At 35.6% G+C, this 72,089-nt stretch overlaps 1 long non-coding RNA gene across 1 annotated transcript; it reads left to right on the top strand.

Annotated features, from left to right (window-relative positions):
* Positions 1 to 18,127: 18,127 nt before the first annotated feature.
* LOC144230531 (uncharacterized) lies at positions 18,128 to 54,907 on the top strand. The gene is made up of 3 exons (XR_013334781.1): positions 18,128 to 18,193; positions 50,598 to 50,665; positions 54,789 to 54,907. It is a non-coding gene; the product is annotated as an uncharacterized LOC144230531 (long non-coding RNA).
* The last annotated feature ends 17,182 nt before the right edge of the window (positions 54,908 to 72,089 follow it).

Genomic DNA, 72,089 nt, shown 5'->3' with positions numbered 1-72,089 from the left:
AAATTGGATTAAAATAATTATTTTAAAATAGTGTGTAAAAAATCTTCTAAGCCATTTTATAAGCAACGTAACCATCTGAGAATAAAGTTGAGAACATTCCCATAGAGAGATACAATGTGTGAAATTTCAGAAGTATAATAAGTAAAACATTTTAGCAAATATTAGAAATATATTAAAACATCTTATTTTTCCTCTAATTCTTATATCTGGTAGAAATTACTTTCCAAAAGCATTGCAAACTACAAATAATATGAAAAATTAAAAAACTAAAAATAAATGCCATATCATGCCAAAAACTATAATCTTAATGTGCATTTTTTTTATAGTGTACTGAAGTATCTAGACATTCATTTAGTCTACAAAACATATTGAATGCCTAACCTAGTAAGCAAAGTCAGACAGAAGGTCTGCTTTCAAAGGCATTATGTTCTAGAGGAAGATACAAACATTTTAAAAGTCACAGAGATAAATCTATGTATTGCAATGATAAACACAACAAAAGAAAGGTACTTGGACTATGAAAGAATATAATATTTAACTTAATTAGGGAGGTCAGGGGAGGTTTCTCTGAAAGGAGAATGGCTGATGTGAGATGAGCAGAGATACCTAGATGAAGAGGGAGATGGAATGGGTAGAAGACAGAATAGAAATCATGCAAAAGTCCTGTGGCTAAAGATGTAGAATGATAATGAGTGAATAATTGAGGGCTCAGTGGCTTCAGGTGTGATATCAAGGAATCATATGAAGCAAAGAATGAGTAAAGGACGTTCCAGTCAGAAGAAAGAGTCTTGGTATAACATAGGCCTGTAGCAAAAGGCATTATGGCAAGAAATGAGAGTAAAATCTGTCATTTGAGATAGAGAAGAGAAAGAATAAGAGTGAGGTTAAGAAGGGTGGTAGAAGGTGAGGCTAGAGTAATTGGGGCCAGATCAGACAGAATACTCTAAATCACACAAGGAATAATCCTTCTTTTATTTTAAGAACAAAAGAATCCTGAAGGATTTTACGTGAGACATGGAGGTGGTGGGGTGAGATGTTGAGGGTTTGAAACATTTACATTTTAGGTCCCATTCACTGTGATTTTTTTTTTAATGTTTATTTATTTTTGAGAGAGAAGCGGGGTGGGGTGTAAGGGCAGAGAGAGAGGGAGACAGAATCCAAAACAGGCTCCAGGCTCTGAACTGACAGCACAGAGCTCTATGCAGGTCTTGAACTCACAGATCATGAGATGATGGAGCCAAAATCAGATGTCTAACTAACTAAGCCACCCAGGTGCCCCCATTCACTGTGATTCTTAACTGCTTTCCAGTGCAGATCCAGTGCTAAAGTACAATAGCTTCTGGTATTCCTCTCAACTAGTCATGAACTCTATTACATGTAATCAATCCAAGATGATTCAGAAGGTACTTGAGTGTCTTGATATCCTTCCTGGTCTTCATTGTGTGTATTGAAAATCAATAGAGTATTATAGATACACAGGTTGCAAAATATTGGTCTAAATCAGTCACAACATTATTATAAATCTTAAAAGTTGCTTTCCTCAGGAAATTGCTTCTAATAGCTTGCTGATTTGTGGGGGTTTTTTTTCCTATTAACATAAGCATGAAACAAGCATTTGATGTTTCAGCCTTCTAGGTAGCTTATGTTTATCTTAACTGACAAATAAAAAATTGGTCTACAATATTTTATTTAATGTTTCCAGTTCTCTCTTGACTGAGAGTTCCTTGAAACCAAAGTAAAAGGCACATTCATGTTTGTATTACAGCAATTAATACAATGTCAGGCCATAGAAAGTTGTTGATTGAATGAATGGACACAATGTGGTTTACCTATGTTCTGCTCTAATATTTCACTAATTCTTAAAATGTCAAGTCAATTCAATAAATATTTAATGAGTGTGTATGCTGTACAAGAAGGTGGTAAGCAAGTATTTAAAAGTGCCTCATAACAATTACTTCTAAAGATAGAATTTTCTTGAGAACTGTCATAGTTTTCTCACATGCCCCATTGACCCTTAAGGTTCTGTTGAATACTTAGAATAGCTATAAATGCTGTTTGATGAACAGCTTTCCTCTTTAACTAAAGCAAACCACACACACACACACACACACACACACACATGGTCTATACTATTTTTATTTCAAAGATTATTATATAAAAATATAATATGATTTGGAGTAAAAATCCACGCCTTTTAGGAGCAATTACAAATGCTAAATAATCTAATATACTATATATCTCCTTTTAGTAAGTTTAAGAACCTTTTGAGATACATTATAATTATGACTTTATCTTAGAGTAAGTTAGAAGTACTGTTCAAACTAGGTAAATAATGTGCTGCTCTCCAAGATGACATAATTATTAAGTATAAAATCAGTAATTGAACCCAGGAATCCCTGATTTATACTCTGTGTACTAATTCGATTCTATTCTTGGATGGGAACCAAGGAAAGTAAATGTAGATTCTATCTAAGTCTGCTTTATCATTTCCTTTAGAAACGCTCTGCTATAAAAATCATTTGTGAGTCAGACATTTCTATCAGGAAATTGGCATTTAGCGGGTTATTTAATGTTAACTTTGATATAGTGTTTTTTTTTTAAGGGTAGTAGGTGCCCTGCTGTCAGAGTATGTCCATGCCTGTTTTAAATTCCAAGTAATGAAGGCTCTAATTAGCCACATGGTGATTGTGGAGGAGTAAGCTGAGACACTAGCTAGAATTAAGACAGTATTGTAAGAGATCAGGATAGTTTAATTTCAGTGGACCATTTAGCACCTGGGACAATGCGAACAAGAGGCTGAACCAATCAAAGATGAGATGGGAGCCAGCTGTGGAGAGTGGGCATCTAACAAATTGTTTTTTTTTCTTTTTTCTGTGCATTTTTAATTGTCTTACCATCCTCTTCTCAATCACAAATTTATGATATTTTAAATATAAATTTCAATTTTATATTAAACTTATCTTCATATAGTATTTTTTAGAATAAGTTTTAGGTTTACAACAAAATTAAGAAGACACAGATTTTTCATAGTCCCCTCCCCTACACATACATAGCCTTCCCCATTATCATACTGACATGACTCACTAAAATGGCACTTTATTACTATTTATGTTTTTTGCCAAGAAGGAGCCTACAATGAACCTACATTGGCACATCAAAATCACCCAAAGCTTACCCAAACCGTAAGCTTACCTTACAGTTCACTCTTGGTATTGCACATGCTATAGGCTTGGACAAATATATAATGACGTGTATCTATCCTTATAATACTCTACAGAGTATTTTCACCGCCTTGAAAATCCTCTGTGCTCTGTTCATCTCTTCCTTCCCTGACCCAATACCAAATATCAACACCCGAAAAATATTACGCATTTTCCTCTAAGCACTGCTTTCATTGCATCCCACAAATTTTGATAACTTGTAACTTGTGTTCTCATTTTTATTTGGTTCAAAATGTTATTTTATTTTTCTTGAGATTTCTTCTCTGGCCCATATGTTATTTAGCAGTGTGTTTTTTAATATCCACGTATTTCAGGATTTTGCAACTATCTTTCTGCTACTGATTTCTAACTTAATTCCACTCTGGCCCAAGAGCAGACATGGTATGATTTCTATTATTTTAAATTTGTTAAGGTGTGTTTTATAGCCCCAGAGGTGGTCTATCTTTGTGACTAAACATGTGAGCATGAGAAGAATATGTATTCTGCAGTTCTTGGATAAAGAAGTCTGCAGATACCAATTACATTCAGTTGATTAATAATGTTTTGAGTTCAACTCTGTCCTTACTGCATTTCTGCACTTTGGACTCATTTCTGAAAGAGGGGTGTCGAAGCCTCCAACTGTAATAGTGGATTCATCTCTTTCTTCTGGACATTCTTTCAGTTTTTGCCTCATGCATTTTTATGCTCTGATATTAGGCACATGCTACTACAGACTGTTAAATCTTCTTGGAGAATTCTTCCTTCATTCAGTCTGCAATGTCCTTCATTCCTGATAAGTTTTCTTGCTCTGTGGTCTGCTCTGTCTGAAGCTAATATAGCTATTCCTGCTTTGTTGGTCCGCGTTAGCATATATTACGTCTTTCTATATCTCTTCACTTTTAATATGGATGTGTCTTTGTATTTAAAGTGTGTTTCCTGTAGGCGACATATAGTTGGATGCTGTTTTTTAATCTGCTCTGACAATCTCTGTCTTTTGTTTGGTGCATTGAGGCCATTGACATTCAACATGATTATTGATGCAATTGGCATATCTGTTGCTTATTTGCGTGTGTTGCTTCTGATCTGTTCCTACTTTTGTCTCTTACTCTTTTTCTGCCTTTTGTGGTTCACTGAGCATTTTTTATTCACTTTTCTCTTTAGCATGTTTTACTTTTTTAAAAACTCTTTTTAGCCACTGCCAATGAGTTTACAATATACATTTACAATTAATTCAAGTCCACTTTCAAATACATTATACCACTTCATAGATTGTGTAAGTGCTCTATAACAAAATAGTGCTCTGAAACAAAATAGTCCAAAAACCTCCCTCCTGTTACTTGTGTCCTTGCAATCATTTATTTAACTTACATGTAAGTGTACAGATTCAACTGTGTATCCATCTCTTGTGTATATATATATATATATATACATACATATGTAATCAGATACATTATTGCCTTTAGTATTTTGAACAAACTACTATCTCTTAGATCAATTAAAAATAAGACAAAAATGTTTATCTTACCTTATTCCTTCACTGATGCTTTCCCCTTCTTTATGTAGATCTGTGTTTATGAACTGTATATCATTTTGCTTCTCTCTAAAGTATTGTTTTAACATTTCTTGAAAAGCAAGTCTATTAGTAACAAATTTCCTCAATTTTTGTTTGTCTGTATATGTGTTTTTGAAGGTAGAGAATTCTAGGTTGTTTTTTTCTCAGTTTTTTAATTTTTTTATTTACTTTTTAATTTTTTTTTTAACTTATTTCTAGGAGAGAGAGAGAGACAGCGTGAGCAGGGGAGGGTCAGAGAGAGAGGGAGTCACAGACTGAAACAGGCTCCAGGCTCTGAGCTGGCAGTCAGCACAGAGCCCGACGTGGGGCTCGAACCCACGAACCGAGAGATCATGACCTAAGCGAAAGTCGGACGCTTAACCGACTAAGCCACCCAGGCGCCCCTTTCTCAGTTTTAAATATTTCACTCTGCTCTTGCTTGCATGGTTTCTGAAGATAAGTTGGACGAAATTCTTATGTTTATTCCTACATTGGTAGGATTCCCCACCCTCAGCTTTTTTTATAAGAATTTTTCTTTACCTTTGATTTTCTGTAGTTTAAAATGATGCCTATGTGTAGTTTTGTTTTGTTTTATATTTATCTTGCTTGGTATTCTCTGAGCTTTCTGCATCTGTGGTGTGATATGTGACATTCATTGAGGGAAATTCTCATTTATTATTGTTTGAAACATTTCTCCTCTTTCTCTCCTTCTTCTGGTGTTCCTATATTTCATATATTACATTATTCATATGCTTATATAGTTGTCCTACAGCTCTTAGATACATTTTGTTGCCTCTTTTTTTCTTTTTGGTCTTTTTGGGGTTTACCATAGAGCACCTGGGTGGCTCAGTCGGTTGAGCGACCGACTTCAGCTCAGGTCATGATCTCATGGTTTGGGGGTTCAGGCCCACGTTGGGTTCTGTGCTGAACCTTGCTCAGAGCCTGGAGCCTGCTTCGGATTCTGTGTCTCTTTCTCTCTCTGCCCCTCCCCCATTCATGCTCTGTTTCTCTCTGTCTCTCAATAATAAATAAATGTAAAAAAATTTGGGAGGAGGTTTACTTTTCAGCTCAGGAGATTTCTATTGAGATAACCTCAAGTTCAGAGATTCTTTCCTTAGTCACACCCAGGCTACTTAGAAGCCCAGCAAAGACATTCTCCATTTCTGTTATGTATTTTTAAAATTTATTTTTCATTCTTTCTTAGTATTTCCAACTCTCTGCTTACATTGTCAACTATTCTTGCATGCTGTCTACTTATCCAGTAGAATTCTTCATGTATTAACCACAGTTGTTTTACATTCCAGATCTGATCATTCTAGTACCCTTGCTCTCTCTGAGTCTGATTGTTATGCTTGCTACATCTCTTCAAACTGTGTTTTTGCCTTTGATATGCCTTGTAATTTTTCTTGATAACCAGACTTGATATACTGAGTAAAAGAAATTGCTTTAAATAATCTTGTAGTCATGTGATTGTAAGGTGCAGTGCAGGGGCAAGGGGACCATTCTATAGTCTCATAATGGATTAAGTCTCAGACTTTTAGTGCACCAGTTGCTCTTGAGTGTCAACTCCACAGGTGTTTCTCAGGTTGGAGTTGGTTAATTCCCTCCCCCCAGATCGTTAGGCTCTGATAAAATCATCACAGAATAGGCTCTGGTTCACTATTTCTCCAGAGAGCAGACCTTGTTTAGAAAAACAGAATGCTCTGATGTAGGTTTCTTTTTCCTTCTTCCCGTCAGAAGCACATTTCTTTGTCTGATATTCACTCTGAGAAGCTGATAGAATTCTAGGAGGTAAAGGGCACTTTACCCCCTCTCCTGGTGGCTGGGTTCTACTATACAGTGTTCATCATTCAAACGTGTCCATGCTGAACCTCTAGCAATAGTTCCAGTTTTCCTACACTGACTGGTTCCTGAGGATGTTTTAGTTTGTAGATTTCTGCTCTGGAGGCTGTGATTTATTGTGTCCGATTGTTGGTCCCTCCAATTTTGGAGGCGACCGTTGTCCATGAGATTTCACTTCCCTAATGTATATAAGAAGAGTTGCTGAGTTTTCCATTTGTTGGGCTTTTCACTTGTTAGAATAGAGTGGCCACTTCTAGGTTCTGACTATCTGGACTGGAAGCTAGAAGTCTGATTAATTATTTTTTAAAACACTTCCATGTAGTATTTTTGCCTTTAGTGTCTTCTATCATTCTAATATTGTTATATCACATTTTAAAACTTAAATAATTGGGGTGCCTGGGTGGCTCAGCCTCTAACTCTTGATTTTGGCTGGAGTCATGATCTCACGGTTTGTGATTTTGAGCCCCACATCAGACTTTGAGCTGACAACCTGCTTGGGATTCTTTCTCTCCCTCTTTCTCTGCCTTCCCCTTCTCTCTCTCTCTCTTCCTCTCTCTCTCTCTCAAAGTAAATAAAGTTAAAAAATTAAAAAAATATAAGTCTTTATTAAAAAGTAAATAAGGGTAGTAGTGTATTAATAGTAGTAGTAACAGTAAATTATCTTCTTTTAAATAGTTTTTAGGTTCCCTCGCCTTAATAAGTGCCTCATTTTTTATTGACTTCCTCAGTTTTCTGCTACTTTTCTCTAATTTGGACTTAAATTCTCTAGAAAAATATATCTTTTCTCCATACATTCAAACACATCAAATAATCTTGTAGTTTCATTTCTTTGTAGTTACTGGTTATTCAATTATCCTTACTGGAGAATACTGTCTTCTGTTCTAATTGTACATAATTACTGTCTAGGCCTGCTACCTCACTGTCATCCTGGGATTCCCTTTCATCATCATCATCATCATCATCATCATCATCATCATCAGAAAAACCTCAGGGCCTCTTCCAAGTGTTAGATCACCTATTTCCCAAATTCACATTTTCCTTTTTCTTGCCTGGCAAGAAAGGTACCTGGAAGGTAGCGTTTTCATGAGTCTGCATGTCTGAAGATGCCCTGACTTACTGCTTCAAACTTAACTAGGAATTTTGATGGGTACAATTTCTGTTTTGAAACTAACTTTGTAAGTATCACTATTCCATTGTTTCCTTTCTCAGTTTTGCTATTAAAAAGTCTGGGGATACTGTGATTCATGATTTATTTATTTTTTTATGGGACTAGTTTTTTTCTCTCTCTTTTTTAAATATTTTTATTTATTTTTGATAGAGAGAGAGACAGCACAAGCAGGGGAGGGGCAGAGAGAGACGGAGACACAGAATCAGAAGCAGGCTCCAGACTCTGAGCTGTCAGCACAGAGCCCGACATGGGGCTCGAACTCACGAACGATGAGATCATGACCTGAGCTGAAGTCAGATGCTTAACTGATTGAGCCACCTAGGCACCCCATGGGACTAGTCTTTTTCTCACTTCAGATTTGCAGGACTGTTATCACTCGTGATTTTACATTTCATGACAATATGCTTTATGTAGTTTTTTTCCATTAATTTTGTTAGGGCTCTCCTGGATCCCTTCAACATAGAAATATATGTCTTTCCAAGACTTTTACCCCATGAATTGCATACACAGAGGAATGACTCTGTCTCTATTTTGCAAAGAATCAATGTTGAAGGGGCCTGGGGTCACAAGAGACTTGTTGCAAATACTATGATTTTACTTTTTAAGGTCCTTAGGCATAACATCTCTTAAGTGAAATATGAGGCATATTTTTAAAGTTTATTTATTATTTTATTTATGTTTGTATATATAGAGAGAGTACACACACTAGCATATGTGAGTAGGGGAAGGGCAGAGAAAGAGGGAGAGAGAGAATCCCAAGCAGGCTCCATGCTGTCTGAGCAGAGCCGACAAGGGGTTCAGTCTCACAAATGTGACATCATGACCTGGGCCAAAATCAAAAGTCAGATGCTTAACTGACTGAGCCACCCAGGTGCTCACGGCACTTTTTTTTTTTTTAAACATTTTGAGTAAGACTATACAGAGAATGAGATAAGGTTTTAATTAGAGTAATTTAGCAATCAATGAAAGACTAAGTCCGTATCAGGGACAACAATGGCAGCAGGGGTGCGGGGCAGTGAGTTATTCAAGCATGAAATAATCTTAGTAGGCCATGGAAAGAATGGACTGTATGCCAATTTCTGCCCTCTTCAGAAGGGCAGGACTATGGGCCATGATGCTGACCCATAGGAATAGCCATTGGTTGGCTCATTCTGAGATATAAAATTGGAGGAACTTTTAGGAGCCTGGCCATGGTCACCCTGTATGCTCTCATGAGGCATACAATAAAAAACAGTGAAACATACTTAAAGTCACATGTCTATTTCCAGCTTCTTCCTTTTTAATTCTGAATTCAGGATGGTAGAAGGGTGGGACTATCTCCCATCTAACCTATAGGCTGTTTTGATCCTCTGCTAGACACAGACAAAAACATACGTGCCAGGAACAGACAGCTTCCGGCACAAAACGAAACAAAACAAACAAAACAATTTTTTGTTATCTACTCCATTTTCACACTGTCCACTTAGTGATTCTTTTCTGATTTACCCTGGAAAGAGCTAGTATATTTTCCAGATCTACAATTTCAAAGATGGACTAACAGAGATGATGGATAAAGATGCCAACTATATCTTAGAAGCTTAAGCCACACCCACTTGTCATTCATCATGACAAAGCATAAGGTTCCTATAGACTTTGTTGTGATCATTGACCTTTGGCGAGTTAATGGATTAAGTTGAGTAAAGAGCTTCTGCACAATGATCTACCAAAATCTAGTCAAAGGTCATTAGTCCATGTTACGTCTCCACAGTTTCCTGAAACAATGGTTGCAATTTACCAATTTTTTAAAAAAACAGTTAGAAGGACACGCAGGCATTTTCAATGTGACCATATTAGAGGAGTGCACTGCTACTCAGTTCCAGTAAAGTACACTTCCACATATCAGCTAATAGCAAAAGAGTAAAAAAGTACATGAATACAAAGGAGGTTATTTAACAAAGCTTGACAAAATAACAAATTTAAGGAAAGTTATTCTAGTTCTATACTGCCAAAGACAAGAAAACCCTGAAAACAATTCTGAAATAATGTCAGATTTTAACGAATAGTCAAAAAACAAATGCTGCTGACAGATCATCATGAGACAAAGATATGACAATTGGTTTTAAAGTATACACATTATAATGACTTAAAATCTACAGAGTAAGAAACAGATTACATGTTCTGGATATAGTACTAAATTAGACATTTAAAACAATTCTTAGAATTTGTTAAAGAGCCTATAAATAGCCTCCCACTACTTGTCAATTATTTAAAGCTTGTTATTACATTCATTTAATTGTATACACAGAGAGCTAAATATATGAATTTCATTATAGAGACAATAACAAAAGATGGTAGTATTCTCACCTGTAACCCTCAGAAATGCATTATAATCCAGCTTATGCTTAATGATTAATTCTAAAGATATGAGTTCTGCTATACATTTGAATGAGTACAATTAAAATAATGCATATATCAGGCACATGTCTTGGTTTATGAATATAATTCTATAGAATCATAGAAGCCTATAGAAAAAATAGTTGACTATTTCTGTCATAAGGTTGCTTTTTATGGGTTCTACTCCATTCTAAACAACCACTGTTCATTTAGCTACCATCCTCCGTGTCAGTGACTTTGTATGCATCCTGGATCCTTGAAAAGGAGAGTATCAGTATAGCACATGTAGAGTGAGGTTCAGTGTCGTCATGTGTCAAGAGAGGGCATCACTTGTGTAGGAGAAATCTTGCCCCGCAAGTGGACTGATCTGGAAACGTTGTCCAGGTGGATCAGAGCCCTGCCCTCCAGCGCTAGTGCTCAATACTGCTGGGAAGTCTCTGCGTGTTGGACCCCGGCTCCTTTTCACCTCATTCTCCTACTTATAGTTCTGTCTTCCCCAGCCTCCACTCATCATGCTTCATCAGACTTTTCTCCTCAGACTCCCCAGGCAGGTGACGTTCATCTCTTCACCTTGGGGATGCAGAGTGATATGCATTTTCCTTTATTCATTCTCAGTAGTATTGTTTGACATACAAACTGTGCCCTACTTTCTTCACAGACTTAACTTCAGATTATTAGGACACTTTTTACTTATTTCAATGAAACCTGAGGTTGCACATTGAAACCTTTGGCTCACATATTCATTTTGGCAATGATTTTTAAGCCTGGTTACAGAGACCGTCATTTTAAAGAGGAACATATATCATTGCCACCCTCCCCCACGCACACACACACACTCAGAGGTTCTCACACAAGTAGTTGGATTAAGGCGTATCTTAATCTATTTGGGTGTCTATAACAATAATACCACAAAGTAAGTAGTTTATAAACAATAGAAATTAATTTCCCATAATTCTGGGGGCTAGGAAGCTCAAGATCAAACTCCCTGTTGAGAGCAAATACCTTGGTTCATAGTTGACCTTTTGTTTACTGTAACATTACATGGCAGAATAGGTTAGGTACCTCTCTGGAGTCTCTCTTATTAGAAGGGCATGGCTCCCAATCACAAGGACTCCACCTTTAAGACCTAACCACCTCCCAAAGACCTTGCCTTCTAAAACCATTACATTGGTCACTAAGTTTCAACAATAAATTGGTGTCGGGGGGGGGGAGGGAGAAAAAATACTCAATTCATAGGAGGGCCCTATATTATGGCATTTCCCAGTTGAGATTTAAATAAGCAGGTATGATTGAAAACTACTGGCTTATAGTGCAAACCTAGGAGTCCTTTAAAAGTCTTAACATTGACCTGCTTGTAGACCTGTTGCAAAAAAGCAGTACCAACACCTCCCCCCAAAAAAATTAGATAATGTAAAATGTTTAGCATATGCTTAGAGCAAAGTAAACACTTGAGTTACTGATGATGATGATATTTTTCTTTCTTTTACTATTATAATAATCCTAATCCTCCTTGTGGTAATATGGATTTCTCTGTTTGATTTGAAGTCTTCTACTACAAATTTGTACCATGGCAACATGCTGTACAATGATTAGTAATCTGTCCCTTGCTATCTTTGTGTGTGAACATCCATACGTTTGGAGCAATGTTTTGAATGTAGTGGGTTTTACATTAAGCCCTTTCTCTTGTCAAATGTAAGGTAACTGTGTTAAAATTCCTCATCAAAATCTAAATTTAATTCTCAGTTTCCATGAAATTAATGTTCCATATTTGTCAAGAAGGAGGTAATAGTCTTGATTTGATCTAATTTGGGCAACATGAGAAAAGAGGCAAAACTTGAAGTGAAAGAAAAAACTCGTGAGTCGAAGTTGTGAAATTTAGAACAGGGACAAAGCAAAACATATTTATAAGGAAGCAAGTGAGGTATTTTTAATTAAGGAGTAATGCGAAAACACAGAAAATACAGTTGTTCAGAGAACATGGTGAAAAACAAATCCTTTGCCCACTGACCTTTAGGTCTCTTATAGACATTAGCCATGATATTACAAAGGAAACTAGTAAATAAATTAGAGAATATATTAAATTGAAATATCTTCCTTGATAAGTTAATATTTGCAGTTTGTATCTAAAATCAGTGTGCTGAATCACAAAAACAGCATGAGCTTCTTACCTTCAGGTCTGAGAATTCCTATTTCTTTAACATAGAAGACAGGAGAACTTTCTCCACCCTCAGTCATTTTCCTCTTCTCTAGGGTAGAATTTACTGACACATAAACATAGTTAAACATCTTGAGGATATTTATTCCCAGAAAAGAAAGGCGATATGGCCTAATAATTCTAAGCATTTTCAAAATTTTATCTGCACAGGAAACAGAAATAAAGATAATCACTAAAGCTGCCACAGAATAGATTTAAGGTAAGCATAAAATAAAAAGTGACAATGGAGAAGACGAAGCATAAAAAAAAGAAAAGAATACAAGCAAGGTCAACAAATAAGCACTCTTATCATATTTGGCTATGCCTAGAATTTAGTAGATTGCAAATATAATTCTCAGACATCTCTTACTGTACCAGCAAGTTATCATTGATTTATCATCTCAGTTATTTTGAACAGTTTGCGCTTTTTAAAAAAGCAATATAAAAGCCTTTATGAAACAGAATAAAACCATGTCTCCTAAATAGATTAACCTCTGAAATAAGTTTGTGATGAAGCCTTTGGGAGTGTGTTAGCAAAAAGTAATGTTTTAAAGCCATACATTTTAAGACAATTTAAATAATTCTCATTTTTCAATAGGTTTTAATAATTTTACTTAATCACTTATTCTTCTTAAACTGAAAAGTTACCTACTCTAAGCCTTAATACATGTAAGTCTTTGATATACTCTACCTATATTTCTTTAAGTAATAATCATAATAAGGATAAACTAGTGTATTAAGAGTGTTTGTGGTATAAACAGAGCTGCCATCTTGTGGATAACATGACAATCAGATAGTTGTTGACGCTGTAAGTTTTGTAAAATGCTATATTCTAATATTCCTAACAGCTCAGAGTAAGTAAGAATGTTCACAAGAGTTTAAGACCCATTTAAATTCCTAAGCCCTGCCTATGAAATTATCACCTGAAGGACATATTCATTTCTTCTGAAGTTAGTATTAACCTAAACCTTATTAATATGTAGGTGGGGAAACATTGGAGGATGGTCTCTCCAGTTTAATTAGCCTCTAGTGCTGATTTGTTTTGATAATATAAATAATTAGTTTAACCACAAAATTGATGTAACAGAAAAAATTGTCAGGCAATTAAATACTGCAATGATTTCAGCTCCTGGGAAATATATAGTATGTAAGTAGAGTAATAAAACTGAGATGTACTTGGCTTGAACTACAAAACATCTTCTACTTGATTTGTCAAAAGTATTTTTATGGTTTCCATTTTCTTCATATCAGAAAACAGTCACTAATAAAACTGTACTCAGAATAAAGCCCAAATTAATTCTTGTAGTTATTTTCCCTTTATATTAAGCTTTTACATGGCCTTAAAGTTAAAATATTTTTCTGTTCTCTGGAACTTATAAGTGTTAGCTGTCCATGGCAGTTGGAAGAATGTAATAAAATAATGAGAGATGTAGGTAAATTCATGATAAAATGATGTTTTTGTTATTTTCCCTTTTTATGAAATTGGTTTTTTTAATCCTGAAAAAATGTATTTTAGTTTTCCACATGTGTATAATAGTGTACTCAAAAAATGACACCCACTTTTATTTTTCTTTCAGTCACATTATATTTCGACATTTATAAGTAAATGTTGTATACTTAGTTTCCTTTTTTTACATTATGTAATCAGGTTAGATTTCTCACTAATACTATTTATGATAGTAATAAGGATTTTATGTCTTATTATCAATGTTCATACTACATAATAACCATCTTATATTTGGCTTTAAACCAGATGCATATGTAAACCAATGTTCAATTATCAAGACTTTACAGAAGGGTATACTGCAAATGAATAAATGGAAGGCCTTGACCATTAATATCTTCACTCGTCCTGAAGAAACACTACCAAACTATTACCAGAACCTCGTAACTTCCACTCATCATTAATTTCAGATGATTACCATCAATCACCAAGAAATATAATTTTTCTTGGGGCGCCTGTCTGGCTCAGTAGGTTAAGCGTCTGACTTCGGCTCAGGTCATGATTTCACCGTTGGTGGGTTCGAGCCCCGGGTCGGCTCTGTGTTGACAGCTAGCTCAAAGCCTGGAGCCTGCTTCAGATTCTGCATCTCCTTCTCTCTCTGACCTTGCCCTGCTCACGCTGTCTCTCTTTCTCTCTCTCAGAAATAAATAAAACGTTAAAAAAAAAATTAAGAAAAGGAAATATAATTTTTCTGTTCTTATGTATAATTAACTACACTAGAGTGAATATACTGATTTCCAGATGTGATATATGCTAAATTTATCTGAAACTTTCTTGAGTGAATAGATATAATTGTTTAAAATGAAAATATAAGTTCTGTCCTAATTAATTACAATGAAATTTGAATTTAAGCTAAAGTATACAGTAAAGATTATTATTACAAACTAGCATTAATTTAAAATATTTCAACTGGATTTTCCTTCTCTCCTATTCATTCTCCTAGGAATTCTATTATATTCCATTAATTTCCCTATATTGCATACAATTCAAATATTTGTTCTTTCATATTTAATAAGTAAACTCCCTAAAATTTTTACTGATGCATTGATTAATCTTGATCATGTGTAATATTTAAGCATTGAAATCTATCATCTTAAAAATCTTATTTGCATATTTTAATAACACAAAACTAGTTCCCTTTACAAAGGTATTTGGTTATTAACGAATCATGTGAAGGGAGTGGGTATTTGATACAAAATGCCTACAGAACACCAGGAATATTTTTATTTCCCAATCTTTATGGTGTCCTATATCTATGTAGTAGCACCTAAACAATGCAAAACAAAATAAGAAAGGTTACAATCTGTGTTTATTAAAAGCACCAGAATATTCATTTATCTTAAGAATGGTGTATAGGTATCTGTATTATTTCTATGTGCAACAGGGTATAATCTAAATTGGCTATTTATCTATCCCTGGTATTACATGTTTATATTATTAAAATTTTATATGACATATAAAATGTAGAAGCATACATTATTTTATAATTAATTATTTTCTCCATGACATGTCTTCTTAGCAATTACGATGACTTAGCTTTATCACTTGTCTATCAGACATACAGTTGACATTCCCATTGTCCGAATTCATCTTTCCGATCTGTAATTCAATTTTATGTCACTTTGCATGGCAATGAATCTTTTTTTTTTTTATACACATTTCCATCTAAACTCCCATGTTTTTAGGCAGAAATAAATGAACAGTGTCTTTTGTGCTGGCCCAAAGTATATCCTGACAAATAGTCTTCTTGAGTCTAGATTCTTGCACTTGACTAAGATGATTAAATTCCAAATAATACTGGAAGGGGCAATAACTGTAAGAAAAGACCACTGAGGGGCACCTGGCTGGCTCAGTAGGCAAGGCATACAACTTCATGAGCTCAAGCCCCATGTTGGATGTAGAGCTTATTTAAAAATTAATAAAGCCTGCCTGAGTGGCTCAGTTGGTTAAGCATCTAACTTCAGCTCAGGTCATGATCTCAGGGTTGGTGGATTTGAGCCCTGTGACCGGCTCTGTGCTGACAGCTCAGACCCTGAAGCCCTGCTTTGGATTCTGTCTGCCCCTGCCCTGCTCAAGCTCTGACTCTCTCAAAAATAAATAAATAAACACTTAAAAAATTTAAAAGTAATAACAAAAATAAATAATCTACAAACATAAAAAAGAGGAGGAAGAAGAAGAAAAATCACTGAGTGAGTCAATATTAAAAACCAAGCTAATTCACATTATTTTTATTTGAAATTTTAAGAGTTTGGGTAATAATATTTTTTACTTTTAAATATTTTTTCTAATGTTTAAATTTACTTTTGAGAGAGAGCAAGTGGGGGAGGAGCAGAGAGAGAGAGGGAGACACAGAATTGGAAGCCGGCTCCAGGTTCTGAGTTATCAGCACAGAGACCGCGCGGGGCTCAAACCCATGAACTGTGAGATCATGACCTGAGCCGAAGTCAGATGCTTAACCAACTGAGCCACCCAGATGTCCCTGGGGAATACTATTTCTAACTTCATTATTCTGAAGACACTAAATTGACCTCTACCTAAATACCCAAATGCCTTTAATATGAATATATTTGATCTTTTACATAACAATAATATTTACTACCTCATATTTGTGAAAGACTAATTTACATAATGTTTCATACATTGCCTCACTTAATCCCTATAACAATAATTTTTTTTCTTTTTTGCTGTAGGTAGCATTATCATTCTTATTCTATACATTAAAGTTATTAATTTTCCAAAGTTCTCACAGATAGTAGGTGATGGAGCAAGAGTTGGACACTGGATCTTTGCAGCCCAAATCTAGAATTCTTGCCCTTGTATTTCACATACAAACTTGCTACTAAGATTATTCAATTAAAACAGTGGTCGTGAAAGTCAGAACTTGAGAGGAAATTTTGAATGTATGGTCGTTGAAAATTTATTTCATATATTTTCAACTTTTAGAACTCTCATTGAACCATACAATAAAAATAATTGTCTGTCATCAAAAATGTGACATAGTGGTAACAGCTATTCGCCCTGAATCTGTTATTCACAAGGACACGTCTCAACATAAAGGCATATCAGGGCACGGTGGGTGACCTTCCTTTCCCTAAAGGTAAGGATGGATGAAAGGAATTTCTCTCACTGTCTCTCCAGGTGGTTGTACTGTTTGCATGCTGAGCTGCACAGCTTTTAAAGGGCTTGCCCTGGGATATGACTGGGCTGGATTTAGAAGGAGCCGGTCATTGAATAGCTCTGGTAATTCTTGCATCTCACAGCTATGCGGCTGACAGCTCCTTTGGTGGAAAAAGCATGGGTATATTTCAAGGTGATGGTAGTTTTGTCCCTCTGGCATCAAGCTGCTGCAACCGGCTTAGCCCATTATCCTCTTCTCCCACTGGATTTAAGCCTGGGAAGAAGTCCGGGGCTTTTGTCAGGATAGAGAGTAAGGGATGGATAATTATTCCCTGTTTGTACTCAAAGAGAACAGCACTATATCATAAAGTAGTCTTCAATTACTGAAATGGGCTTGTCTATATAGTTCTAGTGACTTATAAATCACCCTTTGTTAAAACCAATATTTAACATTATTATTTTAGTGATGTTACACTTTTAATATCTCATATTTTAAGCTTCATTACACAAAACTTTGGAGATAGTGTTTAACATTCAGAGGGTAAAATGCACCTCTATTATTTTACTAGAAGATTTTAAAGTATAGATGGCCACAGTGAGCAAATTGATTGAAAGCTCCACTGTCCAGTTGCCTACACTGTAATTTTTCTCAACTTGACTTTCTTAATCTCACAGGGTAGTTCTGTAAAATCAATGTAAAGCAATTACAAAATTTACAATTCCAGATGTTATTATTGCATTAATAGTTCCTTTCAATGTCCATTCTGGGGAATACCTTTCATAAATACCGCCACCTCATACATACATTAAAAAATAAAATTCCCACAGACCTGAATTAATTAATTATGTAAAATGGTCCTAGCATATTTGAAGGGCAGTATTTTCTGTTTGCTCTCCTCCAGGAGCTCAACATCACTTTCGTTTCCCTTTCAGCCAAAATTATAGTCAGAGATGAGCATTTCAATTTGCAGCTGACAGTTTAGGGTTAAGATACGATTCCAGGTAACAGAAGCCAATGAGAGTACACCCAGTTGATGTTTGTGACATCATCTTCCAGTCGGAGTACATAGAACAGCTGAGGTAGCGTTCAGTTTCAGCCCCAGTGCCATTATGATGGATGTTTACATCTCTTCATTGAGAGCCAATTATCTCGCTTTTGTGTGAGGCCCAAGGATCACTCACGCTGCCAGGCTGCACAGAGCACTGTTGGATCTGGCTGAACGAATTGCTTTCCCTGTCTCTGGTAAGAGCCTCTTCTGTTTTACCTTCTCTTTCAAAATAAAGGTAGATGTGTCTAACAGAGGAAACAGTGTAAGAAACTGGTGTCAGGGTCGAACAGGATTACTATCCGGTAAGCTTTTAATCAGAACAATGTTTAGCATTATTAAAAGGAAAGGTGGATTTAGCAAAATGAATTGAAAAAGAGTCTGCTAACGTTCACCTGGCAAACTAATTTACAGTGGAAAATGCATGGCAGGTAAATTCAGCTTTTCTTTAGAAAAGGAAAAAAAAACACTTTTTGGGATCATCATTTTGAATGTGTTTTTTAGAAAAGACATGTGGATGTGTAAACCACTCTGCTCCATTTATTTATATTTTGCTATTAGTAGCAAAGAGTAGAAATGGTCAATCCCAAGTAGTGTTGCTATAAATTTAAAATGAGCCAAAGTTTCTAATTGTTAAATGATAGTTCTTTGGGACAGTTTTCCAAGTTGTATCTATCCAGGAAAACAAAATTTATCAAGTGAGCAAAGTCTTTAGTTTCTGAAATGAAGTTGTAGTACTTTGTATTTACATTTACTGTTTTTAACCTAAGGAAATAATAAATAGTTTTAAGGAACAGTGTGGGATTTTTTTTTTACCAGAATTAAGATATGTTAAATCATTTATTGCATTAAGTGCTTTTGAATGCAATAGCAAAGTACTGTTTTATGTTTGTAGAATATTTAAACTCTGACAATAAAGCTTTCAAATATTCATTCAATCATCTATTTGTAGTGATATTTACACCTGAGGGTCCTTACTCTATTAGAGCAAAACAAATTTATTTAGAGCTGTTGAATTGCTGTGGATCTAGGAGATTGAATCTGACAGAGATCCTGAAAAGCAGACACAATAAAAGGTTTTAACTGACCTAAAATGTTCACATGCTACTGAATGAAGAATTCAAAAACCCTTTTAATTCCTCAAATATTGTCTATGATCACAGTATAAAGTAGCAGACTATTGTAGTTTTAGAGTCGAATGCATTTATTTATCAAAGACACAGGAAAGCGTAAATAGCTGTTACTTAATTTAACATATTCTTTTATTTTAATGCCATCACCATCTCTTTTAGGGGAATAAAACTTTTGACTAATGACATCCATCAGGCTTCACTATGCTCGTGCTTTTCAGTTTTATTTTTACTTGACTTTTAACAGACTATTTCTGCCTGTGCAAACGAGTAATTTGGATAATTTGAAATCAGGATTTGGAGGGGCTCAAGTTGTACTTCATGACAGCAGGGATTTCTCAGCTATGTCACACTTCTGTCTTTTCTACTAGCCCAGTCCTGTTTGGCAGTGCTTGACATTACTGTTGTTCGAATTGCCTCTTTCAGTCAATTCAGGTCTGAACAAAACTGAGTTTATAGAAAGTGTCAGATGTGTACTAATGGAATCTAAAGCACTGAGCCTATTGTCTCTCACAGAACAGTATATTATCCACCAAACCTCACAAGTTTAGGAATATGCACCTGGAGTTAATTTTTCACAGGAAGACTTAGGTTGGGTATTCTGTGAATGTCAAAATCTAAAAGTGGGAATCCTAAAGTTTTGATAATGTGAATGTGAAAGCATAATGATTCACCACGTTGAAAAAAAAATTTCCCTTAAGTACTTTAAAGTAGAGTTGAATAACCCAAAGGTATTGACTGTCATTTTCACAGGTGATCAATCTTGACTAAAGGAAAACATTTGTTTCCTAATAATTAATTCTCTAAAAATCTATTTATATCATCCTGTCAACAATGAAGAAAATCTTAGCCAATGAACAGTCTAAACATTTAAAATTGTATTTTCTGCTAAATGCTTCTCTCAGTATTACTGTCTCTAATGACAAATGCATTGCTTTGGTAGGTAGAATTACTCATTTCCTTGTTTTCCTTTGAATGACTTTGTATAACGTGGATATACATGATATGATCTCTGGCTGGTTAACATTTTGACAGAAAGGTTTCATTTTTTATTTTATCTTTTAAAGAGGGGGTATCACTGGGATCATAGCCATTTCCCATGCCACAAACTCCCTGGGAAGAACTTTTAGTATGGGAAGCCATAGGTGAAAAATGCATGATGCTACATGTATTGCTGTGTTCCTTGCCTTTTTTTAACATATATGTCCTTTGTCTGAATTAAGGAATTATCTTTTTGTTTCTTGTGCATTTTTCTTTTCTATATTATCTTATTAGTTCTTTGTATGCGGTGTACCAAGTTAAGTGTTAGTTAAGTGACAGATTTTGTAGTTCTTAAGAGGTGGAAACAGTGCACAGGGATGAAACGGGTTCTATTACCTCTTCTGAAGTTCTCTGCATTTCCCAGAGGCTGAAGGTGGTATATGTATTGTTTTCTTTTGAAAGTGGCTCTTTAAATCATATTATTACCTATTCCAAAATAACATTCTCTATTTTCCTCTTATGTGCCTTAATCATCTCTTGGAAATAAGTTTATTTAAGCTCCTTCATTACCTTCTTTTAATTATTGAATACATGGATACCATTAAGTTTTCTGCTTTCTTAATTGAAGTACTTGGATATATCATGAATTCTTTGCTTGTCTTAGAAACTCTGGACTTCCATAGCCAACTTTTTAGTTAAGACAAAAAATATAGTAACCACAATGTCATCTTAGCTTAGGTTTATATTAGTATGCAAATGTATGGATATTTACATGTAGATTTTACATACATGAACAGGTTTATAACACTTTAAAATGTTTAAAGTGTTTTCATGGACATAATATCATTTACTGTCAACAATTGTTCTGTGATAAAGTGACATATTATGCTTTAAAGAAAATAGAGACTAGAGACTAAGAGTTTTTTTTTTTTTTTTAATATTTATTTTCTTTTTGAGAGACAGAAGCACAGAACACAAGCAGAGGAGGGTCAGAGAGAGAGGAAGACACAGAATCTGAAGCAGGCTCCATCCAGGCTCTGAGCTGTAAGCACAGAGCCCAAGGCAGGGCTCAAACTCTTGAACAGTGAGATTATGACCTGAGCCTAAGATGGACACTTAACTGACTGAGCCACCCAGGTGCCCTGAGACTAATAGTGTTTAACTTCTTGTTAAGATTACCTAACCAGTAAACCAGTAAATGGAAAAGTCAAGACTCAGAAAATGTTTTTCAAATTTCAATGTCCCCAAACAATATTCCTCCCTTCCTCCCGTCTTCCACATATCTGACTAGGTATGTGGCTTGTTCGTTGCTGTAGTAGTTGTTGTTATTGTTTTTGCCTGCTCTGTGCCAAGCACTCATCTAGGTGCTTGGGATTTATTTACCACTGATATATATAAAAGCTCCTTGTTTTTGCGCATGTTATATTATTTTTTATATCTGGTAGACTCTCAACTTTAAATTTACTAAAAATATTTAAAGTATTTCAATGTGTGGCGAATAAAACAGACAGCTTTCTAATACATAAGAAATGTGAGTTGTAAGCAATGGATTTATTTGCATTTCTTGTGTTTCCATGTATCTTTAAAGTTATCAAGTATATTCTAACCTAAAATGGACTAGTAAATACTTTACATTTGGGCATTACAGAAATTTCTATCAATTATTTTATAGCTCATATTTGATTCTGAATGTTACCACTGAAACTTTATAAAAATAAAATGACTACCTTGTAATGGATTACAAAAATCATTTGGGACAAAGTTACCTTGTATCTGTAGTTTACATTCAGGCAATATAGCTTTATATTTATCCTCTATTTTATAATAAAGTCCTCAATGGTCATAATACATTGAGTACACAGTTCTTTGGTTTTAGATAGGGTTTTGATAGACTATAAAGAGGAGAGTGAGACATGGATGATTTTTATTTTCTTTTAATTAAAAAAATAACAATATTTTCCAAATGACAACAGTTTGTGTTTGAATAAAGCAAATGAGATAATCTGAAGTTTAACATTATTTTTTTCAGTAGTTTGGAACACATTAATAGTGGTTTCTAGAATAGATGAACTAAAAGTGATATTTACTATCCACTGAATTTATTTACAGATGCCCAGTGATTTAAAAGGAAAAAAAAAAAAATGCCTGAAATCTAACCTCCTCGGAGAAAATCAATCTGTACATAGAACCTATCAGTTGAAGATAAACCATTTTCAGATGGTATCATTTAATTAGTCACTGAGGAGTCTATCTAGTGACATACATATAAATCGTGAAACAATTCAAAGTTGCCTGCACACACTTGATTTAGCACAAAATATTTTGCTTTTGTAATATTGCATAATAATAAAGTTCTATCTTTGGCCTTAGTCCCTTTACTAATGTGCATTTGAAATGTGCCAAATGAGGGTGTAAAATTAGAGTCCAATAATTAAGAGCCTGAATTAGCAACATTTCAAGGGATATTAAACTGTGGACGTTTTGCCAACAAGTTTTACAAAGTACTAGGTTTTGAACTTAACTAATCCTACCTAATAATATTCCAGAATTAATTTTGATAATGTGTATGATAAATTATGAACTGACATCAGACTGCATTTTTTAAATGCAAAATTCTACCAAAAGCAGAAGATTGGTTGTTTGTTCTGCAATGCTGATTTCATGGTGAGGAACAGAGTATAGTACAAAGACAGCTTGGTCACAGTCTTCATTCAGAAGTGACCTTCCCCCAATATGCCATGATATACTGTAAAACTCCCAGAGGTGTACCATAGCATTTGAATCAAGGAGAAAATTTTATTTTTGCTAAAACAGAGAATGCATATTGGTACTGCCAACTCAGTCAGATGAAATGCTGAGCTGGGTGAAATTTATAATGTGACATAGAGTGTGATGCAATCTGCTGTGATTGGTAGGCTGGCGAGTTCCAACAACTTTTCTCAATTTAAGTGTGTAAGACTATGATCCGATGAACGAACGAACACTTCTACTAAGCAGAGGAATAAACAGCATAGGCCTTCAAAGACACTCTTGTGTTAGATTCTGTATTTACCTGCACTGTGGTAAGAATATGGTTTCCAGGACCAGATTACCTGAGTACACTTTCTTGCCCCACCCCTTTCAGGCCTTAATTTCTTCATTGAAAAACTGAGAAAAAGAAAAACAGCTACCGCATAGGGTTTTTGTGAGAATTTCATGAGCTAATCTTATAAGTACTGAGAACACTGTCTAGCATAGAGTGTGTGCTCATTCACTGTTGTCTTAGTATTCTCATTGACACTTGCTTAGTATTTTATGCGTGTGTGTGTTTTGATTGACTCAGGAGTTTCACTGTATCCAACATTTACAAACACAACCTTTGGGAACTAATCATATTAATTACTCTTTAAAACTTGACACTGACTTCGGGAGGTTTTAGTACTAGATATAGCCTTATCACTTATGTATGTAAGATGTCTGATATGTCATGGAAATCACATTTTTCACATGAAAAATGAATTAAATTTAAAACAGATTAAACCACTTTCAGGAAATGTTTTCAACTTTAAAAATATGGGATATGGGATATGAGATCTCATATATATAAATATGCATGTATATTTATAATACATATGTAGATACATGCACACAAATATGTGTATAATTCAAATGAAAAGCCTGATAACTTTAATTTTGCATTTTATTCCACTTTACTCTCATTACATTTTATGACATTATTTTTCATGAGTTGATGAGAGTTTGAAACTTGGAGTTATAAAAGTTTTATTTGTTCTCATACATGTAGAGATCAACACGCACATGCTTTCAGTAGCTCATTGTCTCACATGGGTGATGATGTGGTGATATAATTAGGCTAAAGTCCTTCTCTAGCTCATGCTGTTCTCTGGCCCTAATACCCTCTGAAAGGCAAAATAAGAGTGTTTTGATTTTTAAAAGCTGTGTTTGTGTCCGTGTGGTTTGTTTTGTTTTGTTTTGATGGACCATCTACGAAATGCCCAAGAAAGATCTAAGTAGAAAAGGATAAATTATTTTCTTCTCCACAGTTTATAATCTTGTAGAATCAAGGTGCTAATGTATATGAAAAATCTAAAAAAAAAAATCCAATCATTTTACTAAAGTTTTTTTTTTTTCACTTCTAAACGGTCTGCCTCATTCCACAAATTACTTAAAGCATGGGCACACAGTTATTAAGCACGAAGACATGCCAGCAATGAACAAAAGCACCAATGCTTTTCTTAAAGGGTTCATAGTCTAGAGGCCAACACAAACTTCAACATAAATAATTAGAATAAATTGTGATAAGTTTTATATTAGCAGTAGCACAGTGTGCTGAGGTTAACACAGACAGGGAATGACTTATTTTACCTGTAAAAATCAGAAAAGTTATCCAAAAGAAGCTGTCATTTTGCTGAGTTTTTAAAAATGAGTAGGGAATTTCCCAAGTGTAGAATAGTAGAGGATATTTTAGGCAGAGGTGCCTCCAGGAAATATAAAGTCAAAATGGAAGGAGAAAGCATAGTGAGTTTAGGTAAGGACCAATGTTAGTATGACTGAGGACAGGGAGGGGGGAACTAAAAATTAACTAACACCAAAGTATCAGTATAGATGCTTGTTGTAAACATAACCAGTAGGGACAACCTGGTCATAACTGTGTATCTATAAACCTTGGCTGGTTAAATTGAGTGTTATCTATTTTAAATACTGTGGAAGATGTTTGATAAGATGCATCACTGTGATTTTGAGTAATTGTGAAATGCTTTTTAAAAGAAAAAGGAAACAAGATTACCAAAGACTATTTAAGGCATTTTGACCCATCAAAGGAGGAAGAAGAGCAGAAAAAAATCACCTCACAAAATTTCAAATAGTGTTATTAAATTTTCCATTCTATTCATTTATTTTAAATGATGGGTAATATCCAATCAGGTGACTAATTACTCAAGAATACAGAGGAGGGTCACACATGACAGAATTGAACAGAATATCAGAGTTTATGAAAAGGTCCTTGAGTCAGTAATCATTCACTTTTGATGATACTGACCAGACTCATCTAAGGAATAGGAACTCTCTATTCCCAATTTTTCCATGTTGGGCCCCAGTCAGCAGGAAGATCTAGAAGATTGAATCCCTTCCTTATAAGATGACTCAATTCATTCTGTTATTTAAAAAAATTGTTTGAACAACATTATATGGAAGCTATTTATTTAAATATTATTTTAAAAGAAAAATGAAGCATCATCCATTCTCTGCTTGGAGTGATTTAGGTGGCATATTATTAATAAAAACACCAATTAGTTATGTGGAGAAGAGGGAGAGAAGGAAGTATTGGGCACTAGGAAAGAGCATATACTAATTAGTTTCACAGTTGCCCCCTAAGACTTTCCCCAAAACTGTTATTCATTTATACAATAATGGCGAGTCTCCAAAATGGGGAAAGAGATGGCATCCAATAGGAGCATAATCAGTTAGGCTTTACCTACAGCCTCCCACACCTATAATACTATAGGAACTCTGGTAGGTGGTAGAGATACAGAGATAAGTGTGGTGTTGATGTTCAACCTAGAATACAGGTGCCATGGTGAGACAGAAGACACAATAGGATAAGTCCCCCCAAGAAAGGCAAGACAAGTGTCTGCCTGCTTCTAGGAGAACTCCTTCCAGCTTGCCTGGATCTATAATGTTGACTCTCAGAGCAATATCTCATAATGAGATGCAAGTTATAACTTTAGATTAAAAAAGAGGAGTGGTGTTGAAGGTAGAAAATAGACAGGAACTGTGAGTCATTAAAAAGGTGAAGATCCAAGAAAGTAAACATTTTAGAGAGTGGGGGGAAAGTATAACAAAAATCCATTAGCTCACAAGATTTCGATAGTAAATGATATGGTATGAAAACTAACTATAGAGAATATTTTATTCCTTTGAACTCAAGGATTCTGCCTAATTCTTTGAATACCCCTTCAAAGAAAAGCATTCATCAGATGTTTGTTAAATGAATGCCTGAGGGAAAGAAGGAATTGTAGAACCTGGTTTTCTTCCTCCTTCTATACTCTGGATACACTATGTTTGAGATGCCACCAGTTAAAGAACAAAGAAGATATACTTGGTAGCTATTGGATATATAAGACTGGAGTTGAGATATTTAGTAACCATCTTAAGATTGTTGCCATTCAAAAGCAAGGTGACTGAAGGATATCAATCAAAGGAGTTTTAGAGATTTCTATTTAGAGGTTGTGAAGAGAAAGCTGAACTAAACAAAGGACATTCAGCATGAGAGGCCTTTGATTCAGAAAATTAAATCTAAACTATTAAAACTGCCTTTTGACTTTAGATCAGGAAGGAAAAGATGGTCCTAAGTGTGGGAAACCCATTTAAATCTGTAGGTAGGAAGAATAGATTCCTTTTCCACTTGGCTTATAGCTTCTTTTCTTTCCCTTTTCACCTAAAACTCTTCAATAGCTTTCTATTACTTGTAGGATAATGACAAATTTAATAAGGTTTACAAAAGCCAACACATTTGGTCTGTATATTCCAGCATTATATGACTTCTTTTTGTCTCTCTTATAATCCCTTCTCTGTCCCACTTTTAAGACTTACCTCATGTCTCCTTCTGATTAATGGGTTCCTCTGAACCTCCTTCACACACTTTCTCCTACTCATCATTCAAATCTCAGTTAAAGAAGTACATCCTTGCAGAAGTCTTCCTTAACCTCTTTGACCAGGTCACATCTTCCTATTACAGGCTCTTAAAACAATATTTAACACTTGTTAGAGTTACAGTTTGAGAATTTCTTGGTTGATTAAATGATTAGTTCCGTTCTTCCTCACAACCTTAATCTTCATGAAAGTAGTTACATAGTCTGTGTTGAGTCACCTGTGAATCTCCAGCATCAAGAATAATGCCTAAAGTAAGGATAGCAGCTCAGTAAATGGTGTAGGAAAACAAAAGCTGACAAGAAATGTACTAGCTTCAGGGCATATCAAAAGCACGGAGATGCTAGTGAACCTTTTGTTAAAAAGTTTATTCTATTTGTTTTGAGTGAGATATCTATATCTATGTCTATGTCTTTATCTATATCTATATCATCTATATCTATCTATCTATCTATCTATCTATCTATCTATCTATCTATCATCTATCTATTGAGAGAGCAAGAGAGCATGAGTGAGGGGAGGAGCAGAGAGAAAGAATACCAAGCAGGCTCTTCACTGCCAGCCCAGAGCTCTATGTGGGACTTCAACTCACAAACCATGAGATCATGACCTGACCTGAAATCAAGAGTCAGATAACCAACCAACTGAGCCATCGAGGATCCCTGATGCTAATGAATGTTACAGAATGAAAACTGAATGTGTTTTCCAAGAGTATTAAAATGCTTGCCTATGGACCTTGAGGGTGTTATGCTGAGCGAAATAAGTCAGGCAGAGAAGGACAAATATCATATGTTTGCACGTATAGGAGGATTAGGAGGAACTTGACGGAGGAACAAGGGGGAGAAGAAGGGCGGAAATGGTGGGGAAAAGGGAGAGAGGCAAACCATGAGAGACTCTTGAATGCTGACAAAAACTGAGGACTGATGGATGTGGGGGGAGGGGGGGATGGGCATGGAGGAGGACACTTGTGGGGATGAGCACTGAGTGTTATGTGGAAACTAATTTGACAATAAACTATTAAAAAAAATAAAATAAAATAAAATAAAATGCTTGCCTGTTTCTGCAGCCTCCTTGTCACTAATATGTAGGTGACTCCATAGCTAATAATAATATGTTAAATAGATAATAAAATTATAGATTGTACACTTCTGAGTTATGTGCCAAACTGCAAAAATATTATCAATATTTACTTGTAAATTTTGATATAAATATAGCATACAGATATTTGTAATATACAGAGTGTTGAAGGATCTGAAGAGGTGTAGACTTGTAAAGGGTATAGAAATCGAGGGACCATACATAAATCTTGTACCAGGTCTAACTGATGTTTCTGAAACTGGAAAGAATGTAATTGCGAATGTGGTGGTCAACCATATGAAAGGCAGCAGAAAGCCTCAAAATATAGGAACAAAGAAAACTGAACTTTAAATTGAAGGGAAGGTCACTGGTGGCCTTAAAGAAAGTAGTTTGAGATGCTAGACTGCAAGGAGTCCAGCAGGAAATTGATTTTTAGGAATTGAAACCATGTTCAAGCAATTTAGAACTGAAAAGGAATAAAGACCTGCTGGATATAACTGTCAAGCAATGACTCCTTCATAAACGGAAAGACTTTTCTTGATGGATGGATGGATGAAATATTAAGTAACATTTATCCTTTTAAATTGGTCTTCATAACTTGTTGCAAGCATATTTATAATAAATAACTGGATACTGAATATCTAGTTATTATGTTTAAGACATCATCCTGGTTTTTTGAAGGAGAGTGATATAGCCAAAAATGTAGAAAATTGTGGTATTACTTACTCAGGAGTTAATTTATTCTCATAAAAATGATTCTGTTTCAATTGAAGCCATTTATGAGCATCTTTATAGACAATAAGCAGCTCTTGCTTTGTAAGCAAATAAACAAATAAATCTCCTGACATTAAGACTTGGGCCCTCCAGAAGCCCACAAAGTAAAAGAAGCAGTATTGTGCCAGGAGATATTCATGGCCTGCTAAATAGAAAAGCTCTCATACTTTAAGACATTGGAGAAGTTAACTGAAACCCCAAGAGAGAAAAATAGACTAGATATGGATTAAAATCTGTATGATTAAAGAGAATACTACCCTAAAATATACAAATATGAATACAAAATATGTGTACATACATTACATGTCATTACATATATAAATATAGAAGACACATCTGTTTTGAATGTTGACTACGCATTGAACTACATATTCTGGTAGCTCTATAATGATTATAGAATTCTTCTTAAGAAGACATTTCTGATTTGCTTAGGAAAAAGAAACACTTTGATTAATTTATTTGTTCTTGTTATTGTTGGGAAGGGCAAGACATCTTTAAATATTCTAGTCAGGAGAGAAATGATATTCCTGTTTCCAAAATAGTATGAGAAAAAAACCCCAGCATACTTTGCCTGCTAAGTCTAGCAGCTGACACGGAAGAGTGTGATGTACCATGGATTCAGAGCAAAGTGAGGTCAAAGGGGATTGGAAATCAGAAAAGCTGGCCACAGCACTATGCCGAGGGAACACTGGGCTCCACATATCAGCAAGAACTCAAGCACTGGATAGTGATTTGAGGTCAGAGAAGTTCCAGAATCTGGGGTAGATTTGGACCTATAGATTGGGGTCATAGCTCTATTGAGGAAGAATAAAGGCTTGACCTGAAGCTCACTATTTGGTTCATTCATCTGATTGTAGAGTAGGGTATAAGTGTAGGGGCTGGGAGAGTGGGCTCTGAAGCCAGTCCGCTGCACATGAACTTCCGGCTTCCTCCCTTACCAGTGGTATGGCCATAGGCAAAGCACTTTACCTGTCCACGTCTCAGGGGCCTCACCTGACGGATGCTGTGAGGATCACACAAGTCTTTATATGCTATCCGTTTGGCACAACACTGGTGCCCAGCACATGCTGGATAACTGCTGTACCATACTACCATGACTAACATGCAAACTCCATGTGTTGCTCCCACTGCTCCTTAAACTCACCTCTCAGAGTGAGTACACATTCCCTCTGCCTGGAGCATCTGCAGTGTCCATTTCTTTTCATTCTGCATGTCTCAGTTCAGACGTCATCACTGGTGGGGAATGCGGATTCCTTCCTAGAACTTCTTGGCGTGGCTGAAGTGTCCCTCTTTTGTGCTCAAATGGCACCTGCACTTTTCTTATTTCCCTTATTTTCAGTGCCATTTCTTTCTCTGTATCTCCCATTAGACCAGCAGCTCCATATGTTTGGGGATTTCATGTATTTTATCTACTGCTATATTAGCAGTGCTGGCATAAAGTAGAAACTCATTAAATATTGATTAAATGAATATATGGTGAGAGGCCCCAGACTTAGATCCCTTTGGAGAGCCATAATCTGAAAGGATTTCTCTTTTACAGCTTAATTTGAGAACTGGTAATTGGAGAGCCAGAATTAGAGGCTCTGAGGTCCCTTTCAGAAAGTGGCAGTGAAAGGCACCTGGGTGGCTCAGTCAGTTGAGCATCGGACTCTTGATTTAGGCTCAGATCATGGATATCTGCTCAGGTCATAATGATCTCATGTTTCGTGAGACTGAGTCCTACATCAGGCTCCATGCTGAGAGTGCAGAGTCAGCTGGGGATTCTGTCTCTCCCTCTCCCCACCTCCTGCATGAGTGCTCTTTCTCTCTCCTAAATAGATAGATAGATAGATAGATAGATAGATAGATAGATAGATAGATAGATAGATAGATCTAAAAAAAAAAAGAGAAAAGAAAGTGGGAGTGAAAGTCACTCTTCTGTTAATCCGTGTCTGCCGCCTACCACAATGGTGTTGGTAGGAGCAGCTTTCATCTCGAGGGTATTTTGTGTGGCCCTGCAAGCTGTGAGCTGCTGTGGCAGTTACCTTCTTGCCCAACCAAGCTGATGTAAGCTTGCCTGGAGTCCAGACCTTTGAACAACATCCCAGCACCATCAAACTGGAAGTACGATATGTTTGCTTCTGCTTGTGCTCAAATGGGCATGCCTTATGCAAGACATTGCTCTTCTGAGTATTCAGAAAGTTTTCCCTTATATTTTTTAAAAATTTTAATGAGCTTATTTGTCTTTGGAATAAAAATGATGAAAAAACTCCACAGTGGCGCTGCCTACTGGAACCAGGTTGGAGGTTTAAAGCCTGGAAGAGCCTGAAATGGAGACTTAGAAGTCAGAGGGGCTATGCTAGACTATGGTGCCTCTTTTCTCCTCCTGGGAACTTCTCACTGCATGGGGCGTGTAGGAGTCTTCTGTTGCTGTGTGAGTTACCACAAATGTAAATGCCTAAAACAATAGACATCATCTCACAGTTTCCAACAGATCAGTGATATAGACACAGCTTAGATAGATCTTTTGCTCAGAGTTGCAAGAAGTTGCAATAAAAATGTTTATCAAGCTGTGTTCCTTTCTAGAGTTATCTTTCATGCCCAAGTGATGGTTGGCAGAATTCTGTTCCTTGTGACTGTGAAACTGAGGTCTCTTATTTTCTTGCTGGCCATCACCTGGGGGCTACTCTCAGTCCCTACAGGTCGTCTCTGTTCCTTGCCAGGAGGCTCTCCCCAGACCTTCTCTCAACATAGCAGCTTACTTCTTCAAAACCAGCTGAAGAGTCCCTTGAGTGTTCTAAGGGGGAGTCTTATATAATAGTATAATCACGGGAATAACATCCCATCACTTTTGCTGTATTCCACTAGCTACACACAAGTCACATGTTCTACCCATACTCAAGGTGAAGGAATTATGCAAGGATGTGACTCATTAGGGGTCATCTTAAGTTCTGTGTACCATAGTTGGCACATCTGGATTCCTTTAAACAGCTAGAATGAGTACCCCTCCCTCTGCATTCCTGAAAGCTCTGAGGCACCAACAGAACCGTAAAGAGCTGGAAGGTGTGTGCATGTGTGGAGGTGGCAATTTGGGGGGTTACTGTCTTTCATAAGCCATTGCTGGGGGTGGCTATGTACAGATGGGGTTGGAGGCACAGCTAATCTTTCAGGAGTCCCCATCTCCCCACTTTTCCTCTTCTTTTAGCCTTTCAATAGCCTGAAAAGGCTCCAACGTTTATTCTAAAGTACTTTCCCAGACAATCAAACCAAATCAGTAAAGGTTCTGGAAACTTCTAGCCCCATATCACATAACCTGGTATTCAGAAACTGTAGGATTAAAAAAGAAATCAGTACATGTGAAATGTGCAGTAGGAGAAATAGTGAAAAACATACTTGTGTAAGTTTCCATGCCTATCCACATGGTACAAAGCTTCAAAATTTGGGAATCTGAGAGGACTATTGAGGCTTCAGTCAGTCATTTAAATAAGAGAAATGAGACCATTTCATGTGGAGGAGAGACTGAACCTGAAGCAGCAGCAGCAGTTGGCAAAAACACCTTTCTGGCTGGTGAGCTGAAAGGGAGTCCTGTGTTTCTTTGTATTTCTTCTGCAAGTTCCTGCAACTGGGAAGTTTTTGTCATGCTCTCTGGAGTTGGATTGGATGAGTACCATGCCCTGATCACTTCTGAAAGGGAAAGTTGGCCTACTTAAGACTGAGGACCTGGAGAAAACTCAAATTTCACTCAGTGGCCCTTAAATGTTCTTCCCAAGGTCTTAGGAAGCTGTGTATAAGGCCCAGTTGAAGGGAGACACTAGGGAATTTGATGGGAAAGTAAACGCCTAGAGTAGGAAGTGGAGCGGGGATAATATCTGAGACACGTGACTGTCATGCTGTAGTCAGTCACATGGGTGGCTTCTTCTGCATTTACTCCCCTCTCTCAGTCTGTGAGGAATGATGTGAGGACAGGGTTGGCCAAGCAGGTTCAGGCAACGCTCAGCAAGAGTGGTTTTCGTGTGACCAAGTAACTACTCAGACCAAAACAAACTGCTTATCAGCGCTGACAGGTGAAGATGTTTGACATGTGGTTAACCATGTGCAGTTAGGGCTGGGGGTGGCTTACTTGGTGGCATTTGGGTGACACTTTATACAGTGCTTTCCCACATCAAGTAGTCAAGCAGGTCTAGGTTCAAGAGACAGCCTGGATCAACTACCACTGAAACACTCATGCTGATTTCAACTGCCTTTTCCTTGTGACCCACTCTGGGGAAAATGTGAGGACCAAAATAATTAAGCACAGTAATTGATTATAAGCCATTGAACAAAATAACCACTCACAAGTCCATATCAGTAATACACAGAGAAATAAATAGGAGAGAATTGATGGTCCCTTTTTGCATAAGAATGCAGAGAACCAACTAGTAGATGTAGAGATAGACTGGGAGTTGGCAAATAGTCACCTTGTTTCCATAATAGTAAAGATGGGATCAAACAAGAATCAGTAATAGATGCTAAATGTAGAGGGAAATTTTAAATGTGGAGCCAGATATTTGCATGGTTGTAACGTGACTCCCCCAGAGATTGCCCCTTAGTTGCAGTGGAGAACAAAAACAATTATAACAGTAGAAAATCGGCAACACCTTGACTGTTATTTTAATTTTTAAAATCAACATTACCAATGAGAGACAGATGGATATGATATGCCCTCAGATTTGATTCACAGAGAAGAACAGACTCTCTTATGCATTCTTTCTGCTGGAATGCATCATCTAAAACTAATCAGAAAACCTCAGACAATACCAAAATGAGGAATATTATATTAAAAAGAGGGCAAGGAGAATTGTATTAAAAAATTATCAGTGGCATGGAAAAACAAAGTAAGGCTCTGATATGATTTAGGTTAAGTGGGCTAGAGAGATATAATAATTAAATGCAATACTTCACCCTAGACTTGATTTGATATCGGGAGAGGTAAAAATGCTCTAAAGAATATTTTTGGTCAATAGATGAAGTTGGAATGTGGACATGTATCATTTTGAAGTATTATGTCAACATGAAATTTACTGAAGTTGAGAATGTTACTGTGGTTATAGAAGAGAATATTATTCTTAGAAATGAAAAATAAAAATATTTAGGACTAAAAGTCATGAGGTGCATCTTCCTTGAAATAATGATAGAGAGAGAGAGAAGGAGGGAGAGATAGAGAAAGGGAGAGAAATTAAACAAATGACAAATAAGGTAAAATGTTAGTAATAGCCAAATCTAGGTTAAGAATGTATGAATGTTCTTTATACCATTTTTATTCTTGCTACTTTTGTGTAAAATTGAAGTTACTTTTAAATAAAAAGTTTACAGAAAAAACCATTCAGTATATATTAAGTTTTAAAAAATATAGTATAGTGTATTTATTTTGCTCTCTCACTTGTTCAAAAATGAATACAAACACTAAGACATACACTTATTAATATGCATGAAAGTGCCTGGAAAGGTACATGCAACAAGAAAATGTTATTGGCATTTGCCTCTGGGTCAGCAACTGTATATCTGGATGGGAGAGAGACCTGCTTTTCAACATACAACCCTTTTGCAGTGTTTGAATTAAAAAAAAAAAAAAAAAAATAAACGTGGGGTGCCTGACTGGCTTAATTGGTGGAGCACAGGACTCTTGATCTCAGGATCGTGAGTTCAAGCCCCACGTTGACTGTGGAACCTACTTGAAAAGAAAAGAAGAGGGAAAAAAAAAAAAAGAAAAAAACACCTCATATGCATTTTTAAAATGAAAAAACAAGATAGCTTAATTTAATTCAGCCTAATCCATAATTGGTTTCTGTACATTGGTCTAGGTCCTAGAAATATAATGAAAAGTTGTATTTTGAATCACATGCCTTTGAATAGCTCATGTTCTACTTGGAGAGAGAAGGGTAAGATCTTTTAATCAATGAAGAAAGGTAAGAGAACTAAGATGTTATTATTAAAATAAAGTAAAGGGGTAAAATATAAAACTTTTGTTGTACATCAGAATCTCCCACAGATTTAACTGCACCTACACTGAAGGCTTTTTACTTTATTTTTCTCACTATATGAGGCTGAGTAACATTTTCCCACTACTTTCTGCATTAGGACATTCTAAGGATTAACAAGATCATTTAAATATGTTTTTAATTAATTGATTAATTCTTTTTTATATAACTTTTTTAATGTTTATTTATTTTTGAGAGACAGAGAGAGACAGAGCATGAGCAAGGAAGGGGCAGAGAGAGAGGGAGACACAGAATCCAAATTTGGCTCTGGGCTCTAAGTTGTTAGTACAGAGCCCAATTTGCAGCTCCAACCCACAGATTGCAAGATCATGACCTGAGCCGAAGTCTGACACTTAACGACTGAGCCAGCCAGGTGCCCCTTAATTTATTTATTCTTATTTATTCTTGAGAGAGGGTGTGTGAGGGGTGGGGTGGGGAGGGAGGGAGATGGCAAGCACATGAGCACTTGAGTAGGGGAGGGGTAGAGAGAGAGGGAGAGAGAGAATCCCAAGCAGGCTCCTCACTGACAGTGCTGGACCGTGGGGCTCAAACCCATGAACCATGAGATCATGACCTGAGCCAAAACCAGGAGCTGGATGCTTAACCGACTGAGCCACCCAGGCGCCCCAAGGATTAATGAGATCATTTTTATGGAGATTCCTGAACTTCACTTGGAGAGAACAGAAAATTAGCACAAACATATAATATTAATTGTCCTTTGTGAAACATGTTTCTTTTAAACACACTCAAGTGCTCTAGGACAGGAAAGAAGGAAGGGAGGAAGGGAGGGAGGGAGGGAAGGAAGAATGGAGAAAGGAAGGAATAGGAAGGAAAAAAGGGATAAGCCTTCTTACATTCTTAAGATTTTTACCAGCTCTCTGAAATTTCTGTGTAATTTGGCATTTTACAGCAAATATAGTCATGTTCTTTTCTCCACAGGCTTCCATTAAGGCAAATTTTCATGTTATCAAAGCCAGATTTATTGAGACATCCAGAAGGGGATAACTTTGGGACAATTACCTTGCAGTTATTCCACTGAGATCGAATCAAAGTTTTCTATGGGCTCTGACAACTCTTCTGGAACATGTCCAGTTTTAATAATGCAATTGCTGTGGAACATTTCCTAAAGGAAAAAGACAAGAACCTCAGCAGAATACCACTATATAAAAACAAAGTTAAAAGATTGTGTGCAGAAAGGAAGTTCAGGGTCAAGCTATAAGATTTCAAAAGCAATAAATTCTAAGTTTGAAGTTGAAACATGGGTCGTCCCAAGGCACTATATATTACTGTTTCTACCGAACAATTTTTAAATGTTATTCTATAGCTTCAGAATCTCAGAATGCCAGGTGTGCCAGAAATGAACATTTTAGATTTTTAAAACTATGTTTGCATAATACTTTATCTTTTTTTCCCAAAGGCTTTCACATTTATTATCTCATTTGAAAGACTTTGCTGCTTGTTGAATGACCTTTCCTTTAAATCACATCACCTCTCCAGTAACTTTTTCATTCATCTTGTGACTGAAAAGTACACCGTAATTGTAACCGTAAATAATTCTATGTTTTATTATTGTGCTGGATGGAATATTGATTATTGAATATAAAGGCTTAACACTTTGAAGCTGGCATACAGTACAAATTTAGAAATGCTACAAAGCTCTATCTGTGCCGCCCAGGTTTTCTGCCACGTTAGAGTCGCGTCTCTTCTACGACAGCCTTGTCACTGCTGACCCTGAGACCATGTCAGCTCAATTCATATAAACTCCTTAATGGTGTAGAGTGCACGTGCCCACATTTGCATGCTGATACTTTTTTTGCATATTTTGGTAAATTTGAAGATTATGATAGAAAACATCAAATGCTGTTGTAAAATTAACAAGAAAACTATGAAAATGTATAATAAAATAGAACAAGGTACAATTCAATTCAGTTGAGTTCTTTCTTTTTAAAAAATTTCTTAATGTTTATTTATTTTGAGAGAGACAGAGAGAGAGAGAGAGAGAGAGCGCACAGGGATGGGTCAGAGAGAGACACACACACAGAATCCAAAGCAGCCTCCAGGCTCCAGGCTGTCAGCACAGAGCCCGACATGGGTCTCAAACTCAAAAACGGTGCGATCATGACCTGAGCCAAAGTGGGATGCATAATTGACTGAGCCATCCAGGCCCCCCTCACTTGAGTTTTTTCAATCGTGGATTCTTTACAAATAGCTCACAGCATCCTCTCTGTGTTCAGACTTTCTTATTACTTGACTATCCAGGGTACTAGCAGACAAGGAGCTTCACCAACTCTAATATTTAGAACTTGTAAAACCTCTGAATGGAAACTCTCTACTGGAAAAGAATAGCCATTAATACATTTTGAAATGACTTCCTAATTTTATCATGCATTCACATGGCTTTTAAAAAGTAAAGAGAAACAACTAAACTCCAACTCAGTGATATTATTATTGACTAAGTATTGATTTTGTACGAAATGGTAACTAAAAGCTACCAACACTTTTGCAAAATAATTCTATATATTCAAATGGCTCTGTATTTTAGGCTCACACATCCCTATTTTAGGCTCACTTATACAAAATGCCAAGCCCACGGGGTACAGAGGAAGAGAATAGTGAGCTATTATGAAGCTAACTTTGATTCATAAGAAATGAAAATCAAAAAGTACTAGCCATGGTCACCAAATAAAACATTTAAGAACCACTTAGGTATTGTAATCATGTGATGTTGTACATTAGGTTGGTCTTTTAAAATATGGAAGAAACAAATTCCTTGTCCTTCAGGTTTGCAACATAAAAATATTTATGACTAATTGTTATAGTTCATCTGATGACATCCTTTTTAATAGATAGATATCTTCTTTTCTATCTCCCTTAATGTCATATCTCCTGATTCATGTTTTCATGAAAACTTATTTTATTGTCAAGGAACTGTGAGTCTCAAAAAAACTTAAGGAAAATTGACTTTTTCTCCTAATATATAACCTCTGCACGATGTTACCTCTCCAACTTCATTTTCACAGAGGTATGAATAAATAAAAGTTAAAACTATTGTAGCAGTGGTTTTCATCTGCTTGTAATGTCTGATTAAAAGAAAAGGCTTAAGGGCGGGGCAAAGGGACACAGAGAAAGAGAGAGAGAGAGAGACTCTTACACAGGTTCCACACTTAGCAAGACCAACTTGATGCGGGGCTTGATCCCACTGCTGTGAGATCATGACCCGAAATTAAAAGTCTGCTGCTTAGCCAACTGAGCCAAACAAGTACCCCTAAAAGAAAATATTTTAATTGATATTCATCAAGTTGTACACATGAATGATTTTGCTTACCTTACTAGGCTAACATATTAAATAATGGTTTTAATGTTATGATTATAACTAAGATCTATATGATGTTTACACTGTGCCAGTCACTGTGTTAAGCACTTCACAGGTACTTTTTTCTTAACTTCACAACAATCCTAAGAGTTGAAAATGATTTATTATCACAATTTTATTGAAAAGCAAACCTCGGATTAGTTAGGAGGGTCACATTGCTAGTGAGTGTCAGAAATAGTAAACAAACTAAAAGTTGTTTATATATCTCCAGAACTTGTATCCACACTGGTTTATTAAATAAATTGACATTTTATTCATTTTGTATGTGTTTATATATATGTACGGTGTGTGTATATATGTATTTTCTAAATTCTTATCATGTTTATGTTAAACTATATATCCATACTCTACTTTCTCTCTGAATATATGCACATATATTTACATTTACATCTTTATATTTACATAAAGATATGTGTGTGTGTGTGTTTTATTTTTTAAAAGGCTAAGCTCATGGGACATGTATCATACTTACCTTGTTCAAGATAAAGCCTATTCCAAGTAGACAGACTTAGATAAGAATTTTTTTGAAAATATCTGTAGCAATTATTTACTAGCATAATCACAGTGAATAACTCTGCTTCTTAGACTCATGGCTGCAGAATATTTTTGCTTATATTAAACTTACCACTTCCACTGCCTCCAGTTACCAACTTCTGTGTTCTTTCAAATTGAACTTGAGATGGTCCTTGAATCATTTAGTCAGTAAATCTACTTGCAATTAGACCATTTTAAGTGACCATGTAAGAGCCTTTAGGCCCCTGTTCTGATCATGATACTCATACATTCATGCAGTAAAGAAGCATCTTATACATGCCATTGATTTCAGAATCTGAATGGTGGCAACTTTCTTGATCTTGGTTTTGTATTGGTCATGACGGTGACCCTTTGATATGTATTCCTACTTTCCTCATGATTAATTTCGGTTGTCTTTGTAATCACTTCTCTCTTGCCAAAGATTTACAAATGAAACAGGGCCCTATGAAGTATGAGTGGAAACCTGCTGAGATGAGAACAGGTGGTTGAGATTTCTTTTTCTGAAAATAGAGACACAGAAATGACGAAATCCCTTTTGTGGAAATCTACCGGTGTCTTGCCAACTTTAAATAGTCAGAGAGCCAAGCCAGTTAGCATAGCAGGGCCGAGTGCTGGAAATAACTCAAAGCTTTGAATCCAGGTCTTTCAACCAGTCCTGAAAACTCCCTCCCTCCAGACTGTTAGGTGAGACTTCATCTTTCATTATTTTCTTGTGTGTGCATCAGAAGCTTATTTATTTTCAGTGACTAGGATGCATATGTTTCTGTGATGTCCGTTCCACATCGACATTCACATTTTGAATGATCATAAATTAGATCTTTCAGTCTGCTGCAAATACAGGTTAAATTTTTACCTAGAACTTGACATACTGTTATCTAAATCTAGGAGTGCATCTTAATATACTCTGGCTTTCTTTTACATAGTCGTGACTCCAGTTTTGTGGTGGTTGCTGGCCTTTAATCCACATCACAAGTATTTATTGAACAGCAACTTTATTTCAGGCACCATGCTAAACTGTAAGAAAATTATTATTATTAAGACCCAGCACCAGCCTTCACTCTTAAGTGAAAGAGGCAAATAGTTACTTAGGAGTAGGTGTAAGGTACTGTGAAATTTACAGTAAGGCTGTTTTATAGCATTAAGGGAAGGTTTCCTAAAGAAGTGTTTTTTAGGCTTAGATTTAAAAAAACCAACTGAGTATAAGTTAGCCAAGTAAAATATGTGTCATTTCATATAGGACATGGAAGCACTCAGAAATAGGAGGGAACAACCCATGATGATCAATCTGCAGAAATGTCACTATGACAAAAGCATAGTTAGGTGACAGAGGCTGGGAGTAAGGGGAAGAGGGAAGGATGAAACTGGAGAAGTTTGCAGGAAGGAGAGGAAATATTCCAAAACGGACGTTGTAAAGCCTTAGTATGAAGTTTGTGTTGTCACCAGTAGGGTGAGGAAGTCACTGGAGAGTTTTTTGTTTTTTTGTTTTTTGTTTTTTTTTTTTTCACTAAAAGAGTGACATGAATATACTTATATTTTAGGGGGAAAATTCTCTTTTGACTTTCTGCTAATGGAATGGAAGTAGACGACTTTAGACAGAGATGTCAGTCAGGTGTATGTTGAGCTACTGAGGGAAGATGATGCGTCCTGAACAAAGATTGTGGCAGGGGGAGGAAGAGAAGTAGATGAATTTGAGCAAGCCGAGGGAAACAAATATGTATTATTCACCTGTGTATACGGGCCTGAGTTGCCCTTGGAATCCTAAAGATATAAATAAACACATGGAAATATACAAAATGTCTCAGCAATGTAAGAGGAGAATTTTTGTTTTTAAAGTAGGAAAGAACTAAGGGCAGATCTTTGAAAAACATCAACCTTTAGAAATGGTAGAAGGAAATAAAAAAAAAAAATCACCCAAATAAGTAGGAAATAAATTAAGAGAAAAGTAATATAATTGCAGCTGAGAGGAAAAGAAATCATGAAAGTGGAAGGAGGCAACAGCATCACATGTAGGCCCAGTTCACATGAGGGGAAACAACGGTGGAAAGCGTCCATCAGTTTGAGCAAAAATGAGGTCATCGGTGACCTTGGGAATAGCAGTTTCAGAGGAGCAGTGTGGGAAGAATACAAATTAGCGTGGGTTTAGGAATGAATTAGAGGTAAATTAGGGGAGACAAAACTTAAGCAACTAATGTGAAGGGAGAAAGGGAGGGCAGTAAGTAAAGGAGACAACCTGTGTGGGCCAAGTGTTCTGTGCTGATGTATGAGTTGTCCAGAACTCTGACTGTACCCAAGAACTGTCAGCGCAAACTGGGACTTATGCTTCCGTATACTGTTTACCAGAAATGGATTGGTGCCTATTTTGCATTTAGAATGATACTTAAACCACAACAGCATGCTGACTCAGCAGAGTGATTCATACTTGATGGAGAGTCTCTCTCAAGTATGCATGCAAAATACAGTGCTCGGCATACCGTCATTCTTCAATAAGCATCCACATGACGTAGGTAAAGGACAGTCTCTATCAATCTTGGGTTGCCTATCACTTTGTGAAAATCAATTCAAATCCTTAGTTTTCTTTGCTTATAGTTTTGTTACCAAAATACTTGTCCTGTATCAGTGTAAGAGGAGGTGGTATCAATTTTGACTTGAAATAATTTAATTTAAATATATTATTTTCAGATATTTTTTAGAATTCATCTTTTGAGAAACGCATATACATATTTTTAATGAAAAAACTAAATCAGATGGGTTTCCAAAATGAATGGTAAGTATAAAATAAGAAACGTTCATCTTAGCCCCCTTCATCCCTTTTTATTGTTATTACTATTGTTATGACAATAACATAAATAATTTTGAATTCCAAAAAAAATAATCATTATCATGTATCAAATGAAAGTAACATGCCCAGTTTCATATAAGAGCACTTAATTAAACAGGGCTCCTGGGTGGCTCAGTTGGATAAGCATCTGACTTTGGCTCAGGTCATGATCTCACAGTTCATAGTTCAAGCCCCACGTGGTCTCTGTGCTGAAACTCAGAGCCTGGATCCTGCTTCCAAGTCTGTGTATCCCTCTCTTTCTCTCTCTCTCTCTCTCTCTCTGTCTCTCTCTCTCTGCCCCTCTCCTGCTCGTACTCTGTCTCTCTCTCAAAAATAAACATTAAACAATTTTTTTAAAAAGCATGTAATTAATCAATTAAAACATATGTATGATAAACCCATATAAGTTAGAAAATAATCACTAACTGTTGAAGACATAATGAAATAAAAAGAACATAGCTGTGTTGTGTTTAACTATTTTGAAAGTAGAAATGCTACAATTATAAGTTACACATATACTTACTAGGATTTTATTTCATAAGGAAAACTTATGAAAGACTACATAACTTAAAAGCAATAAAATTAGTAGTTTTCATGAGTGATATTATTAGACAATCATATATGTATTTCGAAAGGGCATCCCCAATGATAATAAACAGAGCAAACTATAAAATAAATGAAATTGTATTCTTCTGCTTTGCTACTCTCAAGAACACTTAATTCACCCTTCTTTCTAGTGCTAGCAGAAAAACATTGTTCTGGAATTTAGCAACAAACCACCAAGGCCTTGCTGATATAATGGTGAAATCAACCAACTCAAAATGAGATTAAAAGTTCTGCTTTTTGAAATACCGCAAGACTGTCACCTATCAAAGGCTGCACTTTTGGAGTCCTTGTAATAAAGGTCTGGGGAGTAATCTATGTGCCATTCACATCCAAGTGCCTGCCAGCCCACAGTATTGGTTTTGCTTTGAATGTGTTAAGTACTAAGCACCTGGCTTGCTAAGCAACCAGATTTTTAGTTGCTTATGATAAAGCACTGAAACTTTATCATAGAAACTTAGCTTTTTGAAAATAGAATTGCATAATAGTGGCCTATAGAGGAAATTGTTCCCTACAAAATATCACTTTCTTTTCTAAAATATGTTTAGTTTACGTTGAGCAGCAAGGGCATTAGTCGTGTAAAAAATCCCAAGATTACACCACATATGTTACAATAGAGTAACTCTAGATCTAAAAATCTGTAACAGAAAAACCTACATTTCTTAGTTTCTACCTTTATTATTCAGTCCCTTCCCCACAACTAATACATTACAACTGTCTTTTCTATAGTTTATTAGAGCCATATCCATCATTTACTTTACAGGCAAGACCACCTATTGACTGCTGTATGGGATTAGGGTGAGTTTCTCCACATGACATCAAATAACATCCCTTAGGGACCATTCATAGATGTTCTTTGTTAGTGAATGGTGACATCACTCCTCAAAATTCTCACTTCTTTTTTGTAAAATTCATGTTCTCCTCTAATCCAGTTGTCAATGATTTGTTTTGCCTTCCTCCTTGACACACATAAACATGAACGTACATATTCACTAACTAAATACTAGATGGGCAGGTGGCCATTGTTTACTCGGTGTTTCTTTTCACTAGACTAAAATAGCATAGAGGTAGGCACTCTTCTAAACTTCGTACATATTTCACTTCATTCATCCATACCACAGCCTTCTGAGGTTGGTGTAATTTCCACAATGTTCATATAAAACAACCAAACAATAGAGAGGAAAATAAGTAGTCCAAGGTCAGTAGCCTCATCAGAGTTCAAACTAAGACACAATGGAGGGGTGCCTGGGTGGCTTAGTCGGTTGGGCAGCCAACTTCGGTTCAGGTCATGATCTCACGGTTCACGGGTTCGAGCCCCACATTGGGCTCTGTGCTGACAGCTAGCTCAGAGCCTGGAGCCTGTTTCAGATTCTGTGTCTCCCTCTCTCTCTCTGACCCTCCACTGCTCACACTGTCTCTCTCTTTCAGAAAAAAAAAAAACAAAACACAGTTAAAAAACAAAAAGACACACTGGAGTCCGATGCTGTGTGCTAAATTCTCTGCTTTATTGCTCTTCTGTCCAAATTTCAGCCCAAGTGAAGTACTTGGTGATACATCTTAGGCTAATTTATTTCAGAAGAAATTTCTTGAACCCTTTTGTGAATTTTGTCTTAGTCAAGCACACACACATAAAGGATATTGAGCTAATATTGATTTATTAAATAAACATGTAGAATTTTTGACTTTAAAATTTTTCCACAAATATAGGCACCTGGGTCAGTTGGTTAAGCATCCTACATTTGACCTCCGCTCAGGTCATGTTCTCACAGTTCTTGAGTTCAAGCCCTGAGTCAGGCTCTGTGCCAACAGACCAGAACCTGCCTGGGATTCTCTCTCTCCCTCTCTTTTTGCCTCTCCCCTCACCTCTCTTTGTGTCTCTCAAAATAAATAAATAAACTAAAAAAATTTCCCCAAAGAGAAATAGAGAAGGGGGCCACCTTGCCAAACTTGGAAAATGAGCAAGTCACTTTAACTCTTTAAACTTCAATTTCCTAGCTTCTGATACTTGTCTTTGTTAGAAGATTGTTGTTAGAGATTAAATAAATCCAGTTGATGTGCACATTCATTGTCAACTATATTTCTAATAAATGCAAAATGCAAATGCAGAATATCACTATTATAATGTTACCAAAATAAAAATGAGAAGTCTGCAGTCTATATGAGTTAGGCAAACCTAATAGAATTTCAAATAAGATATATATAAATATTCTTTAAATCACTTCCCACATGTTCAGAAGTCATATACATAGATTCTAAGGTGTTTTCAGTTCTACTTAGTAACATAAAGGTGTTATTTATTAGCATGTAAATTATGATGATTCTTATACATATTTGATTTCAGAACTAGATTCTTTTTTGGTTAATTAAACATTCTGCTTCACAATGACCTGGTTCCCTTCTAAATGTTACATAGGTAATTAGAGAGGCAGAAGATTAGAATGGCAGGAAATAACCCAGCAGTTAGGCGCTCACATATAATAAAGCAAGAGTTTCATATATTTCCCCAAGTATATGAGAATAAATACATACACTCACACACACACACACACACATCAAAATATTTTTAATGGATCTTGCCTAAGGATAAGTTATCTTTTAGCTTAAAAATTGCTTGGTGCCTAAAACCTTCTCTTTTAAACTATGTGGAAAATATCATTTCTGCCACTTCTTAAGCAAATAATTTGCTACAGGGGATTTTTACAGAGTTTCTATTAGTGAGAAAAATCTGATTTATAATCTCTATAGATTTCTAACACATTATATCTGATTACCAGAACTATCAATGATTCTAAAACTTCAGGCATAAATTTTTGGACAGGATTTTATTTTAATTTGAGCAGGCTCTTCTACCCCTCAACTGTAGTAGACATCCATTAGTGTTCATGATTGTGTTGACCCTGAGAAAATTCAGTAAGGGAGGGGATGACCTGTTCATAATGTAATGGAAATTACTTTTCCCGCTTGGCACATAAATTAGGAAGAAAGTAAAAAAAATGGGAAGTGTTTGAAGTAGATAGTCATCTGTTAAAGGTCAACTATCCAGAGACATCTTTGGTACAACTCTGGGGAAAGATACTATTCAAAATCCTTTCCTTCATCCTGCAGACGGCAGAAGTAAAATTCCTTTTGTGTTGCTCAGATTCTTTTGTTTTGGAGTGTTCCTACATAAACGCATGAAAGTGCAATTTATTGTTGTATTTTCAATTCCTTTCCCTGATCGGAATAACAATATGTTGGCGTCTTTGGCTTCTTCTTTGTGACAAATTCTGATTTTCTACTCTACAATTAGATAACTTACACTGAACACATTCTGTTTTTTCCAAAGATATCTAGTTGAACTGAAATTCATGTACACATGCATTGTAATTTAAGTGCTAATAATACCTTTGAGGTGAAGGATGAATGAAATTGAAAAGGTCAAAACCTATTTGACTTCCTTTAAGTGTTTGATAGCTTGTTTACTTAAATTTATTCTACATGAAATGCCAAGCCATTTGCCCTTTTCATGTAGATTGTAGGGCTCTTCATTAATATTTTTTTTCTGACATCATTCATCCTCACACATTAAACGTGGCCCAGTATATCTATGTGTTCATAAAAATTAAGAGATGCTTCCTACCTTCAAATAGTACACAGTCTAATGGATAGAAACAATCAGATAAAAACATGGAACAGCCACCATTTTTAGTGCCTTTTAAAGAAAGTCAACACACGTATAAGGAATGTATTAAATATCAGGTACTGTTCTAGGATCTGGACACACACCAATAATCCTTTCCCTCCTGGGGAGATTTTATCCTAATGCAGAGCAATTACACTGTTTTAGATTCTGGTCAATAAAATTCCTATGGGAATTTGCCAGGGTATGCATGGGCAGAGATGGAGGTAGCCAAACAGAAATATTCTCTCCTTTCTGCAAGAAGGACAACATTATGTGTTGTTTACACTGAAGACTTCTACACAATCCTATTCTGCTTCTTTAATGCCATGCTTGGCTACAAATTATACATACGTGTATAATATATATGATACAATATATATGAATTACATATTGTGCTTACAAGTATAATACTGTTTTCTATTGTATAAGTCACATTCTCCTCCATCACTTGTACCATGAAGCTTCTCCTGGCTGCTCCTGTTAGAGGTCTATTCGCTCTTAAAAATTTAGTCCTTTGACAGAATTTTTTTATGATACCCATTTTGTGTTTACTCATGTACTTCCTTACACCATTGTTAAATTTCAAGCTACCTGCAGGAAAAAAGCTATGACTATGACTCTGGTGACTAGTAGTCATCATTCCATTATCTCTGGAACCCAGGTCATGACTCATGCTGATAAATATTTACTGTCTCAAGCTGAAATACAACCTATCTAAATTAAGCATTGGAAAAAAGAACACACATAAGTCACAAATATATTCTCCATTCTTTGTCTCTAATTCCCAACTTGAAGTTCAGTGTCATTTCGAAAAAAAATAATAATGTTTATTTATTTTTGACACAGAGAGAGAGAGAGACAGAGAGACAGAGTGTGAGTAGAGGAGGGGCAGAGAGAGAGGGAGACACAGAATCCCAAAAAGGCTCTAGGCTGAGCACAGAGCCCTATGTAGGGCTCGAACTCATGAACTGCAAGATCATGACCTGAGTGGAAGTAGGACGCTTAAACTTCTGAGCGATGCAGTCACCCCTTTTCAGTGTCATTTTGAATCACATGTGTTTGTGTCCACAAAAATATCTTAATGCTCCCCATATTCTCCCAATATATTAAATACAAAGCTATAGTTTCTAAGTTCTATAATTGAACTATTTTCCACAAAAGAAAAGAGAAAAAATAGATTAAAATATGTTATTTATTGTATTGATATCATGTTTTAAAATATTATTGCAATTCATCATCATTAAGAAATATGTATTTCTAAAGTCACCTATATTATATTTTCTGAAGATATGTACCTATATTATCATATAAGAAGGTACAAGTATAATTAATTATTCATTATTTATAATTTTATTATCCATTTGCTTTCCAATACATTTGGTCTTCTAGGTATAGAAGCTAATATTCAGGTAGCTCACGAATTTATAGATAATACCTTTTATAGTATATGAAGCAAAATTAGGAAAAGCATCAAGCTAATTATTTTCTCTTTCCAGTCTGCATATATTTCATGAGCCCTCTAGACATAAGATGCCAGAGTTCACATTTTCTCAACAATGGCATTGATAATCCCTGATAACATTCACTAGCTGGTGAAGATTGGCTCCCTGAGGACTTAGTTAGTTGACAGACTCTGTTTGTTTAGTTTGATTTTGCTGATCTTAACAATAATTAATTCTCCTTGCTGTGGTGAATATATAAGTATCGTAATGGTATACACCTAACTGTTCCTTGCTGACTAATTTTGTTTTAAATAGGAGTCTTACATACATAAACTAAAAATACATAAGTGTGTGTGTGTGTGTCTTATGATTTATGGATATATGAAATGTGTTTAAAAACACAAATCCTTATTCCTGTTTCATTGAGGAAACTTGGGAAATAATACAGCATTCACTCTATTAGTGCAGACAAATCCTGTGAATGTGAGATCACTCTTATTTCAAACCCTTTTCCCACAATCAACTTTAAATGCTTCCTCTGATTAACTGAAAGCTCTAGAAGTTCTCTTTGAGGGTTCAAAAGACTCTCTTAGTTCAAGCCAAAGATTTTTATTCCACTGGTTTAAAGGAATATTTTCACAAAAAAAGCATTTATTGTATGCATTTTAAATTTGGTATAAAATTGATATAAAAAAGCATCTTAAAATCATCTACACATAGAATGGCAGTGTGCTTAGATAAAATTTTGGTGTACTGATTTTTTTTTATCTTCCTGTTGTTTCTATTCACATGAGCTTCTCTTAGGAATATTTAATTGATTCCCTTTGGTTGTATCCTCCTTTCCTATTAGATTCTTTTTCCTTGTCTGTTAGAAAGTCAGTAGACAGAAGGGATAGATGTGTATGTGCAGTTTCTGAAGAAAACTAGAGCTGTGTGGCTCAGATCAGGGACCATGTCTTATTCATCCTTTACATCACTAACATCCAACACAGTGCTTGATGCATAGTGTAGTTCAAAGAATATTTGTTGAAGTGAGCAAGCTGTACAAGGAGGTTTGGGGCAGGCACTACTAAAATATGTTATTGTACTTAAAGAGAGAGGCACATGGGGAATATTAGAGTCATGCGTCAAAAATTTGGAACATGAAGCTTTAGTCTACTATTAAGATGGGGAAAGATTCAGGCTCCTGTTTCTACCTATGCTACTACATTGTGGAATAGTAACTCCAAAATCTTTATTCTACTCTCCCTTTCCCCACCTTACACACAAAATAATGTCTCTGCATCAGAACAGAGAATCCTTTGTATCAGAAACCCCTGTCTTTGCATTGAATCCTCTCACGTATATATGCCAAAGCATTAAAATTATGAACATTACATTCAAATGCAGATGTGTAAAAGATGCTAATTATGTAACGTTAAGTAAAAACAATCAGGATAATATACCATGAGTACAGCTATATTTAACAAGGACCTAAATTTGAACATCTATTCTTACACATGTCAAAATACTGAAATCTGGTACATGATAATAGAACTGCCTACTTAACCTACCAAGAATCCATATACATGATGGGCTAAGTCATTTGAAATATCAGCTGCACTATCCTGAAGAAACTTGTGCCTGAGTCCAAATGAAAAGCTGATATTATGAAGCAGGAGTATTTATAAATTCCTCTACTGAGGCATTGGCAGGACATGCTGACATTTAGAAGAGCATAGCACTGTAGTGGTGACCAGGACATTACATCTCTACCTACGGTTAAGATTGGTGCTCATTGGAATATGAAATAGACACTCTCTGAGCTGTGAGAGGGAATTGTTCCTGGGAGAGGTGTATTTAAAGGACATCACAGCAGCATCTCAGCTTTATTAATGCCTGAGGCAGGCTTCAGAAGGTATCACAATTATAAGCCAATATTGGTCAGGAAGAAAATGGAACAATAGAAGCCAAATGGAACAAGAAAACTCTTTTATAAATCCACTTGAGATATTTCCTGGGGAAAACAACACAAGATGGGAAGGAATTTGAGGAGACTAGAGGTTCTAAAATGAGTAGAGGATGACCCAGAGAAAGGCATTTTGATATATTATCGACAGTAGCATATAAGAAGAAACATGAACTCTATATATATTAAATACATATATTTAAATGCATGAGAAAACAAGGAAATTTGGAGTTAATTACTTCAAAACAATAACAATGTTTATTTGTAGAGCTTAATTTACATGATTTTTTTTTTTTATTTTGCAAAGTTTTGTGCTGTGGTTAAATTGGTTTTCTCATTTAAAAAGAGCACTCTCAGGGCACCTGAGTGGTTCAGTCGGTTAAGAGTCCGACTTTGGGTCAGGTCATGGTCTTATGGTTTGTGGGTTCATGGGTTCAAGCCCCGCGTCGGGCTCTGTGCTGACAGCTAGCTCAGAGCCTGGAGTCTGCTTCAGATTCTGTGTCTCCCTCCCTCTCTGACCCTCCACTGCTCACGCTGTCTCTCTTTCTCAGAAATAAATAAAACATTAAAATTTTAAAAATAAAAATAAATAAAAAAGCGCACTCTCTTTTTAATACAAGCATGCAGTTTGTATTACATTTATTAAAGAAACCAGTGAAGGTAGTGAAAACTCCCTGGTCTTGATAATGTATACTCTGACCACTTCTGCATCTCATTTCTATTTGTCTCTCCATCCCATTATTCCCAATCTTAAAGAATGATTTTTGAGTGCACAATGACTTTGAAATTTTAAGTGTGAACATTTGGAACAGATTCAAGACACATAGTATAAATTCATTTTTTGGACTGATGGTAAAGAAATGACAACTCTCAGATAATCAAATTTCAGTCCATAAACTAAATATGCCATGGTTTCCAGTAAGAACATAGATTCTCTCTTAGATCCCTTTTTTGAACTCTTTACCCCATTTGCATATTTTTGACAACTCTATTTGATACTAAAAAATGGATTTTGTCTTAAATATTTTTACTGAATTTGATCCCTCTTATTTTAATTTTAAAAAATTTTAATGTTTAATTATTTTTTGAGAAAGAGAGACAGAGAGAGAGACAGAGGGAGAGAGACAGAGAGACACAGAGAGAGAGAGAGCATGAGTAGGGTAAGGGCAGATAAAGGGAGACACAGAATGTGAAACAGGAACCAAGCTCCATGCTGTCAGCACAGAGCCTGATGTGGGGCTGGACCTCACAAACTGCGAGAACATGACCTGAGCCGAAGTCCAATTATTACCCAACTGAACCATCCAGGCACACCACTCCTATTTTAATTTTTAAATGTAAGTTCTGATATAATTTGACTTGCTCTCAAATCCATGAAGTTAAGCAACTGACATTGCTCAGCAATGCCTGTCTGGGCAAAGTAATGTTGCAGGAGACTTAGTATGAGCATTTGAACCTTGTCATCAAGTGATCCAGAACATTTTCAGACATTTATGTTGTGTGCATGTCAGAGTGTGGAGAGGAGAAGGGGAAGGATGGGGATTTAGGGAAATAGGTATTAAAGTGGTTACTTTTTGCCTAAAACACTTTACCATCAGGGTTGTGTTTATTTTCAGAAACAAAGTTCTCATCTGCCATCCTTGCCCCAGTTGAAGGAAAACTCAGTTTAACAAAAGAAAACAAGGTAAATTCAACATAGTTCCTAAGAAAGGACTATGAATTTTTTAATACTTCATTAGAATCCCAACACATGATACGATATCCAAGAATTGTTTTATTCTTAGTTTTATCCCCACCCCCTACCTCTTTAGGAAAACCAAACATCTTTCCTGCTCCTTGATCCCAAATAAATGTTAATTTAATAAGAATTTTTCAGTGTCAACTTCGCTATAGACAGAGTTCTAAACTCTGGGACTACAGCAGCAAACAATACAAAAACTGCTCTTCTGTTTTTTGCATTCTGGTCAATATAGGTGGAAAGTAACAAATGAATAATTACATCACATGACAAGTACTAGAAATAAAATAAAGCAGGATTAGAGGAGAGTGGCTATTTTAGGTAGGATGTTAAATCAAGATCTCTCTGATTTGATGACTTTTGATCAGAAATGTGAAAGAAGTGATCCAAATATTTAGATAATAATATTCCAGGCACAAATAGCAAATGCCTAGAAGTAGCATGTGCTGAAATAGAAACAGGCCGTTGGGAATATAGCGAAAAGAGCAAAGCAAAGCCAGTAAATCAGGTAATAGATAATAGTAACATGAGCTAATGGTACAAACACAGGTGACTTGAAGTACTTGAACTTGAGATGTACTATGTAGATACAAGTTCTAGTTAAAGACTCAGTACTGGGCTGCTGCATTATTTGGAGGTTGAAAAATGAGGAAGAACCATAAAAGGATACTAAAAAGAGGAATTCATTGAGAGAGGAAGAAAAAGAAGAGGGTAAACACAAACAAACAAACAAAACAACAAACAAGGAAGTAGTGATCAAATGTATCAAAAGCTGAGGAGTTTATCAAGGACTGGGAGGGAAAAAAAGGTCATTAGATTTGGCAACCTGGAGGCAATTATTGGTCTTGACTAGAGAGTTTTCACTGGATTAATGGGAACAAAGCTTGTTTGGAAGGAGTTTAAAAAGAGTGGGAAAAGGGAAAGTGAAATAATGAATTTAGATCAGACTTTAAAGAAAGAGAGAGAGAGAGAGTGTAAATAGGAGCAGAGAAATGAAACACTAGTCAGAGTGGATTGTGGAGTTGAACAGGTTCTTTAAGAGGCGGGAGACGTTACCTAATATCTATATCCTGATGAATGTTACAGTAGAGAGGGAAAAAGTCACCAATAACACTTGAGAAATGGGAGGAAGCCAATTGCAAAATAGATGCCCAGGAATATGTGTAAGGGGATGAAACCCAGATCATTACATAGAGGAGTTGGTCTTAGACACATGATCCCTACACTTTGACGGGGGAAAGACAGATATATGGTTGAGTATGTAAGGAGATTTTAGATTTGGGTTGAGTTGAATGGCAGTAATCTAAGTTTTCATATGATTTCTCCAATTTTCTTACTGAAATAAGGAAAAAGGATATCATCTGAGATTGATAAGAGAAAGGAAATGTTGGAGGCTTAAGGAGATACGGATATAAGTTTTACCAGAACTGAGTTATTTCCAAATGTTAGGAAGGAAGGAAAAAGAACAAAGGAGTTGACACAGAGGTACTCACTAGTAAATATAGATTCCCAGGAACCCCCTTCATATACTTTATTCCAACCATACAGAATTTTTTTTCTTATTATTCATATATGTCTCATGCCCAAAGTCTTTGAAAATTCTTTCATTCTGGTAAAAGAACTATGTAACTTTTCATTATTTTTTTAGGCCTCAATTTAAATTCCAGCAAGCCTTTCTTGTACAAATTCTAAACTTCTTCCTATCAGCATTCATGATATTATATTGTATCTACTTTTTTTTCCTTTCTGCCAACACAGTGTGTTTCTCACACAATGGTACCATATCTCCAGTAGCTATGGGGAAAATATTGCATATTAATATCATAGATTCATTATTAAACACAGGTGATTTTTTTTGTTTTGTTTTTTCCCACAAAAATTTAATTCAATGAGTACATACAAATTTGCATAGTAAATGTATATTTAGAATTATATGTTGTATTTAGAATCAGAAATTATTAAGCACTTTCATTTTATTTAAGTTTCATGTTAACATCTGCACAAAGGAGAATACTAGTTCAAAAATGCAAATCTCTACTGCACTACATAATAGATTTTTTAAAAATATGACTGAAACAAAAACAAACAAATAAACCAAAACAACTGAAAGGTAAGAAAGGAATAATAATGATTTAAAAAAACCCTTAAAATCTTAAAAGTTCATTCTGAGTTCAATTATTTCTGAAGAGATTAAAATTAAGTATAATTCATCTCCTAGCTAGCAGAGATTTTTTTTATAGTGCTCCATAATTAACTCAAACATGCTATTCAGACTTTGACTTTCATACAAATATAAAGGTATAATTTAGATGAATAGAAACAGGTTTGCAATAAAACAACGTGACAATAAGAGACTTTTTTATTTCATTCAATGTCAGGAGTATATAATGGAAAAATCTGTCACTTTTGATGGAGAACAGAGTGTAATTAAATTTAATCTTACTGGAGACCTTTGTCTTAATCTGATTTTCATTTAACCAAAGATCACCGTTTAGTTTAAAAGCTTGTAAATTTTGTTTTCTTCTCTGCACAAAGGGATACTTTTAAAGTACCACACCTGATTTTTAAATATACTCTCAGTTTTATATGATCTGAATTATAGTTCTTCTTAAATTAGAGCTGATTTTCTTTTAAAAAAGAGAGATGTATTTCTGATTTCTTATTTTCCCTTCTCAGAGGGCTTATATTTCTTCTTTTTATACTGGGGATTATGCGTGTAAGATGTATACTAGAATAGTGTTTCTTTGTGAACTCCTATTTCTGACTTATGCATTTTAAGGAAGCTGCATATAACAATTTCTTTCTAGAATTTATTTTTTTAAAATTTTTTTTTTTTTTTTAATTTATTTCTGAGAGAGAGAGAGAGACAGCATGAGCAGGGGACGGTCAGATAGAGAGGGAGACACAGAATCTGAAAGAGACTCCAGGCTCTGAGCTAGTTGTCAGCACAGAGCCTGACATGGGCTTGAACCCGCGAATCATGAGATCATGACCTGAGTCAAAGTCGGCTGCCCAACTTACTGAGCCACCCAGACGCCCCTCATATAACAATTTCTAATGAAACTAGTTCACTGCAAATACTGTTCTCAGGTGTGTATGTGCGTGTTTGTATATACTGTTGAACAAGATGGAGGATGCAAAGATACCCCATTTGTAATAAAAGAACCTTGCTTTTTTCATTATGATACAACCAGAGTAAGTTCCAGAAACTGATTTAAAACATAACCTAGATGGGGCGCCTGGGTGGCTTAGTCGGTTAAGCGTCCGACTTTCGCTTAGGTCATGATCTCACGGTTTGTGGGTTCGAGCCCCGTGTCGGGCTCTGTGCTGACTGCCAGCTCAGAGCCTGGAGACTGTTTCAGTCTGTGACTCCCTCTCTCTCTGACCCTCCCCTGCTCACGCTGTCTCTCTCTCTCTCTCCTAGAAATAAACAAAAAACGTTAAAAAAAAAAACCCATAACCTAGACATTAAGTCATACAAACACATACAAAATGCACAGCCTGTGGGAAAAGTCATGACAGTGATGATATCCATTTATCTATGGATTATTTTTAATTTGAAATATATAAAATATACACACATTGTGAGGAATCTTATAAATTGTAGCATTTTTAGTAGAAAATAATCCCTACTCCATAACTCAAAATCTAGTGTCAAGTTTTTCCATGATTACATGGAAATAGAGGTAAGTCATAAAGATACTTCTGTGTCATAGAATCTGAGACTAGAATCTATAAGAAACTGATATGATGTAATTTGACCTAACTTCAGAAGCAAATAACTAGGGTCAAATGAAAGAAATTTACATTTGTAATTCAGCAAATATTCATTGTGCATATAATATGTTGCAAGTTTTGTTCTTGATATAAGGAATAAAGCAATGGGTGAGACAGATAAGGCCCCTCCTTTCATAAAACTTAAAAGGCAGGTGGAGATAGGTTATAAATAAAAATCATATGGAGACAAATATACTGAAGAAAATAAAATAGGATAATGTGCTAGAAACTGAGTAGCATAGGTGACCTAAATGAGGGTTGGAAGACATCTCTCATCATTTGATTTTAACAGAGAATAAGAGACATGATTGAGAAGATAAGGAGTCTGCAGGGCATACAAGAGATGTAAAGGCACAGAAATGAAGAGTAAGCTTGGAGAGTGACAGAAACTGAAAAAGTCAGGATAACTGGACGATAGTAAGTAACTGGAAAAGTAGTTGGAGATAACATCACAGATTGGGGCTGAGAAAAGTGGTTGTAGAAACTGGGAGCCCATAAAAGAATGGATACTCTATGGAAATCAATAGCAACTTAAGATGCAACATAACCTGATCCGGTTTTACGAAGATCATGTTGACCCCCAGGTGGGGAATAGATTGCATAAGCACCTAATGGAAGCAGAAAGACTATGTACAGTAGTCTAGTAAAGGGATGCTGGGGATTTGACCTTGGACAGTCACATAGAATGGGAGAAAATTGAAATTTGCCCTAAAAGTTTTCTTTCCATATCTCCAATAATCTTATTGTTGTCATTTTCAAATTACTTTGTTGGGGCTCTCTCCTTCACTTTGGACTTTAGATTAGAGAGGCAAAACCCTGTTAAGCACATACCATACAAACCAAAATGGTATGGAATGTATGAATATTGGTACATATACTTTTTCAATAAAAAATCCTAGTGTTTCCATGCACTCTCAGATTGATATCTTAGTTTCTTTCAATTAGTCTGACTAGAGAACTATTAAATATAAACTCTTTTAATGGTTGCTCTTTTTAAGTTTGGAGATTAATTATATAACTGTTACATAGAGCAATAGAAGAACACAGTGTGGTATTATCTGCTATTTCTATTCACTGTTAAGTTTCAAACTATTTTATTAAATGCCCAAAGAGGTATTCATTTCCTTGATTTGCCATATGGTACCACCATGACTTTACCACTGTGCAGTCATTTTGCCCCATATCTGGGAATCAATCAATCTATTGCAGTGATTCCCAGTAGGAGCAGCCTTGAATAGGAAGAGCGGCAGCAGTTCTTGGGAAGCAGCAGTAGGTCTCAGACTCACTTTTGGAAAGAACTTGACAAGTGCATGTTTCTGTCCCCAGTTGATCTGTCAATTTAGATCACTGATGCCAAAAACCAGAAAGGCAAAGTTACCAGGAAATCTCGAGTAAATTAGAAAAATGTCCTCCAGCCACAAATTCTCTTATCCTTCAGCACACAAAGCTAATGTTCCAGGAGGTTAGCTATTGAGCTGGTAAAGGCGATGTCACACCCTACAGTCCATGGGGACCATGTCAAGCTGAATCCATGGAACACACTCTTTAATGCTTACTTGTAAAAACACAGTCCATAGAAGGAAATTTGCTGCAATTTAGAAAAACAATAATCTCACTAACAAGTAGTGTGTCCCCTTTTTACCATTCTTTTTGGGTAAGTATTTAAATCTTCCATGTAACTATCTACAGTATAAACTGATACTGAAATATCAACTAGGTGGTGAAAATAAAATACAATAAACAAATACAAATTAAAATTTCTGCTGCACCCATCTTATTTTTTTTTTTTTTTAATTTCGGTTCTGGCATAATAAGATCACAGTGATTTTATTTTCTTCTATGAGAAGATGACTATACCTGCTTTTCAATTATTCTGCTATGTTCACAGATATATATCCTCTGTGTCTAGAAACTGTGACAACAGAAATATTTTATAAGAAATTTAAAATAATGCCCACTGCCCTTGGGTGGAGTACATTAGAATGTTTATAGGGTTGTTTCATAGGTAGTTTGATGAAACATTATTGAGTTGGAGGTAACCTGTACTTAACTTGAAAAGGATGGTTTAGTGGGTATGCAAATAAATAAGTATTCTTCCATTCTTTTTCTCACATCCATACTAGCCTTAGGGGAATGAGAATTCTAGGGCTATGGTTTTTAAATTTAGGAAGGTAGTAAGTGTCTTTCTTTGATAAAAATGTTAGGAGATAGCTAACATTTTTTTTCTCCTTTTCTGAGAAGACCAAAGCTCTGAAAAGATACCTACCTGGACTATTGACTACTAAGCCACATGGCAGCTCAAAAGCTCAGAGACTAAACATGGATCTGGGGATAGGCTTTGAAAGGATTCCACTGTGGTAGACAAAGAAAATGGCTGAGATCACATAAATAGAACATATTTTTCAACAGGTGCCAACATAGATAAAGTCAATGTAAGGAGGGAGGAAATTCTCTTCTGGGCAACTCCTGTGGAGGAAGGACATAATAAAATAAATTAGTTGAAGGAGTTGGAAAGGCATTAAAGACACAAGCAATTAAGGGTAATAAGACCTACTTGAGATCAGAAATAAATATAAGACATTTTCTTTCAAAGACAAGTGGGAGCAAAGAGTCATATTGCCATGTTATTGCCAGTCTCTGATCATTCTCTGTGTTCACAGAGAACTATGTTGTTACACTTAGCACTTGCATATATTGCTGGCTTATCTCCCTCTCCAATCAGGTTAGGAGAAGACTGAAAGCAACATGAAGTCTGTTATTTCTTTATCCCTAGTGCCTAGCACAAGATATGGAATACAGTAATAATTTATCAGCTATATGTCAAATCAGTGAGCCAGGTTTAAAATTATTACCCTCAAGGGGCGCCTGGGTGGCGTAGTCGGTTAAGCGTCCGACTTTCGCTTAGGTCATGATCTCGCGGTTCGTGGGTTCGAGCCCCGCGTCAGGCTCTGTGCTGACTGCCAGCTCAGAGCCTGGAGCCTGTTTCAGAGTCTGTATCTACCTCTCTCTCTGACCCTCCCCTGCTCACACTGTCTCTCTCTCTCCTAGAAATAAATAAAAATATAAAAAAAAAAATTATTACCCTCAAGAGACCAAGTAATCAAGTAAATATCCAAAACCAAAATGAATATTACTCTAGAGTAAAATCTGAGGTAATGTGGAAGTACATACAACTGATATAATTCCAATTAAATACAAAGACACTTGACATTATTTAGCCTATAGGTAAAATGATGGTTTATAGATAAATGAAAATTGTGTATATGGTATTTTGAAATAATGAAAGTAGTTCATTAATGTTTCTAGGTAATCTTAGTGATTCTTAATTGGTAGGCTAGGACTTAAGAAATCTATGAAAATCAAGGTCTGGAGTATTCCCAAACTTGGACTAGAGATGAGCTTCTGGGTGAACATTAGATGACACCTGTTTCAGGATTAGAAATATGCCAACATTGGGAAACAAGACAGGCTGACATCATGAAACACAGTTCTTTCTAGTTAACTGATTTGTTATTCATAGTTCTGTTTTATCAGTTCTGTACATTGTTGTCAGAGAAAGCACTAAGGAGAGTTGATGAACATTCTATCTCCAAGTCAGAGTTTGCCCCAAGGTGGATCCAGGCATTAAAAAAAAAAAATTATCTTGAAAGTGAAGATTAACACGAACACCACAACTTGCCCAGAAAATACCACTGAAGGAAAGTAGACACCTAAGTAAGATGAATTGCCTACTACATTTACTTTCAGTGTATTTATCTGTGTATAAAATCCTTGACATAAATAAAATATTCTGAAATTGATAGGACATGGTAATGAATGGACTAGGTAGATAAAGTGGGGAACACAATGGGTTTTACAAGAAAGGAAAGTGAGGGGTGACTGAGTTGCTCAGTTGGTTAAGCGTCTGACTTCAGCTCAGGTCATGATCTCACAGTTCGTGGGTTCGAGCCTCACGTTTGACTCTGTGCTGACAGCTAGGAGCCTGGAGCCTGTTTTGAATTCTGTGTCTCCCTCTCTCTCTGTCCCTCCCCTGTTTGTGCTCTGCTCTGCACTTTCTCACTCTCTCTCTCTCAAAAATAAGTAAACATTAAAAAAAAAAGAGAGAGAGAGAAAGGAAAGTGAAGAAGTGAGCCTAACTTTTCAGGCTTTGTCTCTGAGAGAACAACAGAGTCATAAACTATATAACTATTAAGAAGCAAGATAGAAGGCAGATTAGTGATAGTATTAGCATTTCTAACTTCAGCACAGAAATAATATTCTGGGGACACATGGGTGGTTCAGTTGGTTAAGCATCTGACTTCAACTCAGGTCATAATCTTAGTTTTTGGGTTCCAGCCTCGTGTCAGGCTCTGTGCTGACAGGTCAGAGCCTGGAGTCTGCTTTAATTCCTGCATCTCCCTCTCTCTCTGCCCCTCCCCTGCTCACGCTCTGTCTCTGTCTCTCTCACAAAAAGAAAAACATATAAAATTAAAAAAAATAATAACATTCCAAGACATTTTACCCAGGAGGACTCTGTTTGTTTGTTTATAGAGTAACAGAGCACTTTATCACCTTTATCTTTGGTAACTGAAATAGAGAACTGAGAATTTGTGAGAGTTATGGAGTGATGAAGAAGAAAATTCACCTTCTCATTTGTGCCACGCTAAATCCCTTATTCCTATTCTTCTCTCCTTTGATAATGTCCTTTTGAATCTTCTGCCCACAGGAAGATGGAACATACTGACCATTTTTATTAAAATCAAGTTTACAAATAAAGGTTGATTTGCTTAAGAGTGGTTAAATTAATTAAACTTAAGATTGGGAAGAATTTCATGTGTCCTAAAGCCTGATGCTGCTGCTAAGAGTATTATAAATGTTGAAAGCTCTTAAAATTGTTGCAATTTAAAACTAAATGTAAGAATCATATGAAAGTAACTATGTCATAAGTTGTAATATTGTTCAGTTCATAGTTTTCTTAGAAGAGAATAATTCCAAAGGCTAAAGAATACTGATAAGATAATGGCTTTGAAGTTGTTACTAATGATAAATCATAGTGTAGAACAATCTTTATTGTACTTTTTTATGATTTTTTTCTGAAATGTATCTGACTTGAAAGATAATGTAATTTTAACTATATAGTTCTTTCAACTTTCATTAAATATTATCTACATTCATGGAAAAATGTGTGTGCTATTAATATTGGACAGTATTGGTGAATATGAAATATGAGATCATCTAATAATTATATGTACTGAATGCCATTGGCTTTCACTAGCTATATTTTCTTCAGTTATAAGTAGAATCTAATAAAAATCTATTAATTCAGAGTTCTTATGCATACTAATAATAACAAAACCATTTGGAAAAGGTAATGTCATATTCTAATGCAAAATTCAGAATATAAGGGTCTATACCAATGAAAAATTAAAAGTCATTTTTGAAGGTAATATACAAATTCATTAAAGAAGCAAATAGTGAATTTATAGGTCCTTATTAAGTTTATTTTCTGCTTACATAACCTCTATTAGCTACATGAATAGATACAGTTTTGAAATAATAGATCTACTACTTGAGAGTGAAGCTAAGGCACAGAGNCTGTAACTACCCCGTCTCAAACCCCATAAAAACCCTACTCTGCCCTTGTTCGAGGCTCTCAGCACAGATCCATACGCTGAAGTGTGGGAGTCCTAGCTTAAGCCAGTAATAAAGCCCTTTGCTTTTGCATACGTGACTCGGACTCCTTGGTGGTCTCGGGATTTTGGGGAGATCGCGATCTGGGCATAACACCAGAGCACCTGGTTTTGGGGTCCCAAACAAACGAGGCTCAGCCACTTGTCACTTAGAAAATCCAAAGGCAGAGTGACTGATGAGTGTTGGTGAAACAAGAAAGGAATTTATTTCAGTGAGGCCAACACCAGGAAAACACTGGCTAGCATCTCAAAAACTGTCACCAAAATGCTGGGAAAAACTCCCAAGTTTATTACAGGTAAATGTGGGGCAAAAGTGGGTGGGATTGTGCAGGTAGGCAGTGAAGGTTATACTGATGATTGTCTTGACGTGATGGTGGACTAGGTCTTAAGGGCCAGGACAGCCCTTATTGTCTGAAAGAGTAGTTTTCTTTTTCCATCAGGAGGTGCTTTGCCCTCAGGGTCTTCCGTCTGAGCCAAGAGACCAGCTGGAAAGAGGAATCCAATAAGGAAATTTGAAGTCAAAATGGAGGCAGCTGATGTCCTCTTTCAAAAGCATGAAGTACATAGTTGAATTTGGAATTTGGGAGTTAAATTGAATCCAGAGGTTTACTCTACAAATTCTTACTATCTTAGAGTGGGGGGGCGGAATTACAACTATGTTAAAGGCAAAAACTTCACATTGCAAGGTTAAATAGGTAAGGAAGATTGTATTCTATGCTATTACAATGGAGGATAGAGTTCAGAACCCAGTCTGAAATTAACTTTGCTGAAACAAAGTATAGAGAATTTTTTAAGAGATGTGGTGCAGTGGGTAAAAACCGTCTGTGTTTGTAAATTGGCCTTATCCAAGAAAAAGGTGAACTTCCTCATTATCTTCATAACTGAAAGTAATTCTACACTGGGAGTCAGACACTGACCACCTGAAGTCCATTAGGCAGTTCCTGGAGACTGGGATATGAAAGACAGTCTCCTTGATGTTTACATTTCAAAGGAAGACTTCCCGGTCCTTGAACAAGACAATCCTGGGGTGTAAACTTGGCAAGAATCTAAAACTTTACATCTCAAAGGGACAGAGAAAGGATTTACAATTACAATTTTTCTGATGTAAATTGTCTAAGAATTATATCTCTGCAATTAGGCCTTTTGATTTCTGTAAGGGTGGGAGAGAGAGGGAGGGCAGGGGCCTGCAGGCAGAAAGAAGTCTTTCTAAAAGTTTAGTCAAGCAGAGGAAAACATCTCATCTTGGTCAATTATAAGATTTGTAGGAAAAGACCAGAATGGATTTGAAGTCCATTGGACTTGATTTGATTTTAGGTAGTTCATTTTTTAAAACTATATTGAGAATATAATTTATCAGCCTGAAAAATGTCTTACCTTATATGTTTTCTTGTATTTTGTATAGACATTTTTTTTAAACATTTGCTGGTGAGTTTGATGAGTTGTAAATGTTTATTGATTTTTCATTCCTGGGGTGAATGAAAAGTGAAGTTTTTATCATTACCTTTTTTTCCCTAAAACTGGACATACACTAATTTTATCACCTTTTATCTAACATGCTACATAAGATTACTGTAGGATTGTGAAGAATGATTTACTGTATTTAGATTACTTAGAACTGACATTTGGTATATGCTATAATAAGTGTTAGCAAATCTTGTTCTTCCTGTACATGTTATTCTGGTTCTCCTTCTCCTTCCCCATTATTCCTATTATTATCACTGCTGTAGATAACATCATCATTATCTTCTGAAATCTGTACTCAAACTGCTAAACATAAAGTAATATAAGGAAATAGCTTTTGGCATTCAATGAATTTGAATTATCATTGGAAACGGTAATTTAATCTCTAAATCTCTTCACTTTCCACATCTAAAGTAAGGGTACCAAGCACCTGGCTGGCTCATTGGTGGAGAATGCGACGACTTTTGATCTTCGGTAGTGAGTTCAAGCACTACATTGGGCCTAGAACTTACTTAAAAAAATTAAATTAATTAAAATAAATTTTTAAAAAAAGTAAGGGTAATAGTAATACTTGTAATACTATTACTTCACGGACTGGTGAGGATTAAAAAAGCTAAGGAAAAGAAATTTTTCAAATAGAGCTCATAATTAAAATAATTTATATAGAGTTTCTATATGAATCCTGGTTCTCTCCTTCCTTCTTTTTTCCATACTTATAAAGACTTTCCTAGATTCCACATTACAATTTAATTCTCTTAGTAAATACTCAAAATTTAATTTTTAATTATCTTTATACCCTTGCTTTTTCCATTTGATTGGGATATCAGTACCACAGAAAAGTCTCTGACATATGGAAGATATTTGTTAAATGTTGCAAAGAAAAAAGGAAAGAAAAGAGTAGAAGGATTAAAGGAACAAAAGAAGGAAGGAAGGAAGGGAGATGAAGGGAACATTTATTTTTTAATTTATTCTTTGACCATATAGTTTTGGAATCTTTTGCCAGATTTTTATATGAATATTGGCAATGCTGATATAAAACTTTAGAAATAATACTTGTCTGTGAACTCTTTTTTGTCTTCCTTATAATATATGGTTAGTAAAGATTTCTGAAGGAGGTGTGGAGTCAGGGAGAAAGAACAAAGAAAGGAGTGTAGAATGGAGAGAGGAAGAGGGGAGAGGTGGAGAAGGGAGTGGGTGGAGGTAGAGAAGAGAGAGAGGGGAGAGGGAAAAGAGAGACCAAGGAATAAAGGTAGCAAAAGAAGTCCAAAGAGGACATGAACAGTGTGAAGGAAGAGGAAGAGAAGGGGAAGAGGAAGGGGAAGGGAAAGGAGGAGGGAAGGGAAGGGGAAACGGAATGGGAAGGGGAGGGAAGGGGATGGGGGAGGGAAGGGAAGGGGAGATGAAAGGAGAGGAGGGAACGGGAGGGGAGAGGAGAGGAGAGGAGAGGAGAGGGAGGGAGGGAGGAAGACAGGAAGGAAACAAAGAGAAGAGGGAGGGAAGGGGGAGGAAGGGAGGGAGGGAGGGAGGAAGGAAGGAAGGAAGGAAGGAAGGAAGGAAGGAAGGAAGGAAACACCAAAAGGTTTGGACTTAAATATCACCTTTCCCTATGATAAAAACTCATGCCTCTTGCCAACATTTCTGCCCTCAAAGCCTGATGCCCTCTATCACCTACATAGCTCAGTCAGACTACAGTTTACTTATTACTATGGTCCAGTGTAGCATTTCACATAAATATAGAACACCCATTTGGTAATTATTATTTTCCTTACTTGTCTAATTTAGTTTTTTCTTCTTTGTGTTATCCAATTTTGTGTTTATTTATTAACCCATTCTTTCAGTGTGATATTGTTCAATGATATCTCAGTATATTGTAAAACCATTATTAATCCAAATAGAGCCTTATGAATCTCTTAAACACATTGGGCCTTTTCACTGCCTGTCTCCTACCCTGTCATTATTTCAAAAAATTGTAATAAGTACTGAAAATATAAATTGAATACACAAATAGCTAAATAGTCATAATATTCATAGTTGGTACTAGGAAGTATGTTCACATCCTAGAATTAATTAATGCACAATATTACATACAAACAATTGTGATTTGGCATGTATATTTTTATATGCACCATGTATTTTATATATAAAAAAGAGACACAGGTGCATACAACCAAAGAACTTCTCAATGACAAATTCTGCTTTCAATATTAAAACTAATTTAGAATATTTTCAAATCCGCTAAACCTTTTATTCAAGATTGTCACTAATATAGCTTGAATTAAACACTATTACACAATGACCATTGTGAGAATAGTACATAATTAATAATTTTCCTGACTGAGAATAAATCAAAGTAAAAGTTTTAGTCTATATTATTAAAATAAGACTATTTTGTAGATAATTTAAAAACAATATTTTACAGGGCCGCCTGGGTGGCTCAGTTGTTTAAGCGTCCGACTTTGGCTCAGGTCATGACATCACAGTTTGTGGGGTCGAGCCCCAAGTCAGGCTCTCTGCTGACTGCCAGGTCAGAGCCTGGAGCTTGTTTCAGATTCTGTATCTCCCTCTCTCTCTGAGCCTCCCCTGCTCACACTCTTTCTCTCTCTCTCAGAAATAAATAAAACATTAAAAAAAAAAAACCAATATTTTACACATAAGGACTTTTATGGACTGAAGTTTTGTGTGTCTTCCCCAACACCCCAATTTATATTTTGAAGCCCCTGTGTGATAGTATTTGAGGGTAGAGCCTCTGGGAAGTAAATGGGTATAGATGAGAGGATTAGTGTCCTTACAGTAAAAGAAAGAGAGACCCGAGCTCTCAATAGAAATTTTTTAAACTGAAGATTCAGAAACAAAAAATATGTTAAATGTAAATTCATTGACATGTGGGAAAATATCAAGTAACAAAACTAAGTGTGGTTCTACCAGGAGAGAAGAAGAAAGATAGGGGAAAAAAACAAAGAAATAATAGCTTAAAATATGTGAGTTTTGAAAAATATCAACCTATATATCTAGAAATTCAGTGAAATCAAAGCAAAGATGCAAAATTTCTAAAGGAAATGTTAGCAAATTGAATTTATTAATAAATAAAAGTGTCAATCACCATGACTAATTAGATCTTATTCATAGAATGCAAGGTTGGTTTAAAATTTAAAGAACAATTAATCTAAATTACAACATTAATAAAGAGAAATACCATATGAATACATCATTCAACAATCTTTATCACTCAGTCATGTTAATAACAATGAAATGAGAATGGATGAAAAACTCTTCAATTTGATGAAGCATATTTCTGAAAACTTATAGGTAACATCATACTTAATGACAAAATATTACCCCCCCGCCCCCAAGATTTGGAAGAAAACATGGATGTGACCTGTGATTGCTTTCTTGAATGTTGTATTGGATGTTTTGCTAGCATCATCAGGCAAGGAAATGAGGAGAAAATGACTGAAAAGGAACGTGTAAAATATGTTTTTATTCACACATTCCATGACTTAATATGTGAAAAACCCTGAAATATACCAAAGATATGATAAATAATAAGTTTTAAAAATTAATAGGATATATGGTCAATATATTTTTAAAAAAGCAGTTGTGTGTAATAAGAACAAGAAGTTGGAAAATTAAATGAAAACATAATACTATTTTCAATAGCATTAAAATCATAAAATCTTGGTAAATTTAGTGGAAAGTGTGCAATATTTTTGCATTTAAAACTAAAACATTTCTGTGAAAAAGAAAATCTATGCCATGATAAATCATAGTCATGGTTTGGAAGTTTCAATATTGTTAAACTGTTTGTTTTCCTCAAGGTATGCTACACATTCAAAGAACCCCTATAAAAATCCCAACAGCCAATTGTTACTAATTAACTCACCTATTGTCTCATTACTCTAGAATTAAAAAGACCTAGAACTGTCAGAACAACACCAAAAGCAGGCATAAATTTGGATGACATACACTACCTGATTTCAAGACCTGTTATATAGCTTCCTTATTGACAAGTAGAACAATGGAACAGAGGAGAGTCTACACATAGTTGACTATAGTAGATACACACATATATAACCAAATGGTTTTCAATGAAGGGGCCAAGACAATTCAATGGGAAATATAAAAATCTTACATCATATACAAAAATTATTTTGAGATGAATTTTATGTGAATGTAGAGCTTCTAAAATCCTGAAGTTTTGAGAAGAAAACCTATGAAAAATAATTTTACATCCTGTGAAAACAAGCCACAGCCTGGGAGCAAACATTTGATATGCATCTCTCTAACAAAAGAATTGTATTTAAAATGCATAAGGAAATGTCAAACATGGTGAAAATGGCTAAATCTGCACACATGTCCAATAAAAACATGAAAATGTGCCCAACTGTATCATTCTAAGGAAATACAAATTGAAACTGAAATGAGATATGAGTGTCGGTCTACCAGAATGTCTTAAATTAAAAGAGTGACAACAGACAAAATTATAGAAATAAACTCTCAAGATATACTGGTGATACATAAAATTCTCAGCCATTTTGGAAAAGTAATTTTTTAATAAAGTAAACTATACACCTATGCCATGAGGTACACCAAAGAGAAATGAAAATGTCCATAAAATACTTGTAGAAGGATGTGTAGAGAGCTTTATCAGTAATAACCAAACATATTGTTAATGACAGGATAAATGGATAAATTATAACATGTTCGCAAAATTTAATATAGTACATACAGCATTGAACTATGAATACATTAACCCCATGGGAGGATCTTAATAATATAATGAACCCAGGAAGCCAGACACAAACACAGGCCAGAAGCACCTGGGTGGCTCAGTTGGTTAAACATCCAACTTTTGCTCTGGTCATGATCTCGTGGTTCGTGAGTTTGAGCCCCACCTCCTGGCTCTATGCTGACAGCTCAGAGCCTGGAGCCTGCTTTGGATTCTCTCTCTCTCTCTCTCTCTCTCTCTCTCCTCTCCCCCTCTCCCTCTCCCTCAAAAATAAGTAAACATTAAAAAATTAGAAAAAATAATAAAATAAAAAGAAATAAAACACAGGACAGATTAATTTAGAGGACTGAAATAAAAACATAAATCACCTATGCAGAGAAGGATTTGATAGAAAGGGTTCATTAGAAAACTCTCTGGTGATAGAAATTTTCTATATCCTGATTTGGTGATTAGTTGTATGGTGTTTACATGGACCAAAACTCATCTTAACAAAAACTTACAAGTTGTACATTTTGCTGTATATAAATTTTAACTTCAATTTAAAAACATTTTTAAAATTATTAATTGGTAACTTCTAGCAGGTGGTTTTGTGTTTGAGTTTGTAGTTTTCTCATATAGCACTAATGGCATACATTCTCCAAAAAGAACAAGTTCCATTTATTTAGAAATCAACATTGAGATGTCTTGCACTTTACTAAATATTGTGTCTGGATAATAGTGATTATGACAAATATAATACCTGTTCTATCACATACCAATTTCACAGGAAGAATGCAAACTCCTTGAATGAAGATATAAATGAAGATATTTTAAAAAACATTTTGCTTTCACTAATGTATCTTTAATGTCTACAACAGAACCAGGCAATATAATAAAATCATATTAAATATATGCTGAATGAATGACAGAATGAATAATGAAATGAAATATGATTTGAGACACATGGGTGGCTCAGTTAATTAAGCATCAGACTCTTGATTTTGGCTCAGGTCATGATCTCATGGTTCCTGGGATTGAGCCCTATGTCAGGCTCTGCACTGAGAGCAAGGAGCCTACTTGGGATTCTCTCTCTACCTTCTCTCTCTGCCCCTCCCCCCTCATTTTCTAAATAATGATTTAAAAGAAGAAATATGACTTGAAAAATTTAAAAACCAAACTTTTTACAAAATTATGGTAGCCTCAACACTGATCAGAATATGTAGGTTATTTAGAGCAAAATGCCACCTTCCTCTCCTAAATTGTTTCTTAACACGGTCTTCTCTACCACTAATTCATTCCTCTCTGGGCTGCTTCCTTTTTCTCTCTGCCTCCATTCCCTGCTGCCTTTATCATATGTCTTGATGCTCCAACTGCTACTCACTGTTCCTTTATCCCTGAGGTTCTCACAAATATTCTCACTCTTCTGGTAATGATATGGTCACTATGGGCATAACAAAGGTACTATCTAAAACTGTGGAGACACAACAGCAGCCTGGGTCTATCAGGATGTTTTAATCCTGAATAAGTTTCGGAACAGATTGTTTTGGCATGACCATTAAGATATAGCCATGATGAGTAATGCTCTTCAATCTTTCAACAGCATTTTATTTCACACAGATGGCATTTGTTCTTTGAAAGTCCCAGCAAAGTAAAATGAACAGATTCTGGCAGAGAATTGAGCATTTGCTCTGTATAACCGTCTTTGTCTAGTTTGGAGCCATATGTGATGTTCACACTTACGAAAGCCCAATATTCTTTGTGGCATACTCTGTAGTACATTCATGGTGCCCTGGAAACAGGAAATTTCAGCCTGAGAATGAAGGGGAGCTGCCACATTGAGCATAACAAGGAGGCATATTGGGTGGAGTGAAAGCTAATACACGGAGAAATGCTCTCAAATCATAACTGTGTTATAAAAGTATCGGTCCCATTATGAACTACCATTCCTAATCAAAGTATAAATTCTACCCTCAAGAGTGCCACAACTGATAAAAATAAAAGTTTATAAACTGTCACTCAAACTGACTTGAAAATACCCAGTACAATAAGAAGAATTGATGGGATAGAAAGAAATTTTTGTGCACATGAACAGTGAAAATGTGAGAAAGATGCATCACATGAATTCATTAAAATTTTTATAATCCATCTAAAAAGACATAATACATTTCAGGGCACCTGGGTGGTTCAGTCAGTTATGCATCTGACTTTGGCTCAGGTCATGATCTTATCATTAGTGAGTTCGAGCCCTGCATCAGGCTCTGTGCTATCAGTGCAGAGCCCATTTAGGATTCTCTAACTTCCTCTCTCTCTGCCCCTTCCTTGCTTGCATGCACGCTTTCTCTCTCTCTCAAAAAAGAAATAGTAGTAAAGCATTTTTAAAAATACATAATGCTTTATAATGGTGGAGAAGCTTATAACCAAAAAAAAAACAGAAAAAAGGAAAAGAAATCAGAAATTCAAACACCATTCAAACAGAAAATTAGATGACGGAAAATAGGCATTTTGGATTTTGTAATAGAGCTCATATTGAAAAAAAAAACAGGAAAAAGAAAGACAGAAAAAGAAAAGGAAATAAAAAGTGGCTCAATGGTCGTTGGATCCTACTGACAAAAGAAAATATTTTTGGTTGAAGGATTTTGTGATTGGTTATATATTTATTATATATCTGATTAGACTATATAATTCAGTTAAATGCTTGTTTCGTTTTGAATGTATCACAATGAAAACATATTGGAAACTTCATGTTTAAACATACTTTACCAGAGTGACCAGGTGTCTCAGTTGCTTGAGCGTCTGATTTCGGCTCAGTTCATGATCTCATGGTTCTTGAGTTCAAGCCCTGCTTCGGGCTCTGTACTGACAGCTCAAAGCCTGGATCCTGATTCAGATTCTATGTCTCCTTCTCTCTCTGCCCTTCCCCTGCTCTCTCTTTGTCTCTGTCTCTCAAAATAAATAAATGTTAAAAAAATTAAAAATACCTTACCAACCTTAATGGCATTAGACTGTTTTGAATATGCATAATTTAAATTAAAATTTCCCATAAAATTTAGATTTTATTTAAATGATATATACGGAGCTATGCTCTGAGATGCACAATTCTCATTTACTGAGATATTTCTTCTTCTTTTTAAGTTTATTTATTTATTTTGAAAGAGAGACAGAGTGCAACTGGGGGAGTGACAGAGAGAGAGGGAGACAAAGAAATCCAAACACTGTCAGCACAGAGACTGATATGGGGCTTAAGTCCATGACCCTGATATCATGACCTGCAAAATCAAGAGTAGGACACTCAACTGACTGAGCCACCCAGGTGTCCCTACTGAGATATTTATTCTAACAATATATTAATTTATCTATGTTGAGCCTTTGTTTCCATACAATTTTCTTTTTTTTTTTTAATTATTTATTTATTTATTTTGAGAGACAGAAAGAGACTGAGTTTGACTGAATGGGAGAGAGAGGAGAGAAAAACTCAAGCAGGCTCCATGCTCATTATTGAGCCCAATGTGGGGCTCAATCCTATGACCTTGAATTCATGACCTGAGCTGAAATCGAGTCAGATGCTTAACCAACTGAGCCACCCAAGTAACTCTCATCCAATTTTCAATCAATAAAATATATTTTTTTCAAACAAATTATGTTTGATATTAATTAGATTTTACTCTTACACTTACACATTTCACATTTCAGTTGATACAGCAATGTGCCCTGCCTGTGTTTCACAGTAATTCTATTAAGATTTCATCTACTTTTTTCAGTCAAAACAGATTATCATCTGCCACATCGGTATCTTCTATTTGTCTATTTTCTATCTATCTATCTCTAATCTATCAATCATTTCTGCTTTAAAAGAAGGGAAGAACCAAAACCGTTATCCAAATTATATTTCTTATTTAAATAGGTAATGTGAATATATAAAAACTAGTTATACTTGGTAAAGCAAACCACTTTTGCCCTTTGCAAAGTTAAGAGTTGTAAATTGACAACACATATAGTATAGTGTGTGTGTGTATATATATATATAGAGAGAGAGAGAGAGAGGGAGAGATCTAGACATAGATACATATTATAAACTCCTTTATGTAGTAGTATACACATATTTGTATAATCTATTAAAAATATGAGTTTTTTAATGAGTGTGGGTGTGTCTTTGTGTGCAATATGTGGAAAGTTATATTTTAGAATAATTAGGCTGATTGCATGTAAAACCTCCAGTTAAATATAAAAGATTATTGTTGATTTTTTAAAATGCTTACTTATTTTTGAGAGACAGAGAGACAGAGCATGAGCAGAGGAAGGGCAGAGAGAATGAAGACACAGAATCTGAAGCAGGCTCCAGGCTCTGAGCTGTCAGCACAGAACCTGATGCGGGGCTCGAACTCATGACTCATGAGATCATGACCTGAGCCAAAGTTGGCCACGTAACCAACTCAGCCACCCAGGCACCCTGATTATTGTTAATTTTACTGAAAGATATTCATCACAACTTTAAAATTTAGAGAAAAAACCCACAAAACATAAGTCTGACACTCTTTGGTCCTGGATCATATTAATAACTGAATTAAAGACATTGATTTAAAAATCTACAAAATAGATGTTTTTTTCAATCTACTGTTTATCAGTTCATAACTGCTTGAATGATGACAGTCTGCATAATTAACAACTTTCTTTTTTTTTTTTTAATGTTTTATTTATTTCTAGGAGAGAGAGAGAGAGAGACAGCGTGAGCAGGGGAGGGTCAGAGAGAGAGGGAGTCACAGACTGAAACAGGCTCCAGGCTCTGAGCTGGCAGTCAGCACAGAGCCTGATGCGGGGCTCGAACCCACGAACCGTGAGATCATGACCTAAGCGAAAGTCAGACGCTTAACCGACTAAGCCACCCAGGCGCCCAATTAACAACTTTCTTAATTCAAATAATAGTTTTATATTTAACAAAATTTTTAAAGCTACTTTACTGAATGCTTTATTTCGCCAATTTAATCAAGTCATTATTTTATTATTTTGCTTTTTACTAATCATAGATGTGCACAAAGTGCTAAAGTTTGGACATCTTGAATCATTTTGTTGAAAAATGAACCAAAGTACTCAATAATTGAAATAATTAGAAACAATTACATGGATAGAACGATTAACTTATCAGAAACTGTCCATAATCTGTTAGTCAGCTTACATAATAAAATAATTAGTAGACTTTGTCACTGCTGTTTTTACTGAATTGTATAACTTATTCAATACATTATCTTCAGATTTCTTCCAATTCTTATAAGCAATATTCAAATTATGGTCAATGAAGATATATGATCAGATTTGCATGCCAAAAGTTATTTATTTAAACTTTAACACTATTTTGATATCTTTATTCCCTAACACTTGAATATTTGAAAAGGTTATTTATTTCCAAATCTTTTCTCAGAATTCTGTTTTTATGTTTTAGCTTCTCCAAACTTAATGAAATATTTTAGCTCTTAGATATAGAGTTAACAATGGGACCATTTAAGCAATATGAATTTAGAGTTCTCGATGATATAGGTTAAAACAATATGCAGTAGTAATACACAAAATATAGGAACTTGACATCAGACACTGAAAGAAAAATTCCTCAAATTAAACAGTAGTCTCAAATGAAGAGACTAAAGAAGAACAGGTAATATTAGTTTGAGGAGCCATGACAAAAATGTTGTTTATTCAAATGAAAAATCTTGTTGCAAGCAACTGCCTCTTTATCTTTTATATGCTTCTTGTTGGTATGTATATGTAT

This window comes from Crocuta crocuta, unplaced genomic scaffold (genome assembly GCF_008692635.1).
Source record: "Crocuta crocuta isolate KB4526 unplaced genomic scaffold, BGI_CrCroc_1.0 scaffold560, whole genome shotgun sequence".
In the NCBI taxonomy this organism is placed as follows: Eukaryota; Metazoa; Chordata; class Mammalia; order Carnivora; family Hyaenidae; genus Crocuta; species Crocuta crocuta.
Note: the sequence above shows the minus strand (reverse complement) of the source record. Positions and strands in the feature narration are given on the sequence as shown.